Raw genomic sequence first — 72089 nt, 5'->3', positions numbered from 1 at the left:
ATTTTTTATTTTAAGTCTGGGCTCTCATCCTTTTTTACGAGAGGATGATGGGCTTCTTGTTTTCTTTTTTTGAGTGGGGAAAATCGACAGGAAACAAGTGGCCTCGTAGGTAGTTTATTGATTTCGGGGTTACTTTGTTTTTTGTTTTTGCACTTAATCAAAAAAGGTGAGTGTGCTAGGGGTGTGCTAAGTAGTATGCTCGTGTGAGGGGTGTGCTAGTGTTGTGTGCTCTATGTAATGGCTTCTACTGACGGCCCTCTGGGCAAGTCATTATTGTACTGCTTGCTGAAATGCTGAATGAGATTGACCTTTTCACCTCAAAAAAAAAAAAAAAGTTTTTATTGTCTCCTAATAAAACTAATTAATTTTTTGTTCTCTAACCCCAATAAAAGGTTTTGAATTGATATAATTTCCTCAATCAAAATTTTATTCCCTAAACCCTAAAGCGCCCAACCAAGTTCTCGAAGGAAAAAATCAAGATGCAAGACGATCCCATCTACAGCTATAAAGCTGCGTTGAAAGATTATAGGTTGGGTGAGATCAGCCTCCACCTTGACGTGAACATGACCAGCAACAAACTCCCTCATCCCTCTCTACAAACCTACTCAAAGAGCTGTCTATCAATCTGATAAGCCTGTCTATTTGAAAAGATGGAGTAATTACATTGATTCGAACCCAGAAACCCTAGGATTCAAAGGCACAGACTTCATTCGCATCACCCCATCATAAGGAGCCAAAACTAGCAAAACATGCTCATCAAAGCTCAAGGGTGCCCTTTTCAAAACCGTAGGTTGATCAGAAGGGTCCGTAAAAGAAAGCAAGTGCATATCTCCATGATCTTGTATCTGGTACATTCCATCAAGCCTCCATGCTTGCTGGAAAATACCCTTAAACGAACCTCAGGAGTAAACTCGATCGTCTGATCAGAAGTTTTTCCACTAACAAAAATTGAGAACGTTGAGAAGCCATTCCCTTGGACGAGCGGAGATCCACCGGATCTTTGCCCTCAGCGAGAGTAAGAGAAGATATAAGGCGCATCGCCGTATCATCCACATATGCCATCGGTGAAAGCAAACACGAAGATTTTGGAAAAAAAACTAGGGTTCAGAGGCTGCAGAGCGTTTGCAGTGTTAGGATTTTTATTTTTTATTTTCTCTTGATTATGGCTAGCTTTACTTGTTTATCCTTTTTAATTAATTTAGTTTTCATAGTATTTTAAAATATAAAGGGTATTTATGTAAAAGAATTTTATTTTAGCTAGCAAACTCTCTTCTATTAAATATAGTATAGATCGATAAGTCATGACTGAATTTAGTCGTAGGTAGCCTAAAGCTATGGTTTAGTGTATTTATTAGTTACTTTTCAAAGTTAAATATCTTTAGGGAGCTTCTATTCATACCTCCAAAATTGGTATTTAGACCTCCCCACTTAATAGAGCTCCAACTTATTTTTACAAAAAACCAATATGCTATTTACACCTCCCTAATTTTCCCAAAATGCCCATCGTCTAATAAAATCAATAAAAGTCTTTTTTTTTTTTCTAGATTCTATTCATACCTCTAAAATCGGCTCCTTCAAATTTTGAACAATTCACAATCCTATTTTACATTTGAACAAAAAAAAAAAATCTCCAGGTAGTAGTCTCTCTCTTTCACATAATTTTGTCGCTTCTATTTTGTTTATTTCATCCATACGTATTTTTTAGTATTTCTTCCAAAATTCTAACTATCATAGTTTGCCTTTTGTTTCAGTTTTTTTTCTGTTACTGTTATGCTTTCTTGCTTTGTTTTTCTCTTTCTGACCTTCTGGCTTCTGTGTATTGCTATTATATTACAAAAAAAAAAAAAAGCGTCTACCATGCTCTCGAGTCTATGAAACTACAATACAAGAGAATTGAAGTGGAAACAAAGAAATCCAACATTCAGATAGTTAGATAGCATAATAGCACCAACCTTTCAGGCCATACCAAGTTAATCGAAAAGCCTACAATTATAGAAGAGTAATTAAATAAAAGGACATTCAAAGTAAGATCAAACACAATTAGATCCTGAGCTCTCTAAGGGCAAATACTAATCATTCTTCCCAATGGCCTGCACAAAAAAAACATGGTGCCACATCAAACCATTTAATCAAACCAAAAACCAAAAATCCAAGTTTATGAAGTGGATGCTTCTAGTTTTGAGTACAGTAGTACTAATCGAGAACATCATACCATGTCATCAAGATGCAGAACCAAAATTCCAATTTTCTCAAGTGGATGCTTCTAGGTTTTAGTAGTACTAATCGAGAAACCAGAGTTAGACATTGGTATGATACAATGGTCAGTGATTTTAGAGTTTATGTTGTAGGAGAAGACTTTCTCCAAGTTGAAAACTACTAGAGATAAGAAGAGACCTTTTTTTTTTTTTCCCTCCCTTCTTTTATGTCCTTATTGGTAATTTGACATGAGTTGACAAAGTCAACTATTACTTGGAAAAAGAGAGAGGTCCAAATTCTAATTTTGGAGGTATGAATAGAACCTCTCATATCTTTATATCAGACTAAGGAAAATAAAGGTCCTAATGGTGAAAAAAAAAACTCTATTATAAGAATCTTATTACAATCACTTACATTTCAATATTTTACTGCATTGTAAGCGGTTTGCAAAATATCAAGTGTTCACATCTGTCGATACGCCAATGTATCTCATGATATATTCTTTTTTTGAATGGCCAATATATCATAGAGGAAAAATATCTTATCTTCCTCTATTTTGAAGAAATTTTTCCGATATCATCAAATATTCTCGATATATGAGATATTTTGGGATATATTCCAATAAAATGAAGAAATATCTATAAAATCTGACAATAAAAAAAGAATCACAAAGTATCTCAATTATTTACGGAGAAAAAATCTCCTTAAAGCAAATTTAGGTGAGGAAAAATCTCCTTAACGCGAATCCAGGTGGTCATAGTGCTCAAGTGAAGTTTGTTTATGGGAAGAGGACTAGAGGTGCAACTGATGATCACAGTAATCTATCTGATGTTGCTTCAGTTGCCTTCATTTTTGACTTTTCCATTAGTTTAGGCACAGAGAGTAATGTGACCTCAAATGAAACTCATGAAGCCAACAATCAATTTGGCTATAACGCTTATGAATATAATCTATATGAAAAATACATGACCAGTCATTCAGTTGGATTCATTCTTACTATCCCCTTATAAGGAAACAATCGACATCTCAAATAAGATCTATGATTATCACTGTTCATCACTGCAATTCGTATTGTATGGGTTATATGTCTTGGTCAGATTATTGTATTTTTGTAAACTAGGGAACATATTTTCAATCACCTAAAATCTCTTTTTGGATGTAAATGAAGTTGATATATATATATATATATATATATATATATATATATATATATATATATATATATATATATAGGGTGCTGCTATTCGCACACCCATTTTTTCTATTCACACACCCCTTCTATTATCTATTACTTTAATTTAATTTTTTTTTACAAAGTACCCTAACTACCCTCCCTTGCAATTTTGTTTATTTATTTATTTTTTCTTTTTTCCTTTTGGCAAGTCAATTATCCCCAAATCCTAAACCCTTATTTTCCAGACACAAATTACTTCAAGGTTCTTTGCAATTTTCTCTTTTATTTTCTATCAAAAACTTCTCTAGCATAGTCATTCTATCTCTCTAACGTGATGCTTTGAAGTTTAATTATGGTAGAACAAGCAACTTTAGACCCATCTTTGGAGAAAATTTTACATCTAATTTGTAATAGAGACATGAAAGAAAAATATGAGTTTAATGATCATTCGAGCCCCTATACATCATTCCTGGTAAGATTCTACTAAAATTATTTGGTGTATTTCAATCCATCGCTCTTCGCTAAAAAGATCAATTACTTAGCGATTCGGTGGATTGAGAGCTTTAAATGTGTGTGTTCTGTTCGTCTTAGTTTGATTTTGGTATGACTTGCTTGCTAATCATGGTTTTGACTTGAGTTGATTGATAATTTTGAAATTGTTGACGCTTTGATTTCATTTTGACTTTAGTCATATCATCACCCTGCAGAATGCTGTGTCACTGGGAATGATATCTTAATCACATGTGAAAGATTTTGGATCTCCTTTAGTTTGGGTGATATGCTTATAGTTTTCTTCAGTTTTGTATAGCAATCATGACATACCTAAATCCCCAAAATCAGTTACATAGTGATTTTTCATTTGAGCCCTAAATGTTGCCGCACTAATTGCAGAATTTTTGACAGATTGCACTTCGTCTTACCCAACATTTTTTTTCCTAAATCAGCAATGACATTCATGAGAAAAAAATTAGTTTATTGTATAATGATGTTTAATTCATGATTGACTTGCCAAATAGAAAAAAAAAACATAATTACAAGAGAGGGTAGTTATGGTAATTTATAAAAAAAAATTGTATTAAAGTAATGAAAAAATAGAAGGGGTGTGTGAATAGAGAAAATGGGTGTGCGAATAGCACCACCCTAAATAAACTTGACCGGTACACAACTTGTTACTCTTCTTCGTCATCATCATACTCTTTTTTGATGCTTTGAGGAACTACTGCTCTGTTGGAATCGAAAGAAGAGGAGAAGAATTCAAGTTTGGATAAATACTGGGTTTAGGGTCTTTGTGGGTTTTGAAAAGCTGAACATTGGAGGTATTGTTTTGTTGATTTTTATGTGTTCTGGTTTTTATTGGGGTTTTTTTTTGTTGTCGTTGGTTTTGAACTGATATGGGTTTTCATGTTTTATAGGGGTTTTGTTTGTGCTGCAGTTTGGAATGTGGTTATCTGGGCGATTGATTGCAAGGGTTTCAAGGTAAGATTCTGATTTTTAGTCATTTGAAAACTTTGGGTTTTGATTGTTAATTAGTGTTCTCATTGTTAGGAGGGAGAGAGAGAATCAATGGGAGATTAAAATGGTGATTTGTTGGGTGGGATTATATGGGATTTTGTTTTGAAAGCCATTGTATTTTTTACTTGGGACTTCCCCGTCTTCACAATTTACAGAAGACATATGGATATATTATGCTTCTGATATTCCACACTGAAAGCTAGAGTGGTGGATAAGGAAGGTTACAAGGCAAGTAAAAGAGCAATTATTGATACCCTCTTTTTAGCTGGAGCGAATTTCTCATACACCAAAAAAATGCAGGAGCTATGGATTGTTTTATTATCAAATACCTAATGGTCCTTTTTGAGGTTAAGCAGAAACTATGGGGCTTTTGAGGTTGAACTTTGGTTGAACTTATCAATAAAAAGATATTAGAAGGCCATACAAGACCTCTCTGAAATTAAATACTTATTACTGTTTAATTAACTGACATCTTTATGTCACCAAGCTTCTGATCACACTGACTTTCCAGATAAATTGGGCTGCAATTGTTTCTCTTACCTTTTTCTTTTCCTCCTATCTGTAATTACATTTTTTAATGCAGGAAATGCTTCAAGGAGAGTTACATCTTACAACCTGGAATATGGGCTTTTGAACATCAAGCCTGAAGGTAGGGATAGTTTCTTTTCCTGTTAACTTATTGCTTGCTTTGTCTTTATCAATCTTGGTGCCCATTGTGAAAAGAAGTATCTACTTAAGTCATTCATCTCTATGAACTTTTTTGAATAATGCTTTTTGTTTACTTAGGATAGTGTAAGTTGAGAATGAGAGTGTGAAGAGCGAATTATTGTGTAGTGGTCTATATATATGCATGAAGAATATTTCGTCACTTCATTGAAAGTTTGAGAACAAGGTTTTAAACCAGCTTTGTATGACAGTTGATGAAAATATATGATATCTCTTAAATGCATCAACACTCACTATATCCTGCATATCTACCTCATTTGTTCAATGACCGTGTTAGAAGAAAAAACAAGCATGTAGTCACTCTTTACATACACCTATTCAATTATACACACCCATACCTACTATGTTTAGGTTTGAGTTAATTCAAATGTGCCTGCCTTGTAAGTCATAATTGAAAGAATGAGACTTTTTATGGTTTGCCATCTTTATGTCACCAAGCTTCTGATCACACTGACTTTCCAGATAAATTGGGCTGCAATTGTTCTCCACAAAATGGGTTACAGCTTCCTGTTTTGTTTCTTTTACCTTTTTCTTTTCCTCCTATCTGTAAAACTAATTATATTTTTTTATGCAGGAAATGCTTTAAGGAGAGTTACATCTTACAACCTGGAATATGGGCTTTTGAACATCAAACCTGAAGGTAGGGATAGTTTCTTTTCCTGTTATCTTTAGTCAATGTATTGCTTGCTTTGTCTTTTTATCAATCATGGTGCCCATTGTGAAAATAAGTATCAACTTAAGTCATTCATCTCTATGAACTTTTTTGAATAATGCTTTCTGTTTACTTAGGATAGTGTAAGTTGAGAATGAGAGTGTGAAGAGCCAATTATTGTGTAGTGGTCTATATATATGCATGCAGAATATTTCGTCACTTAATTGAAAGTTTGAGAACAAGGTTTTAAACCAGCTTTGTATGACAGTTGATGAAAATATATGATATCTCTTAAATGCATCAACACTCACTATATCCTGCATATCTACCTCATTTGTTCAATGACCGTGTTATAAGAAAAAACAAGCATGTAGTCACTCTTTACATACACCTATTCAATTATACACACCCATACCTACTATGTTTAGGTTTGAGTTAATTCATATGTGCCTGCTTTGTAAGTCATAATTGAAAGAATGAGACTTTTTATGGTTTGCCTCATTTATGATTGATTTCAGCTCCACTGCAGAAGCTGCATTCAATTTCTTTATGCCATGCATATGGACTATCCTGATTTGAATTAGGGATTCAACATGCTTTGGTCTTTTATTTTTGTTCCCTAGACAAGAATGATCTTCTGTTCCGTATAAGTCGAATGCTCTTTCTCCACTGCAGGTTGCTCAGGAGTCATTGGCAGAAGACTCATTGAGGCAGCCAAAATGAGAGCTGGGAGTTACAGTGGAGGAATAAAATGTGACTTGAGTGTGGCAATAGCCCTTACCCGATGACAGAATAGCCATCACTTGAAGCTTTATGACATCGGATTATTATCTCAACCAAGGCACCAAAAGTTGGCGAAGATAGTGACAAGGATTCGTCTGAAAAATCAGAAAGGGTGAGCTGAGTAATGCAGTTTATGTTCTCCCCAATTTTGCTTATCAGCGTTTGCTTCTTTACATTATTCTTTTAATGGGTACAGAGTGACAGTGATAGAGAAACTGAGGGCAAAACTGCAGTTGACATCAAGTACGTGGAACTTATAACAATCCACGCTGGAAAACCGTAGGGTTGTTTGGAAGAAGCTCTAGAGGTTGGTGAAAAAGTAAGACGTCTTAGTTTGAGTGAACAAAACTAGAAAAGGCTGCTGAAAATCATGGAACTGATATTGTTAGGTAATATCTGCAGCAAGAAGTTATCTTAGCCTTTTGTTATCTGTGATCTCTAGCAGTTGTCCTGAGGTAATGATTCTGATACTTGATGTTGTGTTATAATCTCTAGGTTCACACAGAGGAACATTCTAAGGATCTACCCCAAAGGAACACGAGTTACCTCCTCAAATTACCAATCGCATGTTGGGTGGGTGCATGGAGCTCAAATAGTTGTGTTTAATATGCAGGTTAGCTTTGGAGTTTCATGAAATCTTATTGGAACCTAATAACATGTCAATGGCAGAGATAGATTAGAAATATAACCCGATCTCTGGATATAAAATTTTATGACAAGGACGTGGCAAATCACGATTGTTGATGAATGGGATGTTTAGAGCCAATGAGGATGCGGTTACTTGAAAAAGCCTGCCTTTTTTATGCACAAGGGTGCAAATGATGAGGTTTTTGATCCTAAAAGGACCTTGATAGTGGCAAAGACATTGAAGGTGAGGACAATTTATTTAACTTGAGTTGAGTTTTCGGCATATTGGCAATAATCTCAGAGCATCAATGTTAATATACAGGTGAAAGCATACGTGGGGAATAAATGGCACTTGGATTTTAGTCAAACACACTTCAATTCGTTCGCCCCACTGACTTCTGCACAAAAGTTAGTAAGATCCGTTTTTGTTTTTCTGATAATTCAAGAATTTGATTCTATTTTAGTTATTGTTGCAATCAGCTACATTCCTATTTTACTTTACCTTGAATTTTAGACCAGCTCATAAGCGAATATTGGAATCAAGTAATCAGGTTGACTATATACTGCTTATATACTTCTTTAACATACGTCTAACATGCTTGCCAAGATGCTTCTATTGTTTGTTATTTAGTTTCTATAAATGCAAATATGAGATTTTTTTTTTGTTTCATGGAAAGTTGTGCTTAACATCTGTGAATTTATGCTGGTTGTGTTGTTCATGGCTGTAAATTGTTCCAACATATCGCAAATGGGCAGATACCTTCTTAGCAATTGATACAAATTTCATGTGCAATGCATTTCGATGTCGAGATCCCTTAGGTCTGAAAATATGTTGCTTGGTTGTGTAAGGATAACTTGCATATTAAAGTATAAGGTTTCATACTAGCATATGTTCTTTAATATGACAAAGTACAAGTATCATCTCTCCTTTTGAGTGACAGTAGTTCTGCATGAAAGCAAGGCTTCCAGACGGTGCAAGACTGGAGTTTAAACTAAATTTGATTATGTCTGATTCTTTGCAATTTTGTGTACCCTTATGTTGCTGGAGAATTTATTTTTTTCCTGCATTTAGCTTTGGCGATGAGAAAGCCAGAAAGGTTAGGATGATGCAGTTCTAGATTTATAGGAGGGGGAAGGATTCTTTTTTTTTTTTTTTCACAGAATCAGTGTGATTCTAAATGCCACAAGAACATATTCTTAATTGGTTGAATCCCAAACCCTTTGAGCAGATTAAGTACTACCAGGATACAAAGCCAATGGTGATAAAGTGGAAGAATCTGAGTATTTGGTTAAAGGTTAAGATTAGAAGCTAAATTGGAAGCAAAACTGTACAGGAAATAGAACAAAACAAAGGTCAGCCTTCAAAATGGAAGAAAGATCACTATCATTCTTCTTCTTAAGAAAGCCAAGAATAAAGATTTTCATTATCATTCTTTCTGTTTTGGTACAATTATGAACATTGTAGTGCCAGAATTTGATTGAAAGGTATCTGCAGTTGTATATGAACAGAGATAAAGTTAGCAATCAAAAATCTTGGTATTATAGTTTTGGTTGATAACTCTGATTATATATACAAATAGATCCTGCTGAATGCCATATATTACTCACAGACCCTCCTCTCAATCCCTCCAAGAATCGTGAAAGGATTGGCTGTTTTTATGATATCTATATTAGGCAGTAGCTTAGTTTGGTAAATTTTTGTGTACTGTAATGAATATTATTGTTGGCCTCATGATTTGGCTTGATTCAATGTTTCAAATCGAGACCATGTTTGAGAAATGCAATTTTATTGGTGTCCTCATTCAAAATTGAAGCTGTTTTAACACTGTATGCTCAAGGTGCTTATAGAGATGGTTAAAGGTTAAATGTTTATATACCTGTTTTTACCTCAATTTGTTAGTTCTTTCCACAGTGTTTGTACAAATAAGCATATCTTTTGTTTTGCTTTTTAGTTTTGTGGAATTTCTGAAGAGGTGTAGAAGTTGTTTTTCAGATTAAGTTAGCCTCGTACAAGGAAAAGGTCTACCCTCAGAATAAGGTAATGTGTTCAAATAATTATAGTTATGTTTTTGTTTGTTATTGAGTATATGTTGTTGCACGGGCCTTCACTTTTCCCAGGTTTCATATCTGATCAGTCTGCGTTTTGTCACCAAGATATTTATATTGGTGAGTCTGATTCTATTTTAAGAAGCGCAACTATATTCCTTTAGCTTTCTCTTTGGAAAAGGGTTGCAGTATTACTTTATCTATCTTCTTATGTTGATAATTAGGGAAATTGCCGTGTGAGGCACATAGATCTCAGAAAGCAGCTGTGTTTTTTGAACACAACTGGAACACATGCCTAGCAACAAATTACTAAATAGAAAAGTTATACTAAAAATGTGATGGTCCTCATCAGTGGTTCAGTGTAGGGAAAGTATATTGCATATTGTGATGAATATAAACAATGGTACATTGTCTATTTTGTTTGGTTCGTGGTTACTTTTTGTCTTTAAACCCTCAAAATCAGTTACGTTAGTGGGAAGACTCTTCCTGTAAAGTTGATCTGTATAAGATAGGATAGTTTCAATCATAATGCATCATGTCTTTAGTTCTGTGCAAGGGTTTGGTTTTTCATATTGACTTCAAATGGGTTTATAAATCTTATTTAGACAAAAACAGAGCAACAGCAGCCTGTTGCTCAGTGGAACTTTTGTTACTCGCATCCAATGATAATTATGAGAAACCACAATGAGCTTATTCTAAGCAAAAGAGCTACTACATAGAGAAACTCTGTCAAACAATAAAAGTTATTTCAGTGAGTGATAGGACAAACCCAAAATATTCTTTCGAGTGCTATAATCACAAGGAGTAATTTCAGGGATCTGATTTGTGGAAAGATAGAGATCAGATTAAAAAGTTTGCAGAATCCTCCTTGGAACTCTGCAAGGTGTATACGTATATGGTGATTTCTTTGTCTACTAGCAGCCATGATGAACTTCCCTCAGCTGAAAGGCACCTAAGGAACATAATTAGATAGGCAAGATACTTGCCATTTCAAAATGTTAGCATTTGGAATATGTTACTGCCATTGTTTTTTTTTTTTTTTTTGGACATATGATATACTAAACACTATTTTCTATCATTTGAATCTCTTTAATTCCTATAGATGTATTACTATTTTTGTAACTAAATAACATACATTTGGGACATGTCAGGTGGGGAGTTTCTCAGACATGGAGGAACTTCAACATCTCAATGCCTGGCTTAATGAAGTGAAGTCAAAACTACTGTTAAAAATGGTGCTGTAGATGTGTACCGAAAATGGAGCATGGTCAACCAGAGATGAGCTAGAGTTTGAGTTCTTGGGGGGAGATGCATTTTTCGTCATACATAGCATCTTTGAAAGGCCTTCACTTTTTCCAAGATTGATATGTCTGTCATATCAGAAGAATAGATATTGGTGATCAGTCTGCGTTTTGATATGTATGGCGCACTTATATGGTGTAACTAATGTTTGTAAATTGAATAATGTCGATGATACACTAGCCATTGTTGGTAATAACTAAACCATTGTTGGATTGGGCCACTAACAGTGATGCCTCCTTCTATGTTCAAACAATAACAAACAACCATTCCAATAAGGATTTGGGATTGAGCATTAGAGATTAGAGGGAAACAATAAAAGCCATAGGCATTTTATATCAGACGACAATCATATATCTAACAAGGCAACAACATAAACCTCTCAATGTCTTGCTCATTAACCAGTGGAACAAGTCTAAATAGGAAGCACACAAATACAGCAGTCCAAGAAAAAATATAAGAAAAACATTTCTAACAAAGGTGCACATTGATTTCAATTTATTCAATAACACCACAAGTGGTAGAAAAACTTTCCCGTTCTCAACTCATGGGAACCATCGAACCGTCTTGTCAGCTCACTTGGTTTGCCTTCAATTAATCCCTGTAGATCTTGAAGTTGCTCTGTGAAAATCATCCATCTTTCTGGCAATGACAAGCAGAATCTGATAAAATTGTATAGCCATTTTGATAGATATGTTTGAATGCAGGGGATTTTCCTCAAACAGAAGCTGCAAAACAAAATGTTGTCATCATAAACCCAATATGAGCTCGTAAATATATACTAGCTATAGTACAACTTGAGAAAATCGTCTTACTCATGGACGAGAGGCCGGCTAGGCTTTGTTCATTTTGTATAGTCATTTTGATAGATAAAATTATATGTTGTTGAACCATGAAACTATTTCCATTTTTCAATATCAAAAGTCAAAACTCTAAAGCTAGACATTATACTCATATAAAGTATCTCAAAAGTGAAAACCATGGATGATTAAGATATATTCAAATCAATAACATTAAATAAATTAAAAAAACTTCGAAAGGCTTTGTTCATTTTGTATAGTCATTTTTCAATATGCGAGTATACCTGTACATTGTGGGCCTACGTGCTGGTACGGGCATGGTCACTCTAATACAAAGAAAAACATATTAATTAGGTAGGTGCCATAAATACAAGTCCATTCTATCACTGTGCCATTACGGAGATCGGAATAAAACTAATCAATGTGTACCTTGCAACTATTTGACTAACCTCTGCACCGCTTTCCATTCCAACATCGTTGTGCAACTGCAGGGACCGAATACCGTTGAGCACGCAGCCTGCCACATCCAAGATTTTCTCCAGATTTTTCGATTGCCCAATTTAGCAAGATCATTCAAATCACAATATCTACTCGAAACAGAATTTAAAGTCTGTAAATGACCGAGAGTAGATAGCTGCAGTTTATCTCTAGCCGTGTAACTCCATGGAAGGTATAAATGTCTCAACTTATTCATCTTGCATATCACATTTGGGATAATGATCATGTCGTCATCTGTAATACGGAAATCAAGTGTCTGCAAACAAATCAAGTTTCCTAGGAACGGAGGAAACGATTTAATATTACTGTCCCTTAGCCTCAGAAACCTCAAGTAGACCATGTTTCCAATTTCTCTGGGCAGCTCTATTTTTACTTCTCCATCATCCATACCTTCAATCTTCAACGCTCTGAGTAATTTGAAATCCTTGAACATGGAAGGTATTAATTCTTTCCTTTTAGGAAACCAACGAAAATCATTGGGGTCAAAATATACCAAGGACCTAAGGTGTCCACCTCTTTCCCCAAGTGAGGGTACCAATTTATCATCATTCTCATCCAAGTAGACGGCAAGTCTTCGAATCTTACCCATTGGTGATCCATAGGTTACCATGGAAGAAGAAGAAGAAGAAACTGGATGCATTGCCTCATTTTTATGAGAACCTTTGACAACTTGGAGAAAATTTTCCTCTTCCGCCTTCCTCAAACACAAATCTCGCAAAAGATCATACATCCTGCAAGTTTTAATATTCTCAGAAGTTGAACTTCTCTCTCCTACTTGAATCACACACCTTTCTACCAACTCATTCAACCAATTGTATGCCACATCCTCCATTGTTTCCCCTGAACTTTGTCTTTGTTTTGTCAAAGAAATAAAACCTTCTGCAATCCATAGTCTTGTCAAACTCTTCATCCGGATCTCATGATCCTCGGGAAAATGTCCTAAATATAGGAAACAGGGTTTTAAGTGATACGGCAAGTCATCATAACTCAACGCCAACACCCATGATGCATATGCATGTTCTTCTTCCTGGCGGCCAAAGCCTCTACTTATGTAAACACCAACATTTTCTCTTATGGTTACCCAATCTTTAATTGTGTTTTTCTTAGCAAGAAGTCCAGCAAGTACAATGACAGCTAGTGGCAGACCCCAACAATGTTGAACCATCTCCTTAATCTGGTAGTTTTCTTTTTTTCTTTTCACTAGAAAACTGAAAATATATTTAATTTTTCAGTAAAGAAAAAATAAAAGGGCAAATCAGGAAGTGCAGATTGTGAGAAGCATAAAATATATTAAATGTAGATAATGGGAGTGCATATTATTGTAATTTTTTTTTCTTTGTTAACTTTTTTTTTTTCACTCTCGAAAACTGAAAATATATTTAATTTTTCAGTAAAGAAAAAATAAAAGGGCAAATCAGGAAGTGAGTTTGTGAGAAGCATAAAATATATTAAATATAGATAATGGGAATGCAAATTTCACTCCCCAAAAGTAATTGCAGTGCTGGAATCTTTATCTCTTTGTTACCTTTTTTTATTTATTTTTCTTTAATATTTTTTTTGAATGGAATTTCTTTAATTTCTTTAAAACTGTAAAATTATAGGTTTATTAGTACACAAATAGCCGGTTTAAAAACGGATTCACATACTTGATTAATTACCATTTACCCAGGTTCACAAACACAGCAGATCTATGTGCGAACAAACTGGACTACAGCTTTTGGTATCGTTAGTAATCCTTTTTACCATTTTGAGTTTTCACTGAGATCTAAAGTTTGCACTTTGTTATTAAAAACAACTCAAATTGATCATCTAATTTGAAACAAGTTATCTATTATATTGCAAATGTTTTCACGAAATGGACATTTTTAGGCCCGGCCCAATCCTAGGGTAGGCTTCGTGACAGCCTGGACCACAGAGCAAATGCAGCACCAAATGTAAAAGCCCAATGTGTGTTTTTTTTTTTTTTTTTGTAAGAATCAAATCATATCAATTTTATAATTAAACTCAAGCCAGAATGAGCTATTACATATTCTCTCTCTACCGACATGGGATAGATAAAAAGTTTGTAGTGGTACCACTACGATACAGCGATTAGGTCCATTCATTCAACAGTTTCATGCTCACTTATTAAAGCAAGCCTACACATGATGAAACACTATAGCACAGTGATAGGAAAGTAAAACAAAGGGAAAATGCCCATTTACCCAATTTCAGCTTAAAAATTGCCCACTTGCTCCACTAACAGTTTTTTAACCCCGTTTACCCAAAACACTCTAAGAGATTATTTCCCTAATACCCAATTAATTCTTTTTTATTTATTTTTGGGACTTTTTTGCCCTCTCCTTCTTTCTCACTTAGAGGGAGAAGTCATCCTCCACCTTGCCCGACTCCGGTGTCCAGTGGCCGGCCGCCGATTGGTGACCGGAATCCGGCGACCGGCGACCGGTGACCGGAATCCGGAATCGGCTACCGGACTGGTGTCGGGATTCCGGTGTCTGAATTTATTGCCCCCCAATAATACTCAGTAACCATATTATTGCCTCTCAGTAATCATATTATTGCCCCCCAATAATCATATTATTGCCTCCTAAAAAATTTTCTGTTTATTAAATAGTAGTAGTGTGTGAATAGGGGTAAAATGGAGGGCTGTTGGTTGGTATACTGGGGGGCAATAGACAGATTATTGCCCCCCAATAATCTATTGACTCTATGTTATTATTTGTGGGAATTATGTTTTTGATAGCTAATACGTTTATTTGTGTTTATAGAGTGGGAATGTAGTGTACTATGTTGGTCTATTGGGGGGCAATAGACATATTATTGCCCCCCAGTAATGTGATTTTTAGGAGTCAGTAAGGGCGGCTTCATGACATCAGCCCAACACCAAGCCATCCGGGTAACCCAGATTACTCTGGGCACCCAAAAAAACAAAAAACAGCCTGTGGTCGTCGCCCACCATGCTGAAGCTAATGAGGTGGCTCTCCTTGTCCAGCAAGTCTAACCTCTCCATGCTGAAGCTGTAGGTCGGAACCTTACGAAGAATACAGACATCGCCAATCCCCGATGATGACATGGCAGCTCTTAACGAAGGGCTTGTATGCTTAGCCGTGGGTTGTCAATCGCCGAACCGGACCGACAACCACGCGGTGGAGACGAGAGCAACCGTCTCCTGCGTCACGGGGAGCGGATCGGGGCGCACGGCTTCTTGATCATCATCCCTAACCAAGATCTCCAATCGTCATCCTCGCTCGGCAAAGATGGTGGAGGGACGCCGTCTTCATCCCCAATTGCCTCGCCAATCGTCGTCAATTCCTCATCCCCAATCCAGATCTCCAATCGCCGTCCTCGCTTGGCAGAGATGGTGGAGGGACGCCGAGATCTTCATCCCCAACTGCCTCGCCAACCTCGTCCGGTAGAGATGGTGGTTGGTGTCCACTGGTTACGACTCCCTGAGTCGACTCGGTCGAGGAAGCAATAGAGAGAGAGAGAGAGAGGAGTCGTGATAGAGAGGGAGTGGGGAGTAGTTTGTTAATTAAAATGAGGGTAACATTGTCATCTATGTTTAAATTGGGTAAATGGGGTTAAAAAACTCTTAGTGGAGCAAGTGGGCAATTTTTAGCCTAAAATCGGGTAAGTGGTCACGGCCCCTAAAACAAAATTAATTAAAGGATTTAAATAGCTTAAGACCAGGCCCAATCACAAACCCAAAATCCAACGCAGAAGAGACCAAGCCATTTAAGAATCTAGATCATATCACAATAAAAGTTGTCTAGAAAAGCAATGCAATTCCACTTATTGAGAAAGTATTATGAATGTCATCGAAAAAGAAAGCAAGTATTATGAATTATTAGGCTATTTTAAAGTTTTTGTTTAAGGACATTCAGATTGTGTGTCTGGCCCAAACTCTAATTACTTGTCCGAGTTGTAATAGGGTTAATCTTGGAGATATTCTCGGAAATATGTTTGTAGATATCCCAATCATTGTACGATTATGTTTCCTTGTACAATTCAGATTCTATGCTTGTAATCTCATATATAAAGAAGTCCCCTATTATCAATGAAAGACACAAATCATTCTCTTAATTCTCTATGCTATTCTCTCCATCCCTATTTCCTAAAACACGTTCGCCCTAACCCTGAAACAAATAGTCAAACCCTGATTTAAGAAGCGAAAACCTTAAATCCGAATACAAAACCTTAAAACCTTTTCTGCCTCTGTCGTACACCTTAAAGCCCTCGACCCCAGGAATCCAGAACCGGCGGCAGAACCACCAGAATCGGCCGGAAACTTACCTAACCAGCCACCAGAAGCTCCAAACTGCCCGCAGCAAAACCTCTGCTGGTTCACCGCCTTCCGGAGCTCTGATTGCCACCAAATTTTATCAACAACAGCGTTTGGATCTCAAGATTCCAAAATCTGTCAGATCGTCCAAGAGCCGGTCTAAAACTTGTCGAATCGACCGCCTGACTGACTGGTCCAGAGGTAGAATACTGGACATAAAAGTTTTTAGGGTAATGCCGCCCACCACCGATTAATTTCGGCCACCACTGACTAGTTCTGACCGCCTCCGGCCAGTGATAACCACCGCTGGCCTTCTCAATTTTCCGACAACCCTCCGACAACTTTCCAGTGATTTTTCCGGCGACTTTTCCGGCAATTTTAGAGGTATGTTTTAAAAGTTTTTATTCTTTTTCCCTTCTTTTTCTCGGGGACTTGCAACCTCCCTTCTTCAACCCCACTTTCTTCTTCATAGGGTAGACCAAAAGCCGAATTGTGGGGGTTAGTGCTCACTCCAAGCTTGGAACTTGTAGAGTCCTCCAAACTTGGAGTTTGTTGAGAAGTTATGATCGACCACAACACATCATTGTTTCGATCTAATCCAATACCTCTTGGAATCGAATTTCTTGGGAACGACTACGCTTAGAAAATTCCTAATTTCTTGGGAGCGATTACGCTCAGAAATTTCTATTGTTTTCATGGTAGCTTTTCCGCTCCGAAACTAACCATTTTTCTTATTCATTTTCAGGATAAGTAACCTGAACAAATTGAACTTTGCTCCATTGGGAACAACTGGCTTTGGATATCACAAGTGGATTCATGATGTCCGCCAACATCTCAAAGCCTAAGGAATCTTGGATACGATTCATGTGCTTAGCCCGGACGTGCTAACTGTTGAGCAAGCTCAAGATTTGGAAGAAAATAGAGAAGCCTTGGAGGCAAATAAGGCGAAAGCCGTCATCCTAATATGGATGATTCGCTCCAATACGAGTATATGAATGAAGAAGACCCCAGAAGGTTGTGCGTCTCACTCGAAGAACGCTTTGGCAACATCCGTGACTCCTTGCTTCCTGACCTAGAAGTGAGATGATATAGCCTCCACTTTTGTGATCTCAAGACAATTCTTGACTACAACTTGGAAGCACTTTGCATTAAATCCTTGATGGAATTCTGTGGAAGAGATATCACAGATGCAATATTGATTGAGAGGACTCTCTCTACCTTCCCTGTCTCTGCTTTGATGGTTGTTAAGAACTATTGAATCGATGTTACTGCAAGACGGATCACAAGGTTTCATGAGCTCATTGGAGCCATGAATGTCGCTGAAAAGCATGACAACATCCTTGTGAAGAACTATAATTAGAGATACGTGGGAACAGAGCATAATCCGAAGTCCAATTATAGTCACGCCCCTAAGGGAGGGCGCCAAGAGCGAAACCTTAAATCTAGGGATAATTCTGGATGTTCTGGTCCATATTCTTGCTCTAATGAGGAAAGCAACAACCAAAATAGGTGGACACGGAACCGAAGAGGTCAACGTGTAAAGAGAGAGGGAGGCAACGCCTCTGGCCATGTTGGTGGCGCCACCAACATGAAGAGCCATCCTAATGATGCTTTCAAAGCATCTCAATCATGGGAGTCTGAGCACAGAGATGTATGTTCTCAATGTGGAGCATCCGGTCATTGGACACATATTTGTAAAGCTCGTGAAGAAATTGTCACCGCCTACAAAGCATATTGTGAAGCAAGAGAAACTCACTATGTGGAACAAGAAGATCAAAAAGGTGATCTAGAGTGAAGGGTTGAAGATTTCAAATCTAGCTGGGATCAATAGATCGCCAATTCTATTTAAGTCTTTATTTTCTAAGAAATGTAATAGGCAATTGTCATATATTTTGTAGTATATGTCATTGATTTAGTTTTTCTTCACATACGCTCATCCAAAATGAGTATGATATCTAGGAATGTTTTGAGATAAGCGGTATTTATGCGAGCTTTACTCCATCGACATCTCTCTACTCACCTGAGCCATTCGAGCCAACGGATTTCATGCGAAAACGCATGTAGAGAATGAAAATGAGTTCCTTTACAATAACTCTAATGATTGTGAACAAAGACGCATCTTAGAGAAATTTATGTGTCTCTCTAGTGAACTCTATGTCACTATTCGAGCTATTAAATCCAATAAAGTCATGAGATAAGTTTTCTCAGATTTAGACATATATTGGCTTTGTCACGATAGGATAGGTGATCCTAGTTATGATATGATGATCCATCTACTAAAGACTTCACACGAACATCCGTTCTTTCGAGTAAAATGAAGTAAGAATCAAAAGTTGATTCCTGGACTAAGTGTGACCGCCGCCGCTGCTACTCTGGCTTCGCAACCGTCCACCGCAGGCCTAGGGTCGTCGTAGTCCCCTCGAATAACACCATGGTTGGTGTCTCCCATGTCCATGACGCCATGGATGGTGTCCAACATGGTGATGGCGCCTCAGGTGATGCTGCAATTACCAACTTTGCTTCAAATAGCGTTTTAGACGCTCAGGCCCAACCAAAATCCTCATTGGTTGCTTCTAAGGCCTCTACCTTGTTCTACAAAGCCTGTTCCTTATGGAAATTAAAACCGAGACCGTCTTATGCAAAAGATACGGAAATATTCATTCTGTTCTTGCATAGAATCTGTGGGGATTCTGTGGACTGGTTCAACCAACTTGCGGACGTTTAAATATTTCATGATGTTGGTTGACACGCAAACACGCAGGTCACATGTTGTGCCATTGTCGACCTGTAAATACTGCTTATACTACACTCCTAGCACATATCATATGACAACGGGCTCACTCCCCAGATCATCTTATTCAATCAATTCGACTTGATAATGCTAGAGAGTTTACATCAAAGACTTTCAAGGATTATTGTATATCATTAGGACTGATGTTGGACATCATATTCCCATGTACATATTCAACTGGTCTTGCGGAAATGACTACGATGGTAGCCCAGACATTGGTAATGCGCACCAATCTCCCTATATCCGCTTGGGGTGATGCAATATCTCATGCGGCTATGCTAATTCGTCTACGACCCACTGCGACTCAATTTATCTCCGCATTACAGCTAGTGACTGGGTACAAGTATCTTGTACTTACGCATATTTGAGTATGTCATTCATGTGCCTATTGCGCCACCATAGCACACTAAGATTGGTCCTTATAGACGAATGTGCAAATACGTTGGATTTGAACTATCATTCGCCACTTAATACCCTTGCTAGGCGATCTCTTTACCGCTAGATTTGCGGATTGTCACTTTAATGAGACAGTCTTCCTATCGTTAGGGGGAGATAAGAACACAAATGTTCAGCAGGAACGACAGGAATTGTCGTGGTCTGTCCCCACTATATCTCATCTCGATCCCCGCTAAAGTGACCAGATCACACATACATGTTGCAAACATGCCTGCCAAGATGAACGTTCCTACGAGAGGACATAGCGCCACCCTACACGGAGTTAGGCATGACATCAATGCCATAGAGAGTGGCACTCTGGCGTTACAGGCCATGACCCCAGCTAGGATGCGTGGAAGGCCTATGGATTCGAATGATACTTTGACACAACTTAATCCTTTGATCATCGATACTCAAAATCCATCTCATGAGAATGTTTTGAATTAAGGTTATCATTGGGGAGCCTCAACATCAGAACCTATTCCTGAGAATATAGAGCTCTATGAAAATTACACTGGTGTACATGAGACGTGGGATAAAAACTTCATCATGATTGATGATGTATTCGCGCCTGTCGTTACGCATGAGTTTATTGAGTCCGATGATATCGAATAACGCTCCATTGATGATGAATGCCAACGTAGAGAAATTTGGCCTAAATGGAAAGATGCGTCCAGGTTAAGTTGAATTCTCTAAGGAAGAGGAAGGTTTTTCGAGCCAGTGATGCCAACACCTCCTAACATAAAACTTACACTACAAGAAAAAGAGTTATTAACGACATTTTATTGCGACACATGGAAGCGGCCGTCGTAAATTATTAAAAAAAATTGGGCGGTTATTCAAACCTTGCGCGGTAAATATCGGCGCTTATAGATTTCCGACGCCTGATTTAAAAACGTCGCACAGTTGTCGTAAATAAAGGAAAACATGTTCGTTTGCGACATATTGAAGGTGGAAAAAAAAAAAAAAAAAAAGGGTTTATTCTTATCTCCTATCTGAGACGGTCTCACCCTCTCACGCATTAGCCGCCCACTCTCCATGAAATCTCTCGTCGTTTATTTTTCGCCCACTCTCCTATCTGAGACGGTCTCACCCGCTCCCCAGATTTCTGTCTCTCTGAATGAGGTTACTTCTTTGCTCTTGTTAAGGTTTTCGAAGTTCTAATTACATGTTGAATTCATGACTATTATTTCAGAAACTAACACGTTGTCCGTCTAATTTAGGTAAACTTATTCAATTCTCTTAATAATGTTTACGGTTGTGGTTTGACGAATCTACTCACCTGGATGTATCTATGATTTCTGTTCTGCTGCTTTTCCAATTTGATTTCGACATTCACTTTGGGGTTGTCTGTATATGGATCTCCAATGGTATCCTGTTTTTTTTTTGTTTAATTCTTCAAATTCCATCACTTAATTTCCAATTTTGGGAATGAATTCTAGTTTTTTATGTGCAAAAATGGATATATCAGAGTCTGGGGCTAAAAACCCATTGATGCTTTTGTCTACTTGAAGTGTATTTGGTAATTGATGCTATTTTGTTCGGTAAGATTCATCAAATTTTGCAATCTGAATTACTGGGTGATTGAATTGACTTGTGACCTTTCGTTTTCGAAAAAAATTGTCACTGCAACTAAGGTTTTAGAATACTCTGATTATCTTAATGGTATTTGAAAGGGGGTGTTAGATTTTCTATGCAGTTAAATCTTTAAGTTTTTTTTTTTATTGACATTGTCTTTGATAATTTATGGGTTTTATTTGTATATTATATGAGTTCTTTTTGAATTACATGTAGCTGAAAAAGCCATGAACTCTAGACAGGGCGAAGCTGGCCTCCATGGGTGGTGATGACCAAGGGAGATTGAAGCATTTGGAGAATGCTGAGAGTCTGTTGATACTCAATTAAATAAATAAGGTAGGAGTATTTTAAGTTCCAAGCGTGCAGGAGATGTTTACAAAAGATTTTTGTGTAGTTTGTTTATGCATTTTATTTGGGCTTACCAATTTTCAGGTATTGTTAGAGAACGAGGACTTCAGACTTTACTTTTTTTTCTTATAGCAAGAGAATTGTGTCAAACTGACAATAAGTTAATGCTTTTGCTTGATGCAGGTGACACCACCTCATTGTCATCTGAGCTTCAAAAACATTGTGAGTGGAGGTATGCTCTTCTCCTCTAATTTAAATGGTTACTGCACTGGGAATTTCCTTTGTGTCATTGTGTTAGCATAGAATATCATTTCGATCTATTGCCTTTTACTTCAGCAGCTTTACATAATGCATGATTATTGCTAGGTTTGGTTACTGTATTACTTTGTGAGCTACCATTTGCATAATCAATTACAATATATTTGCAATTGGTTATCTTTAATACTCTACTTTTAGTATTCTATTAGACTTTATTGGTTACTATTATCATCTTTAATTGAGCTCAGATCAATGAACACTACAAAAAAGAATTGCAATGGCTACCCCTAGCTAGCGTCGGCACTGATTTGCCGTCGCTATTGGTTCAATTTTTGCTTCGGCAAATCATGCAGTGGCCAAAATTACTACGGCAAAGCATGCCGTCGTCAAAGATCCGATATTTGCTTCGGAAAAATGTGCGGTCGCCCAAAATTACTTCAGCAATAGAACACCGTCGCAATAATTGGCGACTACTTATGGTTTCCGTAGCCTTAAGCACCAGCCCTAGATATTATATTTGACAAGGAAAAAAACAGACATCGATCAATTTACTTAACTCTTGTGAGCCCTCTCATTCTCTTTCTCAATCTCGCCGTCGATTTCAATAATCTTGAGAAGCCACCACCACCACCAAGATCTCTCTCACTATAGCCGCCGGTCTCGGGATCTCTCTCACTATCGCTGCCGGTGTCAGTGCCAAGAAAGATAAAGAGCCTCCTTCTTCTATTGGAGATGCCTCCGATAGGGTTCGTTCTCTTCTCTCTCTCTGTTTATGCCCTTGGGCTATTGTTGGTTACTATAATTAGTGATTGATAGCTTCCTTCTGTGTTTGTATTATTGTTGGAGCTTAATTGGTTCTGGGCTTAATTCTAGGTCATTCAATGACCAGTGGTAGATTAACTGAAGCTGTGGAAGAGTGCCTAAAGGCAATCAAATGTGAACCATCGTGTTCTCATGCCCATTATAGGCTTGGAACTCTTTATTCTAGGTATTCTTTGTGATTGTATTATTGAAATTAGTTTCCTTTCTTCTTATCATAGATTTGTTATGAGATTTGACCTTTTATGCAGGTTTGGTCAAGTTAATGATGCAAGTTGGCATTTTGAGTTATCTGGGAAGAATATTGGCTCAGAAATTAGGCAGCGTCTATTACGTATTGAAGCTCACTATGTAAATACTAACAAGGCGAGGAAGGTTAAAGATTGGGATGGGGTTTTGAGAGAAAGCACTTTATGTATTGAAGCTGGAGTAGATGCATCAAACCAGGTGATTTGAAATTACTTGACCAAGTTTTACGGCTTCAAACATGTAACTTTGTTTACTTTTAATTATATGATTATATTCTATGCTTTCTTGAGGCAGTTGGTTGCTTTAAAAGTTGAGGCCCTATTTAAGCTTCGAAGGGTAGATGAAGCTTTTGAATTAGTAAATGCTGCAAGTCATTCGATCAGAAGAAAGTAGTCACAAAACCTTGCAAGGGGACAGTATGCTTGCTGATAATTGAAAATAAACTCAATTTGTATCTTGGAAGGTAAATTGCGCTTTACTTAATTAGATTAGGGTTCATTGTCCTAATATAAGATTCTAAATTGTGGATTGTCACATAATATATGGCCAAAGTACACTATATCCCACCCCTGTTCTGGCCTTTTGGGTCATTTTCAGTTTACCCTTTTTCCTTTTCATTTAAACACATTGCATTCTTATCACACCTCAGTCACTTTGATTGCCTGAAAGTGAACTACCAATATTACATTACACTTTGAAACCCAAGCTTCCTGAATTAATAGCCAAAGTGACTGAAGTACAAAATTGTTCAATTTTGAAACAGTAGTATGTTTGCAATGTGTTGAAAAACTAGAAAGTTGTGAAATGAAAGCAATCTTAAGATAGAGGGTAGTAAAATGTAATTAGCCCTAAATATATTAATAAAATCTAGAAATACATAATGCTATTGCCTTATATTTGTCAAATAGCTTTGTGTTTAATTAAGTCAATATCAAGATGTCTATCTTCTAGGTAGAGCTAGACCACTGGGACTAGATCTCCTCAAGATAAGTGATTCTTCTTGTTCTCCAAATAAGAAATGTAGGATCTATGTCAATATCATTGTATTGACATGCTGTGTAATTTCTGTTTTTCAAACACATATGCCATGGATTTATAGGTTATTGGTTTAATTGTAAAAGAATATGATGTCGTGCATTGATGTTGATTCATATTTTACTTGTAATCCATTTACAGTACACACCCATGCTTTTTATGTGGGGTTATACTGCTCGCATTTATCCTATAGCAGAATTATTTTGGCTTGGCTCGATTGCTTTATTTCCTGATATCTCTCTTTAATGGCTAAGGGAACATGGATGTTGTAGTTATAGCTGCAGAATTATGTCTTTTGTTCTCATCCTTTTTTTTCTTGTTTGTTTCATTTTACATCAATTATTACTTGAGGTATTCCCTGTTTTGCTGTGTAATTTCTGTTTTAAGTATATTAGGATATAGCTAGTCTTTTCAATTTAATTCTATATGCAATCTGATTGAGATTTTTTACAGGTAAAGAAGTATTCAATTTGCTAAAACTTCAGTATCTGTAAGTGTACTCAAGTATGTGTGAGTGATTTCCTGTATGTAATTAAACTTAAAAATATAAAGTTTCAGTCTTTTCAAACTCTTAAACAATCATGTACCTATAGTTTACCCTTATATCACCTCAAAGCACCTTCTAATCTACCTTATTTAAAATGGTATGTTTTCTAGGATATTGTTTTAAACTGCTGTTTATCTGTAGTGTTTAAACTGCTCATCCTCATGAACTTGGGTCTCATTCATTTTTCGTGTTCCTTCAGAATTACTCATGTTTCTTGTTTATGGTTTAACTACAGCTCCAACATTTGAACTAGCACTGTGAAACCTCTTGGCTTTCAATTTTGGTGTATGTAGTTTGTTTTTGTTCGTTGCCTTATGTTGTTCCCTGATTGCACACTTTGCAGGTATTTCAAAGGTCCTGAGATTCTTGTTGATTTACAAGATTATGACTATTCTTTGGACTAGTGGATTCTCGGTTGTATTTTTGCTGGAATGGTAAGCATTTCCCCATATATTTTTTTCTTAGTCATCTAATATATTAGATACTGCTGCATTGTTGTAGTTTTTTGCTGGTATATTATATCATCCCCAAGCACCCTTGACAGTATGATCTTATGATCTTTTACTTTGGTGGAGGTGCTTCAATATCTGCCATGGCTGTTCTATCTACCACTAGTACTTTATATGCAAAGGAAAAGTTTTTTTTTTTTAGACTGTCAGAAACTTGCTTTCATATAGGGATCATATGTCCTAAGAATTAGGAAATCAGACTGTCAGAAACTTGCTTTCATATAGGTGTAATCTCTTATTGAAATATAAAATTTTGAGTTGCACTTTGTTTCGTTGAGCCATTGTCAGATTTCCATCTTGTTGCAGTGATTTCTTCTACAAATATGTATGAGTGGTTTTCCTCTCACTATTCAAGAATTTTGTATTTGCGATTCATGTTATTTAATGAAGTGTTTGGGAACAGGTTGATTCAAAGAAGTTTGGAATGCTGGCAAATTGGCAGCGGGATTTCACCATGGAAAACATATTGATGCAGCTGAAGAAGGAAATGACAGCCTCACACAACCGGAAGCTTGTCCAACCACCCGAAGGTACATATTTCTAATGGGAGGCAACTTTGAAGATTGTCACTGATCTGTTGAAACGATGGATTGGCATAGGCTGAATCTCTTTTATACATGTACAATATTTCCATTATTGACAACTTAAGATATTTCCATTATGGACAACTGGAGGAAAGAAAGGAAAAGTGGTCCTCAAGCTCTTTAGTGTCACTCTCCTCTATTGTTTTTCTTTTGGATGATTCTTGTTTAAACATTTCTTATTGAGAATTTTATCCATGTATTGAGTGAAATGCAATTAAAATCAGTTATGGAGTGCTAATTTCATGATACAGCTCATCCAGAATTCATATTTCTGCAAGAACCAGGTATTGTTCTCTCTATTCCTCGATGTACATTTGTATTGTTAAACATTTCTGTACTTTATTTAATCATTGTTTTTTTTTACTTGGCAGAACACATGCTCAACTTAAGTTGCTAGTAGCTGCTGGCATGTTTAAATGTTAAAGTTTTTAACAGGTAAAGTAAGGAATAATGTTTGTATTTTGATTATGGCTTATTGGTTTACTCTACAAGTAAGGAATGTTGCGTGGTTCTGCATGATTTAGATGCTTGTGTGTTTTGATGTGGACATCCATATGTGGTTGCATCTATTAAGTTTTGGATTAAGATGCTGCTATGTAGTACGGTTTGTAATTTAATCGATTAATAGTAGTGTTATATTGCTCAGTTGCACTAATGTAAAACTTTTGATATCAGGTTGAGGACTAGCAAAAGAAAGATCAAAAGGCCAATAAAGTACATTAACTACCGGGATTATACACGGTAATTACTTTTGCTTATGTCCTAAGTTTGGGATCATAGAGATTACATTTCGAAATACGACTGCTCTACAAGGGCAAATCACATAGTTCCAGATGGAACTTTGTTTTGCTTCTTTCTTTTGCCTCTGCCAAAATTCATGATTTGCCTTAAGAAAATCTGTCTTAGTTATTATGGTATAGGTGATATGTGGGCTGAGTTTCAAATAAGTTTATAGCTTAGAAAATGGAATAAATAATACCGTGGTATGGTATTTATGCAATTGAGAACTTTCTATGAAAAGGCTAGAAGGTTTAAGATTATGGTCTTGGTGTCTTTATTGCTTCTTGGTACATATGAGTTATCAATAATCATGTGCCATGTATCGTGTATTAACATACATTTTTGTAATTATGTTGCAGTGGAGATATGTAGGATGCTATTGATAGCGTATCAAAGGCTTCTCAAAGTAAGATATCAAAGGCATTTTTGCAGCAGCCCCCTATTCAGGAACTAATTGGAAGGGATCTTCATGATATATAATGAATGGAAATTCAGACATATTTCGAGGTAAGTATGGAACTATGGATTTTGCATTCTTCAAATCAACTACTCTAGCTTTAATCGTAGAAAGACCTGGATTTAGCACACTTGCTGACTCAAAATGTCAAAAAGTAATTAAGAGTTCAAGTGAAATATTAATTGTATGTACTGGTATGAACAATATCTATGTCATGTGTACATCTCCCATTAATTTTCCAGCTTTTTGTTTCTTTAATGAATGCTTGAAGATTTCTGACTTTCTGTTATAGGAGGCTTGCAACAACACTAGAGTAATTGGTACATGAAGTAGATCGAGGAAGATCCCTGCAAAGTTCATCTTGAAGTAGCTAGAGGAAAATAACTAACTTGTAAAGCTTAATTATCGATCTTGTAAATTTTGGTAGAAGTTTCATTCATTTTGTAACATTTATGAGGAAAATTAAAGTGTAACATTTCCTTTTATATAAGCTTCGTTCCTTTTTTTATAGTTTTCATTCATTAAAAAAAAAAAAAATCAGCATGCATTTGCATGCCGATTTTTTTTTTATTCATAAATAATATTTTTGCGACGGCATTTTTGCCGTAGCAAATGACTTTTGGCGACGGCAAAAAACTTCAGTAGCGGTTGGTGGCGTCGCCATTGGTATTTGCGACGGCATTTTGCAGTCGCAAAATTCTTGCGACGGCAAAACGTTTGCCGTCGCTAATAGTCTTGCGACGGCGAATTGCCGTGGCAAATACCATTGGCGACGCCACCAACGGCGTCGGAAGAATTGCCGTCGCAGAGCCGTCGCCAATGCTCTTTTGCGACGGCAAAAGAGGCTTTTGCTACGGCATTGCGCCGTGGCCATTGCAATTTTTTTTTGTAGTGGAATTTTGGATGTCTCTACTGTGAACTAACCCAAGATCTTGTGAACATGCAGACCTTAGACTAGACTCATAAGCCCAAAAGCAATGTACAGATTAAATTTGGAGATTTTACTACTACAAGAGGTGTCAATAAAAAGAGAACATCATTACCAGATAGTCTCTGTAAGACACCATTGGCCTGCCCAGGGAAATAGAAAAAGAGAAATACGAATGGGATCAAGAAGACAAGAAGCACTTGGATATCTTCCACTGGATTGACATCTACGTGTAGAAGACTTTTCTGAATAGCTTGAAGGCTGTTGGTTTCAATATTAGTAGGAATAGGAATACAAGGGTGCTCTTATTTTAGTTCGAAAACGACCTCATGATTATTTTCATGATATTATTTCCTATTGACATTCAATTGGAGATAATTGTATTTGTCAATTTGTTATTAATATAAATTTATTTTTTATCATATGATATATATTATGACCGTAACTGGGAAACAACATCAATATTGTAATGTATGGAAATTAGTAGAACGAAAGTAGATTTTAATTAAAAATAATAATTTTTTAAAAATAGAACAATTGCGACGGGACTCTAATGTCGCCAAAATTTTTTTGACTAATAGTGCATTTTTTACGACATACAAAAATGTGTCGCAAAATCCGTCGGAAATAGTATTTACGACGTGTGTAATCTGTCATAAATAATGGTTAAACATTTGCTACGCGTGCTCAACCGTCGCAAAGCCGTCGTAAAAAACTTTTTGCGACGCTTTTTCATATTTTTACGACGTTTTTCATCCGTAGTAAAAAGTCAATTTTTTTGTAGTGTTATTGACTAATGGGTCTTCATTAGAAAGCGTGATGAGAAAAAGATATGGTAATCTCGCCTTATGGCGCAAGGCTTCTCACAGAACGCCCTGGAATTAACTACGGCAAATTCTCTCGTAATGGATGTCATTGCACTCCACTACCTTGTCAATTTGGTAGTTTCCTGAACATGCAGCTTACAAAGGTGGTCGCTACATATTTCTATGGGGATCTAGATACAGAATATACATAAAAGTTCATAGTAAACTTCATTCACCCAAGTCAAGTGGCTCTAGACCACGGAGTGCCTTTGCAATAAGGTTGCAATGCTCACTAAAGTGACTACTTGATTGGGAATGGATATATCAATGCCCAAGCGTTTCAATGGCAAGTTTCATATTGTATCACGGTTCATGTTGGTGACATGATCTTCATTGGAAGACCTTAAAGAGTTAAGGAAAAGCGTTAAACACTTGAAATCCGAGTTTGAGATGAAGATCTTGGGAGAACACGATTATGTCTCGGTTTGGAACTTGAGCATTGCGTTGATGGATGCTTAAGCATTTTGATAAGGTCAAGCCTTTAAGCACACCCATGATCGTTCATAGTCTTGTTCCTGAAAAGGATCCTCTTCATCCAAAGGATGATGACAAAGATATGCTAGAGGCAGAAGTGCTATACTTAAGTGCAATATGCGTATTATTGTACTTAGCTCAATGCACAAGACTGGACATCTCATATGCTGTGAACTTGTTAGCTAGGTATAGCTCTGCTCCAACGCGACGCCATGAGATTGGTGTAAAAGATATGTTTTGATACTTGAGATGTAGGCTTGTTCTATTGCTACAGAGAGACGATGGATTTGGATTCATCACACACCAGGAACGCCGCCAACATTGGCCTGCATCCTTTATCCCCATCTCAAAACGACATTAGTGTTTTGAAAGGTTTTGATGATGCTGGGTATCTCTCTGACCCACACAAAAGTCGTTCCCAAATTGATTAAGTGTTCACCATGGGTAAGACCACGATATCTTGGAAGTCTACAAAATAGACCCTAGTCGCTATATCTCGAACCATGCAGAGATTATTGCTCTTCACGAAGCGGTTCATGAATGTATATAGATTAGATCCACAATTACGCATGCTTAAAGCAATTATGGTTTGAAGTCTACCACAAGATGAGCCTACGAGCATTTATGAGGATAATGTTAATTGTTTTAGACGAATGAAGCAAGGCTACATCAAAGGCGACAACACCAAGCATAATCAGCAACAATATACTTTCCTCAAGATCAAAGTGAACTAGGTTCAATCTGAGGATAGTGTGACAGACTTGTTCACTAAGTCATTGCATAAATTAACTTTCGAGAAACATGTTGGTAGCATCATTTGCGAAGTTATCCGAACTCTTATGACCGTAGTCATCAGGGGGAGATGCAGACATCTGAGGATAGTGTGACAGACTTGTTCACTAAGTCATTGCATAAATTAACTTTCGAGAAACATGTTGGTAGCATCATTTGCGAAGTTATCCTAACTCTTATGACCGTAGTCATCAGGGGGAGATGCAGACATCAGGGGAGATATCTACATGTTTGGTCTCGAAACGTGAAGAGTGTGTTGTACCCTTTTTCTCCTTCGACCGAGGTTATTTTTGTCCCACTGAATTTTTGCTACTCGGCAAGGTTTTTTGACGAGGCAACGAGAGAAGCACCGCGTTTGGGCGACACAGGGGGGAGTGTCTAAGGACATCTAGATTGTGTGTCTGGCTAAAATTCTAATTACTTGTCCGAGTTGTAATAGGGTTAATTTTAGAGATATTCTCGGAGATCTCTTAGTAGATATCCTAATCATTGTACGATTATGTTTTCTTATACAATTCAGACTCTATGCTTGTAATATTCTGTATAAAAAGGCCCATATTATCAATGAAATTAAGACACAAATCATTCTCCCAATTCTCTCTGCTATTCTCTACATCCCTTTTTCCTAAAAACAGTTTTCTATTACTTATAAATGAAAATATTTGATCAATACATGCTACCATTATCTCCTTAACAATTATATTCACATGCTCAGTGATTTTCATGCTTAGTTGTACTTGAGCAAAATAAATAAATTCAAACCACCAATTCACCCTATGATTTAGATCCAATGACAGCTAGAACACAATTGAGCATTGAATTCATTGAATACGCGAACAAGACTATGTACCTAAAGAGAAGAAGAGAAGATTGATTCCCTTCGTATAATTCAAGAGTCAAATAAAAAATCACATAAGGTAAAGAAAATAAAAGAAGAATCACAGAAGGTAGTTCAAATATCGAAATTTCACGGTATGCATCCTATTCCGAAAATAGAGGTTCATACTAGATTTTATGACGGAATCAAGCCAGCGATCTAGCTCCATGAAGATACTAATTCATATTAAAGTATTCATTAATTTGCTCTCATCCCCGTCCATTTGGCATTTCGATCGACTAACTATTATCGTCAGTTTAAAAGTTTCCTACATTAATTTCTCTGCTCATCTAGCTATTTGGCTCTTTCCTACTGTCTGTATTTCTTTCATGGTGTTCTATGTGTCCATAATAGATTAACACTTCAAACAATTATTTTCTTAAAGAAAAGACGAGGAGTTGAAGATGGAAAAGAAAATCTTAATTATATATATAATGTTCAAACTGACATGGCTGGCCTGTTCTACGAAGAGAATGATTAACTAAAGTCGTACTGATTATTCAGTTAGATATGCGATTGTATATAGATAGCAAAACTTAATTAGGAACCTTTTAGTTACTAATGGACCCTGAAATTTTTTTTTGGTCTTTAAAGTTATACGTTCATCTTTGCCAAAAAAAAAAAAAAAAAAGTTATACGTTCATTAGTTATCTTCTTAACTTGTCATTGTTAAAATATGAACATTCGCTCGGTCATCAGCTCAATGGTCAGCTGGTCTCTTTGTTTGGGTAGAAGAAATTGGTACTACATGTAAGATTTTGTACCTTAATGTATACTGTTATTCTCTACAAAGCCCAAGTTTTTTACGGTCACCTTAGTTGTGTGTCCAACATATCCAGTATCATTCAATCTCTACTTTTTTTCTAAAATGTAAAGTGTCCATATTATGAGGTTTTATGTACACACTTCTCTTTATATTTGTTTCAATTCCCATGCCACCATCCTCGCGGTGGCTAAATCAAATTACACGTGAGAAGGGGTGTTAATTAATAATATAATTAATAGCTCCATACACTACTACAAAATGGGCTATACGGCACCAATTTTGGCCACGATTCTAAATTGGTGTGTATGTTGAATAGTTTTGCACCGTTAATTTGATCGATGAGTTTTTATTTTTTATTTTTTTTTTATGAGAAAAATAACTACTAGAAACTAAAAGACAAAATCTCGACTAACTCCCCCTCCCAGCTGATCCAAATGGAATGCTGGGGACACAGTAAGGGTAAAAATAAAAGCCATACATAATTATTTTGAGATCTGTGAGCTAGAGCAGTTAGATGATCTGCAATAAAATTTGCTTCGTAGCAAATATGCTAAAACACAATGGACTTGAAATGTAGAGCCAACTTCCTTATATCCTGTATGAGAAGCTGAATTCGCCATGGAACTTCACATCTTCCTTGAATACGACTAAATCAGTAGCTTAGAGTCATCTTCAACTGAAATATTAGGATGTTGATGCAGGATAGTAGTGTGTAAACTATCCCTTAAAGCAGTTACTTTTGCAACAAGAGCATTAGCGTTCCCTAACTTCTTGTTAGCAACAAATAAAAGTTACCATATGTATTCCTAATAACATATCCAATAATAGCAATTCAATTATGGACAGATCCATCAAAATTTAATTTAACTTGATCAATGTTAGGAGGCTGCCATTTAATATGAAAATATTTAGAAAGTTTGGGGGATACTTGTTCTTAGGATTTGCCTGAACATAATATGAGCCTAACACAACCGCCTGACAAAAACATTGATAAGGAGAAATACTTAAATTCTGGAAGATTAATTTATTCCTAAAATGCCAAATCTTAGACCATACAATCATTAAAATATAAATGAAGATGTTCTCTAGTTTCAGCACTATTACTTATATGATCAATCCAAGAAATCAAAGAGCTATTCCAATTTAAAGGCTTAGGCGTAAGATCTAGACCAAACATTTGAAGCAAATTGACAACGCATAAATAAATGATCCACTGATTCGATATTACTTAAACGAAAGGAACACATCAGAGATATATGATGATTATAACTTGATACTCTATCTTTTGTTTTAAGACCATTTCTGATTAAAGTCCGTACTGTTGTAGAGAAACTGAAATTGAGAGAAATTCACTGTGTATTCTCATTTATAACAGGGGCCTCTTTATATAGAGGATTACAATGCATAGAGTCTGAATCATACAAGGAAAGATAATCTCTAGATTCTTCTAATTAAACCCTATTACCACTAGGTCAAGTAACCTAGAGTTTGGGCCAAACACAAATTAGGGTTTTACTTGAACACTCCCCCTTGTGTTGCCCAAACGCGGTGCTTCTCTCATTGCCTCATTAAAAACCTTGCCGAGTAACAAAAACCAAGTGGGACAAAAATAACCTCGGTCGAAGGGGAAAAAGAGCACAACACACCCTTCACGTTTCGAGACAAACATGTAGACATCTCCCCCTGATGTCTGCGCCTCCCCCTGATGACTACGATCATGGGAGTTCAGATAATTTCCGCAAGCCAATTCTTGCCACATGTTTCTCGAACGTGGATTTGGGCAATGACTTAGTAAACAACTCTGCCACATTGTCCTCAGATCGAACCTGGTTCACTTTGATCTTGAGGAGCTTCTGTTGTTGCTGATTGTAGAAGAATTTGGGCGATATATGCTTGGTGTTGTCGCCTTTGATGTAGCCTTGCTTCATTTGTTCAATGCAAGCAGCATTATCCTCATAAATGCTTGTTGGCTCATCTGTGGTAGACTTCAAACCACAATTGCTTCGAACATGCGTAACTATGGATCGAAGCCATATACATTCACGAACTGCTTCGTGAAGAGCAATAATCTCTGCATGATTCGAAGAGGTAGCGACTAAGGTCTGCTTTGTAGACCTCCAAGATATCACGGTCTTTCCCATGGTGAAAACATAACCAGTTTGGGAGCGACCTTTGTGTGGGTCAGAGAGGTACCCAGCATCAGCAAAACCTTCCAAAACACTTATATCGTTTTGGGATGGGGAGAGGGAACGCAGTCCACAATGTGTGGCGTCCCTGACACTTGATGGGTCCGAATCCATCTTCTCTCTGTAGGGATAGAACAAGCCCATATCGATCGTACTACTTAGGTATCGAAAGATATCTTTAACACCAGTCCAATGGCGTCGTGTAGGCGCAGAGCTATATCTAGCTAACAAGTTCACAGCGAATGAGATATCCGGTCTTGTGCATTGTGCTAAGTACAATAATGCGCCTATTGCGCTTAGATAGGGCACTTCTGCCTCTAGCACTTCTTCGTCGTCATCGTTTGGACGAAATTGATCCTTCCTTGGATCAAGACTACGGACGACCATTGGGGTGCTTGAAGGCTTAATCTTATCAGTGTTGAAACGCCTAAGCATCTTTTGGGTATAAGCTGATTGATGAATCAGGATACCATCTCTACGGTGCTCAAGTTCTAAATCGAGGCAAAACCGTGTTTTCCCAAGATCTTTCATCTCAAACTCGGATTTCAAGTGTTCAGCGGTTTCCCTTAACTCTTTAAGGGTGCCAATTATGTTCATGTCATCGACATAAACCGCTACTATTGCAAATCCGGAACTTGTCCTTTTTATGAACACACATGGGCATAGTTCATTGTTGACATATCCCTTTCCAATCAAGTAGTCACTTAGACAGTTATACCACATCCATCCGGATTGTTTCAATCCATATAGTGAGCGTTTCAATCTAATCGCAAACGCGCTCCGTGGTTTAGAGCCACTTGATTTGGGTAACTGAATTCCGTCTGGAATCTTCATGTATATCTCTGTATCTAGATCCCCATATAGATACGCAGTAACCACATCCATAAGCTGCATGTTCAGTTTTTCGGAAACTACCAAACTGACAAGGTAGCGGAACGTTATGACGTCCATTACGGGAGAATAGGTCTCCTCGTAGTCGATTCCAGGGCGTTGTGAGAAACCTTGCGCCACAAGGCGAGCTTTGTACCTTACAATCTTGTTTTTCTCATTACGCTTTCTAACGAATACCCATTTGTGACCAACTGGTTTGGTGTTGGGCGGTATTGGCACAACTTGTCCGAATACCTTTCTTTTCGCTAGAGAATCAAGTTCTGCCTGGATCGCATCTTTCCATTTTGGCCAATCAGCTCTACGTTGGCATTCATCAACGGAGCGTGGTTCGATGTCATCGGTCTCAATAATCTCACGCGCCACTGAATACGCAAATACATCATCAATGATGATGGAGTTTCTTTCCCACGTCCCATATACACTAGTGTAATTAACAGAGATCTCTACGTTCTCAGGGATAGGTTCTGACATTGAGGCGTCCCCCAATGATGTCTCTTGGACATAACCATAATCCGGAACATTCTCATGGGACGGATTTTGAGTATCGATGATCAAAGGATTTGTTTGTGCCTCATTCGCTCTCTTTCTAGGGTGAGTATCCTTCGAACCAATAGGTCTACCGCGCTTTCTTGCGGGACCTGCGGCCATAGATGCCACATCATTGCCATGTTGGGCAATGGTGCCATCTCCTGGTGTCACAGGAGTGGCGTGATGTCCAGTATTTAGGACATCGATCCTTGCAGGCACGTCGGTCTACCGCGCTTTCTTGCGGGACCTGCGGCCATAGATGCCACATCATTGCCATGTTGGGCAATGGCGCCATCTCCTGGTGTCACAGGAGTGGCGTGATGTCCAGTATTTGGGACATCGATCCTTGCAGGCACGTTTGCAGCAGGTATGTGTGATCTAGTCACTTTGGCAACATCAGAAAACGCATCAGGCAGAGTGTCTGCTACGTTCTGGAGCTCGATTATTCTTCGCACTTCAAGTTCGGACTGTGCGGTACGGGGATCGAGATGAGACATAGTGGGGACAGACCACGACAATTCCTATCGTTCCTGTTGAACATCTGTGTTCTTATCTCCCCCTAACGATGGGAAGATTGTCTCATCAAAGTGACAATCCGCAAATCTAGCGGTAAAGAGATCGCCTGTCAAGGGTTCAAGGTAGCGGACGATCGTTGGAGATTCATATCCAACATAAATGCCCATTCGTCATTGTGGACCCATCTTAGTACGCTGTGGTGGCGTAATAGGCACATAAATGGCACACCCAAAAATGCGTAAGTGCGAGATATCAGGCTCGTACCCAGTCACTAGCTGTAACGCAGAGTAAGATTGGGTTGCAGTGGGTCGTAGACGAATTAGCGTCGCTGCATGCAATATTGCATATCCCCAAGCAGAAACAGGGAGATTGGTGCGCATAACCAATGTCCGTGCTATCATCTGTAGTCATTTGATAGCAGCTTCTGCGAGACCATTTTGGGTATGAACATGGGGAACTGGATGCTCTACATCAATCCCCAGTGACATGCAATAGTCATCGAATGTTTTTGATGTAAACTCCCCAGCGTTATCAAGTCGAATTGACTTAATAGGATCGTCAGGGTAGTGAGCCCATAGACGAATAATCTGGGCGAGGAGTTTAGCATAAGCAGCATTTCGAGTGGACAACAACGCGACATGTGACCAGCGTGTCGACGCATCAACCAATACCATAAAGTATTTAAAAGGTCCGCATGGTGGTTGAATTGGTCCACAGATATTCCCTTGGATTCTCTGTAAGAACGGAATGAGTATTTTGGGATCCTTTGCGTAGGACGGTCTCGGTCCTAATTTCCCGAATGAACAGGCTTTACAGAATGAGCGAGGGGCCTTAGAAGCAACCAATGAGGATTTTGGTTGGGCCTGAGCGTCTGTAGCGCTATTAGAAGCAAAATGTGTGATTACATCTCCCATCATGGCGTTGGAGCCATGGGAATTACTGTTTATGACGTCATGGACATTGGGAGAAACAACCATGGTGTCATCACATGGGACTTGGGCGGTCCTATGGCGCCCCAAGAAGGCTGCAGCGCCAGATGCTGCAATTGTTGCGGTCTTGCTAAGTCCAGGAATCAATTTTCGATTCTTGCTTCTTCTCACTCTAAAGAATGGATGTCCGTGTGAAGTCTTTAGTATACGGAGCATCATATCACGACCAGGATGTCCTAGTCGGTCATGCCAAAGCCAATATGTGTCTGAATCCAAGAGATCATCTCTTATGACATTGTTGGATTCAATAGGTCGAATTGTAGTGACATAAAGTCCACTAGATTGACACATAACCTTCTCTAAGATGCGCTTTCTTCCGCAATCATTAGAGGTAATGCAAAGGAATTCTATTCCGTTCTCACTATGCGTTTCCTCATGGAATCCGTTGGCTCTAATATCTTTAAAGCTCAATAAGGTTCGGTTTGCCTTAGGAGCGTAGAGAGCTTCAGTGACTTTAATCAAGGTGCCATTGGGCAAAAGGAATTGGGCCATTCCATGTCCTTGAACTAAACCAGATGGCCCAGCCATCGTAGTCACAGATGAATATGTAGGCAACATCTCCAAGAATAATTGCATATGTCGTAGAATGGTGTGCGTAGTCGCACTATCCGCAAGACATTGAAGTTCATCCATTCCTAAAAGAAAAGCTCGTAATTAAAAAAGGAGTCATAAACAAAAGAACTCAACTTTTATTAATAAGCCAAACGGGATTACATCATCGTTTCTTTAACCAAAGAAAGTCTAATTCAATAAAATAGCTAATGCAAAACAATGGTAGTCGTCTAACTCCTTTCGGTAATTCCAATGCAAATGTGACCAGGTGAGTAGAGAGATGTCGGTGGAGCAAGGCTCGCTTAAATACCACTTATCTCAAAACCTTCCTAGACATCACACTTACATTGAGTACACCTACTTTGAAGAAAGACTAATATCATTGGCATCTACTGCAAAAATAATATGGCAATTGCCTACATCTCTTGGAAAATAAAAAGACTATATCAAAATCGCCAGTTTCTGGGTCTTGATCCTTGTAGTCTTCCACCCTTAGATCGAGATCTCCATCTTGATCTTCTTGTTCCATGTAATTTGCCTCCCTTGCTTCACGATACATCTTGTATGCGTTTGCAACGTTCTGGGATGCAGTACACTTCTTTGCCCAATGTCCACTTGATCCACATCTGAGACAAGCATCATTATGGTCAGGTTCCCTTGATCGAGGCGCTCTGTGAGCGTTTTGGGGACTGTTATTGCCTTTGGTGGCGTTACCACCATAACCGGAGGCTTGGCCTCTCTCTATCTTCACACGTTTACCTCCACGGTTCTGTGCACGCCTATCTTGGCGGTTTCCTTCCTCTTTAGGGCGAGAATATGGACCAGAACGTCCAGAATTATCCCTACTCTTAGGGTTACGCTCCTTGCGTCCTCCCTTGGAGGCGCGACTATAATTAGACTCCGGATTTGACTTGGTTCCCACGGGTCTGGAGTTATAGTTCTTCACAAGTAAGTTGTCGTGCTTTTCAGCTACGTTCAAGGCACCAATTAGCTCATGAAATCTTGTGATGCGTCTAGCATTGACATCAATCCGATAGTTTTTGGCTATCATCAATGCAGAGATGGGGAAGGTGGAGAGAGTCTTCTCGATCAACATCGTATCAGTGATGTTCTGTCCACAGAATTCCATCATAGACTTGATACGAAGTGCTTCTGAATTGTAGTCAAGTACAGACTTGAAATCACAGAAGCGGAGGCTATGTCATCTCACTTCTAAGTCTGGAAGCAGGGAATCACGGACGTTGCCAAAACGCTGCTCGAGTTCTACCCATAGTCTTCTTGGGTCTTCCTCATTGAGGTACTCATTTTGGAGCGCGTCATTCATGTGCCTTGTCATGAGAATGATGGCTTTAGCTTCATTCGCCTCTCTCGTAGCTCTATTTGCTTCAAAAGCAGCAGCTTGTTGAGGAGTACGCACGTCCTGACTTGGCTCTTGGATCGTACTCAGGATCCCATCAGCATTAAGATGCTGGCGCACATCACGGACCCACTTGTGGTATCCGGCGCCTGTTGTCTCTAGTGGAGCGAAGCTCAACTTGTTCAAGTTACTCATCCTGAAAACAACAAGAAAATAGGGTTAGTTTTGGAGCGAAGAAGGCTACCACGAAAAACTATAAAATTTCTGAGCGTAGTCGCTTCCAAGAAATTAGGGATTTTCTGAGCGTAGTCGCTTCCACGAAAATTCGATTCCAAGAGGGGTTTTGGATTAGATCGAAACGACGATGTATGTGGTCGATCGTTTTCTTCTCAACAAACTCTAAGTTTGGAGGACTCTACAAGCTCCAAGCTTGGAGTGAGCACGAACCCCCACAGTTCGGCTTTTGGTCTCCCCTATGAAAAAGAAAGGGGGGTAGAAGAAGGGATGTTGGAAGTCCCCGAGAAAAAGAAGAAGAAATTGAAAAACTTCAAAAACAGGAACTTTTAGAAAAGATTTACCTTGAAAAGTGGTTGGAAATACTTGACCATAAAAATTGGCCGGAAAAAGGTTGACCGGCGTTGACCGGAGGTGTTGACGTGGCAGCTGGTTGCTGACGTGGCACTCTGACGCTGACGTGGGCTGCTGACTGGACGCTGATGTGGCAGGGGTCTGACGTCAGTGGGCTTTGGGCCTGGTTCTTTGCTTTTGGGCCGAGGTCAGCTTCTTGGGCTTTGGGCTGCACCTCAGTTTCTGGGCCTAGGGCTGCGTCTGATCTGGGCTGACGTCTGCTGGGTTGACTTTTCTTCTGGGTTGGTGGTCAGGCGGCGGTTCAGAGCAATGGGTCTTCAGGTGACCGGTTCAGGTACTTATAGGCCGGTTCCGGTGATGAGGTTTCCGGTTCCGGGGATCTGGGGTCGAGGAGCTTCTGATGGTGGAGTATCGTTGTCAGAGGCTGAGCGAAAGGCTTCGAGCTGGGCAGGAAAACTTTCGTCACTTCAGGAGGCCGGTTCGGGGTTGTTCCGGCCGGTTCTAGGGGCAGCGCCGCCGGTTCTGGGCTTCTGGAGGTAAGAGCTTCAAGGTGGGCGGCGGAGGTTTCTGGGATTTGAAGGCTACGAATATTAGGTTTTAGGGTTAGGGCTTCGTGCTGATAACGTGTTGTAGAGAAACTGAAATTGAGAGAAATTCGCTGTGTATTCTCATTTATAACAGGGGCCTCTTTATATAGAGGATTACAATGCATAGAGTCTGAATCATACAAGGAAAGATAATCTCTAGATTCTTCTAATTAAACTCTATTACCACTAGGTCAAGTAACCTAGAGTTTGGGCCAAACACAAATTAGGGTTTTACTTGAACACGTACAAAAATTTCAACCTTGGATGGAATATTTAGTTTTCACAACTTAGTTAAGAGCGAAGTTTTAGGATGTTTAGGAACTCGTTAGGTTTGAATGAGTGAAGGCAGGAAATCCAAAATTTGTTCCAAAATTACACTATGTTTATTGTATTTGAAACCCAACCAATCTCCACAACACACAGTTTCGATCACTTTACCAAAATTATGACCCACCTCTCTCGAAACGAGATTGAAGGCTGAAAATGCTGAATCTTCTCTGTAACCTCGCTCACCATGGCTTCAGGGTGGATTGCCCTACGAACCACCATCCGTTGTTGTGATCATGGCCTGAGGACTGTTGAAGATAATGATCTGAGGATTTTCAAGGATGATGATCTCAGAATTTTTAGGGGGTTTCCCGCACCAAGAGGATTCAATCTCCGAAAACTCTCTGCTTTCATATCTCACAGTCACTAGAGTTAACCGGACGTGCGACACGCGCCACCAAATTTATGGCAAATAAGCTATTTGATATGAAGGAATTGTGTCCTAAAACAATCATTTTGATGTAATTATTATTAATCAAAAGGGCAAGTTTATTGTTCATTGCTTATATTTAATATTTGATTGAACAAGGTCCAAGGAATATGAGTTAAAGAGAAAGTAATCTAAAGAGTTAGATGTGTGAGACCTTTACTCTTTCACACTCTTATCCTAAAAGGTTCCTAGTCATAGGATTATCACTTGGACATTGATAATCCGGAAAGACTAGTACATACTATGTATGCTCAATATGGAGGATGATATGTCTCTTGTCATTTGTGTGGAGACACTAATACAAGTATGTGGGTGCTCTTAACTTAAAGAGTACACTGAACGCGATCATTAGAGTTCTTGTATGGAGTCTTACTTACATGTCAAACTTGAACTCTAAATTGCAATAATACAAATTAGTCCTTTGACCTGAGACACCATAGTTGTCTTATGAGTGAATGGATTATCTCTTGATGATGCAATAATATTGTGTCCCTTAATGGATATAATAGATGCATTCATTGGTATAATTAATTCGGTCATGGAGACATGTGAGTGTACAATAAGGAATCTCTATCCTTAAGTAAATAAGGTGTATGTTCAAAGATGTGATTCAATTAGTCTTTGGCCAAAGCATTGAATGAGATTAAAAAGGAGTTTCTAATCACATTCTAAGAATCACATAAGAATGAAAATCACATTAGGGGATTGACATATCAATTTCATACCCCGATGATGTGATTTAGAACATAGTGTTAGAGAAGGACCGTATTGTATTGTAATTCCAATTAAATAGGTTCTTTGTCATTCTACATTAACTAGGATAGTCATGATATGTTGCAAGACGTCACTCATGACTTGTGAAGTCCCCGAGGATTAAGAAACATTTATAATCCTAATAACAAGGGAGAATCAAAAATGGAGTTTTTGATTTGTAAACAAAATAGAATGGTTTCTATAAACTTCACTACCTTGTTAATTAGAACCTAAGAGATCGCACACCATATAAGTGGATCCTTGAGATTGTATATGAAGAAGATTAAACAAGAGTTGGTTATGACCAAATAATTAATTAGATTTATTATTTGAACATAATTAGGAGTTTCGGGTAAAACCGAACCTATTGGGCCTAAACGATTGTCGGGTTTTTTGGTGTGGACTTGGGCTTCGCTAAATGAGATTTAAATGAAAGCCCAAGACACATTTTTAGTGCCCAATAGAATGTATGGACCAGCCAATATATTGGCTTTATGAAAGTCAATATTTTTCTTTTAGTAATTGGATTTATTTCCTATTATATAAAAGTGAAAGCATGGACATAATAATAAGTGTGTCTCCACACTATTAATCTGAAAGACAGAGAGAGTTCTCCCTTGGTCCATTACAAAATTAAAGGAAAGAAGAACACTTGCATAATTTCTTCTTTTCTTTCATCTTTCTTCATCTCTTGATTCACTTGGTGAAGATCCTTAGAGGCCATATCCTTTTGTGGCTCTACTTGTTACATCAAGGAGAATACTACAAGCACAAGAAGGAGTTCTTAATTCAAGGTGCTTCAAGGTGGAGGAAACACACACAAGGAGAGATCAAGGAGATGAACTTTGGTGGTTCACTTGGATCTGATTAAAATCACGCTCCAAGGGTGAGTAGAACATAAACTACCTCTTTGTTCTTCCTTACTATGCATGCTATGTTTATATACATATCACAATAAGCCTAGATCATGGGTTAAAGGAATGGATTTTATGTTTAGTTAGTAGTTTAATGATTAAACTAATTCCGCACTAATTAAAAAGTTTTGAAATCCATCCATTCCTTCATGATCCTCTATCGCCTTATAAGATAGATTCCTCATAGGCAAGTAAGAGATAAATACTAATGATAATATAGAGGATCAGTCATAGTTAAACAGAGTCTTTCTTATGGAGTTATGGGTAGAACTCTGTTGATGACACCTCTATATAAATGAGGTCCCTGTGAACTCTAATATACAAGTCTTCATCGTCTTGCCCCATAGGGAGACTCTTGGACTTTAGAGCTTCGCAGAAGATCTCGTTTGCACTATTTCTATTCCTGATCTATGCCTGCTCCAGGCATGTGACCATTAACTCCAATTTTTAATTGAATGATGTTGCTTAATTGATAATGTTACTCCCAGTATTGTCATATATGTGAATTCATATGCAACAAAATGGTTGTTTTCATAACATGTGAGAACCTTAATAAAACCAACTATGATTTGTAATTGTTTGAGGATTTTGACAGACATGGTGCACACAACATTTTCTGTTGAAGTTTTCAGAAAATTCTTTGGCTTAAGAGATCATAAAATTGTGTCTCTGCATTTTAGAGTTATGACTGTTTTCTTCCACAGAAGGGTAATGATCTTTACATAATTTTAAGATGCAAAACCGCACACAAGAAGTTTGACAAAAGCATTAAGATACTTAGATTTTCTTCTGCCACACAGGTGATGAACTATCTATGGATAACATGTTTTTGTTAAAATTTGGTTGTGTGATTCAGTACTTTAGTAAATGTTATGTCTACTGCCATACAGGTGTTGCTAACATTGTGTTATAGTAAATAACTACAGCTGGGGTATTTCTGATATATATATATATATATATATATATATACAAGCGGGTTCTGAAGCGGACGTCCGCACTTTGCTAAAGTGCGGACGGCGACGCAGCGGCGGTGTTCCAGGCGGCGACGGCGGCTCGGGGCTTGGCGGACGGAGGCCGGAGGCTTGGCGGACGGTTCTGGGCAGCGTTCGAGGTCGGAGGAGGTCGGAGTTGCAGGTTTCTGGGCAGCGAGCTCACCTGCAACTGCAGGTTTCTGGGCAAGGCTGCAACCACGTCGCCGGCGACTCCACTGACTGCAGACCCGTCCGTCCGACTCCTGGCGTCCGTCCGGCAAGCTCCGCCGCTCCGTCGCGCCCCGAGCCGAGCTGCAGCGTCGACGTCCGCACTTTAACAACAGTGCGGACGTCCTCTTTGGAACCGCTCCGTATATATATATGTTGATTGTATGTATATCTTTCTTGTTAAATTATGGCTGGTAGTTTTCCTGTGTTTGTTCATGTTTTGGTTTTTGTTTTCAAAGAACTTGACTAAAACTATCATAAATCACAGAAAAGTCAAGTTAAAGCTTATTTAACAAACTCACAGAATCTCTAATACAATTTTTTCTTTCTTTTGCTTCCATAGGTGCCCCATCTTTTAGCCTTTCCCAGATTGAGCAATTGACTGTACTAACTTTAAGAGCTGGAAAATGGATATGGAGATTGCATTAGGACTTCAGGGGTATGATGTAGCCTTGAGAGAACCAAAGCCTATTGTCACTGCTGAGAGCACACCAGGAGACATAGCTAAGTATAATGACTGGCAGAACAAGAATAGGATGGCCTCGTTGCTTATGAAGAGAACAATCACCGAGACTGTGAGAGGAAGTATCCATGCGACTGAGAATGCCTTAGAATATCTGCAATTCATCTCTGATAGGTACCAAGAGTCGGAAAAGGCTGAGTCATCAGTGCTTTTGCATTCACTTGTGACAATGAAGTTTGATGGCAAAGGTAGCTTTTGGAATACATCATGAGGCAAATAGATGTAGCTACCAAGCTTAGAAATCTCAACTTTGAGGTAGGTGATCAATTCTTGGTCCATCTGGTGTTGAACTCTCTGCCTGCTGACTACACCCAGCTCAAGGTGGCACACAACACCCAGAAAGACAAATGGGGGCTGAATGAACTGATTTCCATCTGCGTTCAGGAAGAGAGCAGACTTAGGGCTGAGTCAGCACTCCCTTGTAAACCTGTGAACCTGATTACCAAGAAATGGAAGAAATCCAAGCTGAAAACTAAGAAGAGTCCTATGACTGTAGGTACCAAAACTCCTGCACCTACTGCACCTAAAGCCAACAAGACCTATCAGGCCAAGTGTTTCTTCTGTAGGAAACCAGGCCACTTCAAGAAAGACTGTCAGGGTTTCAAGGATTGGCTAACAAAACGAGGTAACTTAGAACTGAACCTTAGACCTTTCTTTTCCATTGAAATTAATTTAGTTCATTCCAAAACTCATTCTTATTGGATAGATAGTGGCTCACTCTTACACATCACCAATTCTTTACAGGGGTTAACAAACAGGAGAGTGCCAAGGCGTGAGGAGCTTCGGCTTTGCGTAGGAAATGGGATGCGGGTTGCTGTCAAGGCAAAAGGAACTCTTAGTTTGGATCTAGGCCTAGGAAATTTTCTGGAATTAGATAATGTCTTTTATGTACCTTCTTTAAGAAGGAATTTGTTAAGTTCGTCATTATGTACAAAACTGAAACTTGGTTGCTGTTTTTATATAGATAGTTTTGGATTTTGGAATAAAAATATCCCAAAATTCCCTACCATTTGCATCTGGTTCTTTTGTTGTTGATTATTTACAGTTACATTGTTCTTTACCTACAAAAGAAATTTTAAATGTTAATATAAAACAATGTTAATAATCATAATAACCATAACACTGCAATAGGTGTTAGACGAGCAAATATAATGAAAAATCAGCATACCCTTGGCATAGAAGACTGGGACATATCTCGAAAGAGAGACTGTCAATTCTAGTTAAACAGAAAATTCTCCCAAGCCTAAACTTTGATGACCTTGGTGATTGTCTGGAGTATACCGAGAGAAAACTCACAAATTCTAGGAAGAAAAATGCCACTAGAAATCTTGAACCACTAGAGCTCATACGTACACACGAAATATGTGGACCCTTCAAAACTAGAACCATTTGTGGGAACAAATACTTCATAACCTTATATGACGACACTAGGTACTGCTATGTTTACCTTATCTCTGAGAAATCCCAATCCCTTGAAACCTTCACAGTCTTTCATAAGGAAGTGAAAAAACAGCTTGGTAAGCAGATAAAGGTGGTGAGATCAGATAAAGATTACACTTCAGCATGTCAAACCTTTTCTGAAGGTGTTTTTGTGACAATTTAGCTGCAGTCTTTTTCACCAAGAACAGCAAGCGATCCACCAACTCTAAACATATAGATCTTAAATACTATAGTGTTAGAGAAAGAGTTGAGCACTGAGAGATTGATATTGTGAAGATTGACACTTTCACAGTTAGCAGATCCATTTACCAAAGCTATGCCTGTTGCTTCTTTTCAGAAACGTGCCAGAGAGTATGGAATTTTGCCTGCATTAGATGCTTAGCTTAGTGGGAGCAATTAATGAACTTTGTTTTGTACTCGTATTCTGATTATTTTCATTCAAGTTATTATGATTCTTGTTTGGATTTTATTATGTAATATCTGGCATTTGATTTATCAATAAAACCTTCTCTTGGTGATCTACTGATCTTTTTTTTTATCTGAGAAGCTTATTTTGCAATTGTATTATTTATATTTGCTTCTGTGATTATTTTTCAATCAATAGCTATTCTTTGGACTATGCATGAATGGAGTTGTACTTGCTGCAACAATGTATTGAGGAAACACATACAGAAATCATTCATGCAGGTATGCATTGTGTTTCAAGATTTTGAAAGTCAAAATGCTTCAGTAGAACCATACTCTATATGCTTTCAGTTAGCAAATATATCAAGCATGAGTATGTATTTATTTCTGTTATGACTCCTGTGGTCTGCAAGGAATTGTATGTTGGTTTTGGTGTGGTGTATCTTTTAAGGGACATTTTTCTCTTAGCCCTGTATTGATCCTTGTTGCATTGACTAAGTTGGACTCAAGTCTGGAAACATCACTCTTCTCATGTGCACACTTCAGTTATAGCTTTATCAATTTCATTGTCTTATTACAAATTAAATGACATTCGTCCAAGTGGGAGAATGTAAGACACTTACATATGGACTCAATGACATTTATCTAAGTGATAGTGATTAGTTCAGTGACTTGGTGATTAAGTTATAAGAATTTGTGATGAGTTCCACTTTTGTGTCGATATTGAGATTAATATCTGATCTTACATTGCTGAGTACTAGATTCATTATTTGCTTATCTTCATAGGCAAGTAAGAGATAAATATTTAAATACTGATGATAATATAGAGGATCAGTCATAGTTAAACGGAGTCTCTCTTATGGGTAGAACTCTGTTGATGACACCCCTATATAAATGAGGTCCCTGTGAAGTCTAATATACAAGTCTTCATCGTCTTGCCCCATAGTGAGACTGTTGGACTTTAGAGCTTTGCGGAAGATCTCGTTTGCACTATTTCTATTCCTGATCTATGGCTGCTCCAGGTATGTGACCATTAACTCCAATATGTATATGTTTCATAACTACTACAAACACTTGAACATAATTGTACCTAAACTATTTGTTGGTGATCTTGGATGTTTGAATATAATCATACATATGTCTGCAGTAAGCTTGATTGTGTTTATATTCTGTGTTTGACCTTTCATCTGCTGCATTATAAGTTATGCAACAATGGTAGTTCTGATTTGGTAGTCGCGTTCTCTGTTTCAGTCTTTTTAGGACTTTCTTGGTGTTTGCTTATATTATTGTTCTTCTCTCCTTTATCGCTGGCATGTGGTTAGTACTTTCTGTATCCTATCATATCTTTTCTTACATGTTTTTTGTGCTTCCAAATGCAGTTTGTCCTCCTTAGTTTATTTGGACGGCTAGGCATGTTTCAAGGAGAAGACCTGTTATTGCTTTATTTTTTAAGGTAATACCATTTTTTACACCAGTAGAGGATCTAAGGGTTTTTAAGTTTTAGAGCTTGCATGTAATGTCTGGCAATTTACTTTGGGATTGCTAGTTTGTACTAGTATCCATATATTGTGTTTGTCTAAAATTGGTTCTGTAACGGAGAGTACTGAAGCTGTGAGAATGTGAAATTGTGTTGGCTGCACTGTCATGGCAATTTACATAATCTTCTGTTAACTTTGTTTCTTTGTTACTGACAGTGGTGTATCTCAGGATACTTACATTTCATTTGGGTTGGTGGGATGAGTGCTGGTTCTTAAGGCCTGAATATTCTCTATTCAGTTATTGAAGCAAAAATTAAAGTAAACTCATTTCTTATGAATATACACTTTAGACTTTAGCAAGTGAAACCTGTTTGAATATTCAATATTCTGAGACATAGTAGTCCCATTTAAGGTTTTTGAGTAGTGTAGTTAAATTTGTATTGAGTTACCCATATACTTTTTGATCTCCTCAATTACCAAATTCTAATTAGTATTCCTTTAATATTGAAAGGGGGTTAAAGTTTCAGCACTTCATGTGGTACCCTACGATCATGCAGATGAATTTTATCAGGTACTCGTATAGTAGAATGTTATTGTGTGGTCTTTGTTCCTACAAACTGTGTGTGTCATTTTAGTATTTCTCCTAGTCTTTAATCATTTGGATTTCCTGTAAACACGATTATGACATTGGATTTTCTTATATTTGCTTTTCAATGCGTTTTGGCTTTGTATTTGACCAGCTTATACAGAACATTGCTATTGGAACCAAACCAGAAAGAGTGAATAAAAATTAGGAGGGTGTAGGGTTATAGACTAGTTAAGCTTGAACAAGACACTTGATTAATTGATAGCCTGTTACTTTTGTGGTTAGCTTAAGGCTATAGAACAAAGATTCGATCATGTCTATATTTTAAACAAGAATGATTTTTATATGAAACCATGCTCATGTTTTTGTCAGCTAATTGTTGTTCATATTGTTTTTTTTTTTTTCGATGGAAGAAACAAAATACAACGCAAGGGTATCACTACTTTTACAACCAATTCCTGACAGCAGTCAGCAGGTAAAGTAGAAGTTCAAGATGCAAGGTGATTTGCATGTCCAATATGAGCGAATGCATCAGCCAGAAAGTTGCTTCCCTCATACATGCAGGAACTGTAATGTATTGAAAAGATTTGGCTAGCTCTTTGATATCTGCTATTAGGGTTCTGATCCTCTAAGGAATACTTGTTTATCCATTGACACAATCCATAATTGATTTGGAATCTCCTTCCACCTGAATTTTATTGTATCCATGTAAAACTGCAGCCTGAAGACCAGCACGAAGAGCTCTTGCTTCTGCTATCATAATATTTGCATTTCCAATATATTTGGTAGAAGCGAGTATAGGGACTCCGTGCTCATTTCTTATTTCAAAAGCTAAAGCTGCTGAGCTGTTGTTCATATTGTTACCCGGCCACTCTTTCTTCTCAGTTATGTATTAAATTTATTATTATTTTTTCTTTTTCTATGTTATCCAATTTGCTCTTGTACTATTTAATTTTGCCTCTACTTTGCTGCTATAATCTGATGCGCATTTCACCGTATGCAGAGTGAGCTTGAAGATTATCTGAGGACATAAAGCCACTATACGGTTCCAGAATATTTGCATTGAGCGTGTTGTACTTGCTGCTATAATCACCATTATTTGCTGATTTGTTGTATAACTTATGGTTTCAATATTATAGCACTTGAGAATCGATACATTTGCAGATATTCAATGGATAATTCATAGTTTAGTAGCTTAATTAGTTTAACTGTTTTACTTAATGTTATTACAATTTGATGGAATGCAAATCATTTTGTGAATTTGTGATTCAGGAAAGAAATGTAAAGCTTGTATATGTTATTAGAACCTATTGGAAGATAGTGGAAGATGATCCCATATTGGAGACAAGGCTCTAGTTTGCTCTCTTTATATATTTTACACAAGAAACATATTAAGTGGACAAACTCAAAGGGAAGGCCCAACCCCATTTCCATTGGATTCCGTCGGATATATTGCAAATATATATTTATTTTTTTATATTTTATTTTTATAAATTCGGATAAAGATAATATTGGGTAAACTAATCCAAAACGGTTGTAACTGTTCACATCAAATTCAAATTGAACGAACAGTTACGTCTTCTTATCCGTTCTTTATAAAAATGGCGTGAGGGTTCATTGCAATATACATCTCTTCTTCTACAAACACCTGAGATAAACACAAGTGAAGTTCGCCAGGTTTCAAGGCAACGGTGCCACGCCTTGAAACGAGAGTTGTTGTATCCTGCAGGGCAGACGTCTACAATTAACCACAGCACACGTGTGGGGACGAAATTTATGTCTTAGGACATTGCGCTGCATACACAAGTCTCTCTCAAAGAACCAAGTCAGTGTTTGCATACTCGTTTAATTCAATCTTTATTAGTATTAATTTACTTTGTGCGTTGTTGTATATTGCTGTTTCAATTCTATTATTTCTATTCATCATATATTAGGACCTAAGAAAAAAGGTACGGATTTCCAGTTTTGACCCACTTTTCGATCATATTTTCACATCTTAACCATTCAGTTTTTAGGTCCTAATGTATAAATAAAGAAAGTCAAGTCTGACCCAGTATCATTTAGTCTAGTGACATATGTCTCATCTTTATAAATAAGAGATCTTAAGTTCGATTCACAATAAACTGGTTATTGTACTTGAGTTGTTTATTTAATAAATAAAATGCCAAGTCTACCTTCAAATTGAAAATAACCTACGGTTTGGATAAATTCACTATATGCCACTCAAGTCTTCACTGATTGTTTCTGTGTTTCCACACAAACTCTGCTTAAGACTCTCTGACTCTGATTGGGTCTCAACAATTTCCTAGATTCCCATCATCTGGTCCCCATTTAAAGGTACAAAGTGGTGGAAATCTGCTGTCCCCCAACTCCCTATTCCAAACCTGTTTGACCAATAAAGTTTTGACACCTATTCACTAACTTAACCCTCAGCTCCCATTAGAAAAATAAATACTAAAATACAATAAGAAATAAAAAGTTGCTAATTTTTCTTCTTTAGAGAAAGACAGCATAAACCAGAAAAAAGAAAAAGTTACTCTTCAACTTCTCAGTCGGCTAGTCTCACCTTCACAGCCTCTCTCTACATAGGCTTCATGAAACGGCTCTTCTTCCTCATTTATCTCTTCTTCGTCATCATCACTCTGTTGGAATCGAAAGAAGAGGAGAAGAATTCCGTTTCGATAACTACTGGGTTCAGGGTTTTTGTGGGTTTTGAAAGGCTGAACATTGGAGGTATTGTTTTGCTGATTTTTATGTGTTCTGCATTTTATTGGGTTTTTTTTTTGTTGTCGTTGGTTTTGAACTGATATGGGTTTTGTTTGTGCTGCAGTTTGGAATGTGGTTATCTGGGCGATTGATTGGGAGGGTTTCAAGGTAAGGTTCTGATTTTTAGTCATTTGAAAACTTTGGGTTTTGATTGGGGAGGAAGGGGAAATCCATGTTCATTCTTTTGTATACGTTGCTTACGATGACTCCCTTACTTACTTGGCCATTTGAGATTGTAATTGTTAATTAGTGTTCTCATTGTTAGGAGGGAGAGAGAGAATCAATGGGAGATTAAAATGGTGATTTGTTGGGTGGGATTATATGGGATTTTGTTTTGAAAGCCATCTTATTTTTTACGTGGGACTTCCCCGTCTTCACAATTTAGAGAAGACATATGGATATATTATGCTTCTGATATTCCACACTGATTCCACACTGAAAGCTAGAGTGGTGGATAAGGAAGGTTACAAGGCAAGTAAAAGAGCAATTATTGATACCCTCTTTTTAGCTGGAGGGAATTTCTCATACACCAAAAAAATGCAGGAGCTATGGATTGTTTTATTACCAAATACCTAATCGTCCTTTTTGAGGTTAAGCAGAAACTATGGGGCTTTTGAGGTTGAACTTATCAATAAAAAGATATTAGAATGCCATACAAGACCTCTATGAAATTAAATACTTATTACTGTTTAATTAACTGACATCTTTATGTCACCAAGCTTCTGATCACACTGACTTTCCAGATAAATTGGGCTGCAATTGTTCTCCACAAAATGGGTTACAGCTTCCTGTTTTGTTTCTTTTACCTTTTTCTTTTCCTCCTATCTGTAAAACTAATTATATTTTTTTATGCAGGAAATGCTTTAAGGAGAGTTACATCTTACAACCTGGAATATGGGCTTTTGAACATCAAACCTGAAGGTAGGGATAGTTTCTTTTCCTGTTAACTTATTGCTTGCTTTGTCTTTATCAATCTTGGTGCCCATTGTGAAAAGAAGTATCTACTTAAGTCATTCATCTCTATGAACTTTTTTGAATAATGCTTTTTGTTTACTTAGGATAGTGTAAGTTGAGAATGAGAGTGTGAAGAGCGAATTATTGTGTAGTGGTCTATATATATGCATGAAGAATATTTCGTCACTTCATTGAAAGTTTGAGAACAAGGTTTTAAACCAGCTTTGTATGACAGTTGATGAAAATATATGATATCTCTTAAATGCATCAACACTCACTATATCCTGCATATCTACCTCATTTGTTCAATGACCGTGTTAGAAGAAAAAACAAGCATGTAGTCACTCTTTACATACACCTATTCAATTATACACACCCATACCTACTATGTTTAGGTTTGAGTTAATTCAAATGTGCCTGCCTTGTAAGTCATAATTGAAAGAATGAGACTTTTTATGGTTTGCCTCATTTATGATTGATTTCAGCTCCACTGCAGAAGCTGCATTCAATTTCTTTATGCCATGCATATGGACTATCCTGATTTGAATTAGGGATTCAACATGCTTTGGTCTTTTATTTTTGTTCCCTAGACAAGAATGATCTTCTGTTCCGTATAAGTCGAATGCTCTTTCTCCACTGCAGGTTGCTCAGGAGTCATTGGCAGAAGACTCATTGAGGCAGCCAAAATGAGAGCTGGGAGTTACAGTGGAGGAATAAAATGTGACTTGAGTGTGGCAATAGCCCTTACCTGATGACAGAATTGCCATCACTTGAAGCTTTATGACATCGGATTATTATCTCAACCAAGGCACCAAAAGTTGGCGAAGAAAGTGACAAGGATTCGTCTGAAAAATCAGAAAGGGTGAGCTGAGTAATGCAGTTTATGTACTCCCCAATTTTGTTTATCAGCGTTTGCTTCTTTACATTATTCTTTTAATGGGTACAGAGTGACAGTGATAGAGAAACTGAGGGCAAAACTGCAGTTGACATCAAACCTGTCCAGTCTGAAGTCTGAAGCACCCAAGTACGTGGAACTTATAACAATCCACGCTGGAAAACCATAGGGTGGTTTGGAAGAAGCTCTAGAGGTTGGTGAAAAAGTAAGACGTCTTAGTTTGAGTGAATAAAACTAGAAAAGGCTGCTGAAAATCATGGAACTGATATTGTTAGGTAATATCTGCAGCAAGAAGTTATCTTAGCCTTTTGTTATCTGTAATCTCTAGCAGTTGTCCTGAGGTATGATTCTGATACTTGATGTTGTGTTATAATCTCTAGGTTCACACAGAGGAACATTCTAAGGATCTACCCCAAAGGAACATGAGTTACCTCCTCGAATAACCAATCGCATGTTGGGTGGGTGCATGGAGCTCAAATAGTTGTGTTTAATAGGTTAGCTTTGGAGTTTCATGAAATCTTATTGGAACCTAATAACATTTCAATGGCAGAGATCGATAAGAAATATAACCCGATCTCTGGATATAAAACTTTATGACAAGGACGTGGCAAATCACGATTGTTGATGAATGGGATATTTAGAGCCAATTAATGAGGATGCGGTTACTTGAAAAAGCCTGCCTTTTTTATGCACAAGGGCGCAAATGATGAGGTTTTTGATCCTAAAAGGACCTTGATAGTGGCAAAGACATTGAAGGTGAGGGCAATTTATTTAACTGGAGTTGAGTTTTCGGCATATTAGCAATATTGGCAATAATCTCAGAGCATCGATGTTAATATACAGGTGAAAGCATACATGGGGAATAAATGGCACTTGGATTTTAGTCAAACACACTTCGATTCATTCTCCCCACAGACTTCTACACAAAAGTTAGTAAGATCCGTTTTTGTTTTTCTGATAATTCAAGAATTTGATTCTATTTTAGTTATTGTTGCAATCAGCTACATTCCTATTTTACTTTACCTTGAATTTTAGACCAGCTCATAAGCGAATATTGGAGTTGAGTAATTGGGTTGACTATATGATGAGGACATCATAGTCAAACCTTTTAAGGTTTATGAGCGAAAGAAATGGAAAAAGAGAGCAGCTAGTCATTCCCTTTCCATATGGTTTGATTAATTGCTTTCATTCTAGAAGTCTCTAGGCAGGTGTCTTTTCAGTTTCAGTTTGGGAGTTTTAAGTTTCTTTATTATTTCAATTTCAGTTTAGGAGATTAAATTCCTTTATTAGGTCTTTTATGCTTCAGTTTTGTGAAGTGTAACAGCCCTAGCTATGAATGAGTCTTTAATGCTAGTTAATATGAGCTATCTGCTCAAATATAAATAAGTGTAAGTGCCAAGTGGCCAGATATGTCTTGATGAATAAAAAATTTCAGTGTGTTTCTGAGTTTTACTGAGATTGGAGTGTTGGTGTGAAGCCTTGTGAGTGAGTGAGAAACCTGGGAGGGATTCCTAGTTCAGAGTTCTCACTTTCTACCCTACAAAACCTGGGTGTTAAAGCCCTAAACCTTAGAGTTTGTTGATCCTGGTGCCTAGGCAGTGAATTTACTGCATCACTATATACTGCTAATATACTTCTTTAACATTACATCTAACATGCTTGCCAAGATGCTTCTATTGTTTGTTATTAAGTTTCTATAAATGCAAATACAAGATTTTTTTTTTTGTCTCATGGAAAGTTGTGCTTAACATCTGTGAGTTTATGCTCGTTGTGTTGTTCATGGTTGTAAATTGTTCCAACTGATTGGAAATGGGCAGTTACCTTCTTAACAATTGATACAAATTTCATGTGCGATGCATTTCGATGTCGAGATCCCTTAGGTCTGAAAATATGTTGCTTGGTTGTGTAAGCATAACTTGCATATTAAAGTATAAGGTTTTATACTAGCATATGTTATTTAATATGACAAAGTACAAGTATCATCTCTCCTTTTGAGTGACAGTTCTGTAATAGAACAGTGGGAGTGGATTGCTATATAGGAGTGCCTACGATACGAAAGCAAGCATTCAAACCTGCAGCAAGCAAACAAAACCGCGGCGAAGAATAAGATTTGTTTTTTTTTTCTTTTCTTTTTTTCAGTTGTATTAGAATTTGGTTTCTTTTATAGGGTGATTGTTTTCTAATTGTGTCTTTTCTGGTGGCAAGTTTGTACCTTTTCCGTATATAGATTTAGCTTTTGGGGGTGCAGTTCTGCATGAAAGCAAGGTTTCCAGATGGTGCAAGACTGGAGTTTAAACTAAATTTGATTATGTCTGATTCTTTGCAATTTTGTGTACCCTTATGTTGCTGGAGAATTTATTTTTTTCCTGCATATAGCTTTGGCGATGAGAAAGGTTAGGATTATACAGTTCTAGATTTATAGGAGAGAGAAAGATTCAATTTTTTTTTTTTCACGGAATCAGTGTGATTCTAAATGCCACAAGAACATATTCTTAATTGGTTGAATCCCAAACCCTTTGAGCAGATTAAGTACTACCAGGATACAAAGCCAATGGTGATAAAGTGGAAGAATCTGAGTATTTGGTTAAAGGTTAAGATTAGAAGCTAAATTGGAAGCAAAACTGTACAGGAAATAGAACAAAACAAAGGTTGGCCTTCAAAATGGAAGAAAGATCATTATCATTCTTCTTCTTAAGAAAGCCAAGAATAAAGATTTTCATTATCATTCTTTCTGTTTTGGTACAATTATGAACATTGTAGGTCCAGAATTTGATTGGAAGGTATCTGCAGTTGTATATGCAGAGATAAAGTTAGCAATCCAAAATCTTGGTATTATAGTTTTGGTTGATAACTCTGATTATATATACAAATAGATCCTGCTGAATGCCATATATTACTCACAGACCCTCCTCTCAATCCCACCAAGAACCGTGAAAGGATTGTCTGTTTTTGTGATATCTTTATTAGGCAGTAGCTTAGTTTGGTAAATTTTTGTGTACTGTAATGAATATTATTGTTGGCCTCTCATGATTTGGCTTGATTCAATGTTTCAATTCGAGACCATGTTTGAGAAATACAATTTTATTGCTGTCTTCTTTCAAAATTGAAGCTGTTTTAACACTGTATGCTCAAGGTGCTTATAGAGATGATTAAAGGTTAAATGTTTATATACCTGTTTTTACCTCAATTTGTTAGTTCTTTCTACATTGTTTGTACAAATAAGCATATCTTTTGTTTTACTTTTTAGTTTTGTGGAATTTCTGAAGAGGTGTAGAAGTTGTTTTTCAGATTAAGTTAGCCTGATACGAGGAAACAGTCTACCCTCAGAATAAGGTAATGTGTTCAAACAATTATAGTTATGTTTTTGTTTGTTATTGAGTATATGTTGTTGCAAGGGCCTTCACTTTTCCCAGGTTTCATATCTGATCAGTCTGCGTTTTGTCACCAAGATATTTATATTGGTGAGTCTGATTCTATTTTAAGAAGTGCAACTATATTCCTTTAGTTTTCTCTTTGGAAAAGGGTTGCAGCATTACTTTATTTATCTTCTTATGTTGATAATTAGGGAAATTGCCGTGTGAGGCACATAGATCTCAGAAAGCAGCTGTGTTTTTTGAACACAACTGGAACACATGCCTAGCAACAAATTACATAATTAAATAGAAAAGTTATACTAAAAATGTGATGGTCCTCTTCAGTGGTTCAGTGTAGGGAAAGCATATTGCATATTGTGATGAATATAAACAATGGTACATTGTCTATTTAGTATCTTGATCATGTCTCCTTTTGTTTGGTTCATGGTTACTTTTTGTCTTTATACCCTCAAAATCAATTACGTTAGTGGGAATACTCTTCCTGTAAAGTAGATCTGCATAAGATAGGATAGTTTCAATCATAATGCATCATGTCTTTAGTTTTGTGTAGGGGTTTGGTTTTTCATATCGACTTCAAATGGGTTTATAACTCTTATTTACACAAAAACAGAGCAACAGCAGCCTGTAGCTCAATGGAACTTTTGTTACTCGCATCCAATGATAATTATGAGAAACCACAATGAGCTTATTCTAAGCAAAAGAGCTACTACATAGAGAAACTCAGTCAAACAATAAAAGTTATTTCAGTGAGTGATAGGACAAACCCAAAATATTCTTTAGAGTGCTATAATCACAAGGAGTAATTTCAGGGATCTGATTTGTGGAGAGATAGAGATCAGATTAAAAAGTTTGCAAAATCCTCCTTGGAACTCTGCAAGGTGTATATGTATATGGAGATTTCTTTGTCTACTAGCAGCGATGATGAACTTCCCTCAGCTGAAAGGCACCTAAGGAACATAATTAGATAGGCAAGATACTTGCCATTTCAAAATGTTAGCATTTGGAATATGTTGACATATGATATACTAAACACTATTTTATATCATTTGAATCTCTTTAATTCCTATAGATGTATTACTATTTTTGTAACTAAATAACATACATTTGGGACATGTCAGGTGGGGAGTTTCTCAGACATGGAGGAACCTCAACATCTTAATGCCTGGCTTAAGAAGTGAAGTTAAAACTACTGTTAAAACTGGTGCTGTAGATGTGTACCGAAAAGGGGGCATGGTCAACCAGAGATGAGCTAGAGTTTGAGTTCTTGGGGAGATATGCACTTTTCGTCACACATAGCATCTTTGAAAGGCCTTCACTTTTTCCAAGATTGTCGCACTTATATGGTGTAACTAATGTTTGTAAATTGAATAATGTCGAATTGAATAATGTGGATGATACACTCGTAGCATCACCCGGGCTATCTTGCTAAGTAATAACTAAACCATTGTTGGACTAACAGTGATGCCTCCTTCTATGTTCAAACAATAACAAACAACCATTCCAATAAGAATTTGGGATTAAGCATTAGAGCTTAGAGGGAAACAATAAAAGCCATAGGCATTTTATATCAGACGACAATCATATGTCCAACAAGGCAACAACATAAACCTCTCAATGTCTTGCTCATTATCCAGTGGAACAAGTCTAAATAGGAAGCACACAAATACAGCAATCCAAGAAAAAATATAAGAAAAACATTTCTAACAAAGCTGCACAGATTTCAATTTATTCAGTAACACCACAAGTAGTAGAAAAACTTTCCAGTTCTCAACTCATGGGAACCGTCGACCCGTCTTGTCAGCTCACTTGGTTTGCCTTCAATTAATCCCCATAGATCTTGAAGTTGCTCTGTGAAAATCATCCATCTTTCTTGCAATGACAAGCAGAATCTGATAAAATTGTATAGCCATTTTGATAGATATGTTTGAATGCAGGAGATTTTCCTCAAACAGAAGCTGCAAAACAGAATGTTGTCATCATAAACCCAATACGAGCTCGTAAATATATACTAGCTATAGTACAACTTGAGAAAATCGTCTTACTCATGGACGAGAGGCCGGCTAGGCTTTGTTCATTTTGTATAGTCATTTTGATAGATAAAATTATACGTTGTTGAACCATGGAACTATTTCCATTTTTTCAATATCAAAAGTCAAAACTCGAAAGCTAGACATTATATATCGACTCATATAAAGTATCTCAAAAGTCAAAACGATGGATGATTAAGATATATTCAAATCAATAACCTTAAATAAACTCAAAAAACACCGATGGATAAGTAATTAAAGATAACTTTGAAAACGCGGTTCCATTCAAGATGTAACACTACGATCTTTAACAAAAAGTGAGTAAAGCTAGATAGAAGAGAAAAACATAACTTATACTTAATTAAAAAATTGTAAGAATCATACATTGATCTATTCAAAAATAAAAATTATACATTGATTTTAGATAATCATGCCAGATGAGCAAGCACAATCACAGTTGATTTGGATATTTTGTTCCGCCTAATCTGTAATTCTTAAAAAATATATATATATTTTAGAAATAATGAAAGGAAGAGTAATAAGATGGTAATGCCAAATGCAAGTATACCTGTACATTGTGGGCCTACGTGCTGGTACAGGCATGGTCACTCTAATACAAAGAAAAACACATTAATTAGGTAGGTGCCATAAATACAAGTCCATTCTATTGTGATAATATCACCATGCCATTACGGAGATCGGAATAAAAACTAATCAATGTGTACCTTTTAATTCATCGGATTCATAAGGGAAGGGATGTGTTGGACTTTATGGAAGTCTTCTCCTCCTTCCTCAAGCTTACTACAGAATAGTTTAGGCATACCCACAATCTTCAATTCCTTGAGGGTAGTAAGGTGTCTCAGCCCATCTGGAACCGTACTCAATTCATTGCAAAAGCCAATGAGCAATTTGCAGAGACAAGGCATGGCTCCTTCCTCCACCCTCCACTCCGTTATTCCTTCCAAATTCCCAAGGGTTAGAAACTGAAGACGAGGAAAGCTTCCAGCGGAGAAAACCAATACTTTTGTATTTTCCTCAAACACATTGAACTGCAGATCAAGACTTTTCAGGTTGGGCAGCTTCTCCAGACAAAAGTAACTTGGTGAGGTTTGAATGGGAGTGGAACTCTTTCGGTAGTTCTAGTGTGGGCCCAAACAGCTCCAACTTGTATATTTGACCGCAACTTGCAACTATTTGACTAACCTCTGCACCGCTTTCCATTCCAACATGGTTGTCCAACCGCAGGGACCGGATACCGTTGAGCACGCAGCCTGCCGCATCCAAGATTTTCTCCAGATTTTTCGATTGGCTAGATGACAATATTATTCTCAGTTTCCTTAAGTGATGTGTCTACCTCTTTCCCCAAGTGAGGGTACCAATTTATCATCATTCTCATCCAAGTAGACGGCAAGTCTTCGAATCTTACTCATTGGTGATACATAAGTTATCAAGATTATAAATTTTGGATGTTTATATGACGAAGATATAGTAGTGTTGCTTTCCCTTTTTTTGAGTAGACATAGGGAAATATCCAAGTCCACTAGAGTCTTTGAATGTATTCAAGCATCTTCCACAAGACATTTTCAGACTTTAATTTTAGAAAAATATGATATATGTGTCATGAAAAATGAGAACTTCTTTGGATATGAATTTATAGGAAGCCGGGAGTACCAGATGCAAGGCAATTTTTTTTCCATTTATTGGTTCAATGTATATTGAATTTTTGATAAATAAAAAAGAAAACGAACGATAAAGGATGGATCTAGTTGGGTGGTGAATCGAGAAACTACCTATTCCAGCTTTCCTTCCACTCATTGCAATCTTCTCAAACAGCTTCCAACTCTCAGACTCATTCAGTGGTGGAGGTCGGTAGTGAAAACCGTTCTCATCGGCATGCGAAGCTACTTGTTCATTGCGTGTCGTAAGTAGTATCCTGCTCTCTGAGTCTTCATGGCATTCAAATGCAGCCTTCAAAAAGTCCCAGGTCTCTCTTTTCCAAATGTCATCAAGGACAATCAAACATTTTTTTTTCAATTTGGAGACGAGAAAGCCTCCCTGGTATTTCGTCATCATTCAAATTTTTGATTTCTTCTCTCTTCTCTTTTGTGGGGCAAAGAAGTTTGACATAAATCCTCTCCAAGACATCCCTGACTTGATATTGTTGAGATATACAAACCCAAGCCAAACATTCGAAATGGTCTGTTACCTCTTTGTGATGATAAACTTGTTTAGCAATAGTTGTCTTCCCAGATCCGCCCATCCCAATAATAGAAACAACTCGGTGGCGATGCTCTTCCTTCACCAAATGCCCAACCAATTCATGGACAGACTCCTCTAGCCCGACCACATTACGATCAATAACATGAGTGTAAGTTCGCCTCAGTTGTTGCTGCTTCTGATCTTGTGATGGAATGGAAGTGGCTCCTCCACTGTGACTTAGAACTCTTAACATACCATAAGCTTGTAAGTTCTCCCTCAGATGAGAAATCGTGATAGTAATAACCCCAAGTTCTGACCCAATCTTGTGACGGCGAGCTCCTTCAACGAAGATGCACCCCAACCTCTTCAAAACATTCTTTATACCTCCTTTCATCTTGGAATCCACCTTCAAGACAAAAGCTTCAATGACATCCTCCAAATCATAAGCAGCATCTCTAATTTTGGCAACAAAAATGCGTATAGCCTCATCATCTCGTCGCTTTGCGTCTGCATCTTTGAGGAAGCCCTTGATGAATACTAGGTCTGTATGTGCACGCTCCACTTGATCGCGAACTCCGGACAAGGATCTGTGTCACGCCCCGAATTTTGAATAATCAATTCAAATCCGAAACATGACTAATAACAAATTACAACTAACATCCTGAATTTTTTTCTCACAAACAACCACACTTCACAACTCTCAAATTTACAATAACCCAAATCCTCAAGTTATTTATTACAGCACACTCCCACCAAATCAAATTGTAAGGCTCAAATGAGCTTAACTCGCCTCACTATTACAATTGCTGTAAAACTATAACCATTGCTCTAACCGCACGATCACCGTCCTGGTTCTCCTGTCCTGTAGGATTACCCGCTACACAATTTGAATAGTGTACCGGGAGTTGCAACAACACAAAACCCGGTAAGCTTTTTACAGCCAGTATGAGTAAACAAGAAAGAACTGTTGATTTATTAAATTACAATTCAAGTAAAATTCAACAGTATTACGTCTGCAAAGAGACATCAAACCACTCATGGAAAACCACAAGGAATACATTTTCACAATCCTCAAATCACAATACACCACACTGGTCCTGCAAACACCCAACCCACATAACACCACTCTGGTCCATCCCAATAACACGTTAGAGCTCTAACTGCCTCGTTACCTCTGACACCTTGGCCTAGGGTCAAGCAACGGCAAAAATACTTCGGTTAACACTATAACCGTCGCGCTTTGGACATCCCCGTCCTCAGCACCATATACTTCGGTTAATAATAAACCGTCGCACTTTGGACATCCCCGTCCTCGGTACACAACTTCGGTTAATAATAAACCGTCGCACTTTGGACATCCCCGTCCTCAGTACACAACTTCGGTTAATAATAAACCGTCGCACTTTGGACATCCCCGTCCTCAGTACACAAACACTCCGGTTATCCATAACCGTCAAACTTCGGACACCTCGTCCTCAGAATCCTACATTCTCCAACTCTATACATACTCCAATGTAAATCATGAATATTAACAAGCACTCATCAATCATGATCATCACATATAAATATGATAAGTCAAATTTCAATTCATAGTATTTTAATCATCCCAAATTCCACACTCTTCAATGTCACACCATTCCACATATAATCACGTAAATATATATATACGTAATCACCCACTCAGGAATGACCACTAATACCAACTATAGTTCACACAAGAAAATCGTGAAATTCATTTTGTATAATTAAAACCATTTTACTTACCTATGGACCGTAATTGATCAAGTCCATATGATTTTAAAACAAATATTTATTCCATAAATATTTTCACACAATTACGACAAAATAAGGTAAATAAATTTATTCGGTTCGTAATATGAACCACGTGAGGTTTACTCACCTCTAAATTCCCGCTGCGTCTTCTTAACAGCTCAAAAACAACGATCCGAAATCGTTCACCAATCAATCCATCAACCACCTAGTCAAACACGATCTTAACTTAGAAATCATTCATAGACCACACATATACAGAAATCCAACGGTCGGATTCTAATTTAATGATGATCCAACGGTCAGATCAAATTTATATGATGATCCAACGGTCGGATCCTCACGGATCGCCCTTAGGATCATCCTCCAAAATTATCACGAAGATCCAACGGTCAGATCTTCCTGAATCGCCCTTACTAACATCTCCACAAAATTATATGAAAATCCGACGGTCGGATTCTCACGAATCGCCTTCCGAATCACTATTTCTCAATTATACGAAGATCCAACGGTCGGATCTTCGCCCGTGACCTCACAAAGTCACCGGGACAGTCATACGATCAACATACTAAAATTTGAAGTAAAACCGATGGTCTGATCTTCGCAGATCGTAAACCGAAGATAAAACGTAAAAACCGTAAATAGTAACGTAAAAACGTAAATCCACTATTTACCAACTTTTTCTAACATAACCTTGTAATATATCAAAACGCTCGTATGGATGCATAGATCATCGCCTAGATAATGAAAACTCGAAATATGGTCTGATGCGCCGCCACAAGCGGTGGTCAGTGGGCGGTCAACGCGGCGGTCAACGCCGGTCAACCACCTCAGATGGCAAAGTGACCAACTACAAACTGGTTCAAAATGAAAGGGTGGTCGACTTCCATACCTGGAGCTAAGCCTGGTTCGGCCTAGATTGTCCTAGATCAAGCGTTGAAGTTGGATTAATCCTGTGCGTCCGATCAGATTTCAGATTAAATCAGGGACGTCGAAAAAGTCAAACCATGATCTAGCGTTCTATACACAAAATCGTGATGAAAGGCTTACATGGGGATGATCAGCATGAAGAGGAGATCACGAAAATGGGAACGATCGGCCCATGCAACGCCGGAATCGGGGATTTCCGGCCGGGTCGGGTTTGCATGGCTGGGTGTCTTCGATCTCCATCTGGGAGCAGCGGCGATGCAAGGGGAGGCCAGAGGGAGGCTGTGCGTGCGACGGCGAGCTCGAGGAAGGCCGGGTCGTGGCCGGAGGATGCCGGAGGAGAGAGAAAAGTCCGGGTCGGGTCGGAGAAAACCCGCCGGGTCTGACGAGAAACAGAGGAGAGAGAACGGAGAGGGCTGGGGGCTTTTCCGCAAAAAGAACTTTTTTTCGTCCTTAAATGAAAATAAAATCAGAAAATTTCCTATTTATAGAAAATTCCCAATTTTCAAAAATTCATAACTTATTCATACGAACTCCAAATATTGCGTTCCACATGTCCACGAACTCGTATCGACGAGCTCTACAACTTTCATGAAGGAAGTTTTCCCAAATTTTGAACGTATAAAAAGTCAACTTTGTTGACCCCCTAAAAACGTTCGTTTTCGAAAATAAAATCGTTCGAACTAATTCCACAACTTCTCCAAGCTTCGTACTCGCTCCTACTATCGTGAAATCATTTCTAAAAATCCATGGAATTTAATTTGGATTTTTCGGGGTATTACAATCTACCCTCCTTAAAGAAATTTCGTCCCGAAATTTGAGCGTAAGTCAATTCCTCTCGATTAAGGTTGACCTAACCATAGAATCTCCATCTCTTCCAAATCTGTAGTAATCTACAGAGCCTCAGCTCTTTGTATAAAAATACATTCCTATGGCCACTAAATCCTTTCATCACAAACGTAAACTCACACAACAACTGCTCAACAACACTCCACATCACATACACAAAATCGTCACATGGATCATCTCATAGATCCTCACATAGATCTTCACATAGATCATCACTCTGTACTGGCATACAAGCACAGTAAACACTCCCACAAAGTGTTTCGCTACTCAATTAGCATCACTTAAAACAAATCATCCCCAAAAGCACGCCAATAAAATATGTCACCCAGTGACGATGACTTGGGCTTGTTCAATCCTTGGCTAAGCATTAGGGCTGGCCAATTGGGCCTGAAGAAATCGGACCATCCACATTTCGAACCGGCCCAAACCAATTTGGGTTTAACATTTGGGCCTACCATTCGGGCCGAACAATTGGGCTTACTATTTGGGCCTACAAATTGGGCCTAACATTTGGGCTTACTATTTGGGCCTACAAATTTTTAGCTCGGCTACGGTATGAAATTGTACATACCGTAGGTATACCGTATATACGTATGCATACCATACAGACTGTATATACGTATGCATACCGTACAACTGTATATACGTATGCATACCGTACAGACCGTATATACGTATGTATACCGTACATACCGTATATACGTCCGTATATCAAGCATATACGAGATCCAAAAATATTTGTAAGAGGTAAGGTTCGAACTCCCGACCTCGAACACGAAGGTTTTGCTCCCAACCACTGAAGCAAGAGCTGCCTTCATTAATATATGCTCACGTGTTATATTTATTATGTCATGAGCGACATAAATAAAAATAAACGAGTGGCAAGGTTCGAACCTCTGACCTCTTGTACAAGAGCCTTGCTCTTCAACCACTAGAGCACCAGCTGCTCTCGTTACTATCCATGCAACTTCTTTTATTTATTCTATCATAAGCGATAGAATAACAACAAACTGTCGGTACACTCCACGTGCCACGACACGTCTCTTCCGTGATTTACGGAAAGCAAATCACTTTCGGCTAAAGCTGTCTGCCACAGCGTCTCGAGGTTCGGCCTGTCCCCTTACACGCTCTCCACGCGCCAACAACTTTTCCGGGTTTTCGGATGACTTTAATCCAACGCGTAGATTGAATCTCAGAGATCGTCCATCCAACGGTGGAGATCTGCTCACCTCGTTCTATAAATAGGTGCATCCTGGAGAAAAACTGTTCACACCAAAGAAAAGAAATTTTCCCCAGCCATTCTCTCTCAAACTCTGCAGCCTTCCTCTCGAAACTCAAATCCTTTCTTCATCAATTTCAATCCTTCTCTTCTGATCTTCTCTCCCAGCTAGTTGATTCAATCCCATCTTTCCTCTGAACTTTCAGATCTTCAATCTTTTCCTCCAAATCTTCAATCCTTCTTTCTCAGATCTTTTCTTCCATTTGAAGATTCGATCTCATCTTTCCTCTGAGAATCTCAGATCTCCAATCACCAGTTCAACAACTCCAATCCTTCTAACAAAATCTCCCTCAAACACTAAACCATGTATTCCTCGATATTCACATCCTCTCACCTCATGACCCAAGAGCCACGAACTCTGCAACTAATGGAGCTCCAAACCCAGCAACAAATGGAACCACAACAACAGCAACCAACAGAGGAGGGAGGAAACACCCAAGCAGCTGGAAGTAGTGCCAACATGGATTTCTGGCGAAGCCGTACCAGATGGATTCCTACTCCAGAACAAATAAGAATCCTCAAGGATCTTTACTACGTCAAGGGATTTAAGTGCCCATCTACAGAGCACATTCACGAGATCTGCCTCCAGCTGAACCAGTATGGACATGTTGAGGGTAAGAACATTTACTTTTGGTTCCAGAACGTCAGGGCTCGAGAGAAGCAGATGAATAGGTGTAATCAGGCTGCTCCAGTGCCCATGGGAACTAGTTCTCTTGGTACTGGTGGATCCATCGATCTCAATTTTGGGTCCACTGGTTCTACTGGTGCTGGTGGATCCATCGACATCAATTTTGGGCCAGCTGGTGGATCCATCGACATCAATTTTGGGTCCACTAGTTCTACTGATGATGGTAGATCCATTGATCTCAACTTTGGTTCCACCTATTCTACTGGTAATGAAGGATTTCTTGATTTAAATTTTGTTTCAAATTCTTCCTCACACTTCAACACTAATACCAGTACAACTCTTTTGGCACAACAGGAGGACAAACATCCCTGCAACAACGAGGAGGAGATCACCAGGAGGTTGAAACTCTTCCTCTGTTCCCCGTGCACGGCGAGGACGTCTTTGGTAACCCGAAGACTACTTCCGAGGAAGGTAGCGCTTTTGGTTACTATTCTGGTGGCTCAGGCGGTTACCACAGTGGCTTAAACGTTTCTCTTGAGCTCAGCCTCAATCCATCCGGAGCTGCTGACTAGGCTTAGTATAGCATAGTCCTCGTTTTCCTTTTTTTTTTTTTTTTTTTTTTGTAATGTAAAATCAATAAGATGGTGTGCATGTTTTCTTTTCTTTTTGTTTAACCAACAACAACACCAAGGATCGAACCTTGGTCACCCAATACTATTTTCAAAACCATAAACAACTCTACTGCACACATCTTTCATAATGATGCAATAAAAACAATCACTCAAAAAGAAACCAACAATCAATTAAGTCGCATCGAGGTCTAGCTAGTATCCTCTGAGTCAAACCAAACACAACAATTTCATCGATAGGATTAGGGATTTATAAAGCTAAACACATCCTGAGTTAGCTAGGAAAAACCCACGTTTTTAGAGTTACTCTTACAACTCTTATAGAATCTCGATAATTCCATCTATCAATTGCTTCAACAAAAACTCACCACAATTCAATCCCTAACATTTAGCGATTCAGAAATCGAATCAATCTCCATATCACATAGTAATTCACTTGAACCACTATGGATACCTAACAAAGTCACTAAAATCAATATCCGAAATTGCGTTTAACTATATCACCTAAAATCAATCACCAAAGGCAAACCCTTGCCTGACTCTAACATGTCTTCCATGCTTCTTCCAGCACCATACATATGCCTCAAAATTCAATTTCATTCACTTGAACAAAACTATATTCACAAGTCACGGTCAGGTCATCAACCCATGGTGTTCAAATGAATAAATTTCAAATCCAGTTTTCCTTGTGAATCGCAACGTATCGTTCCAAAATGATGCAAGCAACATCAACCACGTATATAAGACATATCTTGCGAACTCAATTCAAATTCCGAATCACCAAAACTACTACTAATTCCAATTCTACCAACAATCCTGATTCTGAAGGAATTATAGTACTCAACGACAACCCAAAACAATGGTCTCTCATCTCTAACCATCGAGCACAAAATAAAATTCTTGTCTCGCACCTTAAACCCTGCTTAACAACTTACAAGCACAAGGAAGAAGTAACCACAATAATTTCTTCCCTAACCTCAAACCTACTAACAAACTCCACAAGGACATCTCATTACAAAACAAGATATCTATTAGTTGACATGTACATCTCATCCAAAAACATATGTACGTCTAACTTAAGAAGGTAAACTTCTATCAATCAATACTCGTATCCACCCTAGGTACGTGCATAGATCCACATCATGCCTTCACCCAAACACTTCAACATCCAAAAGAACCTCACTTCCATAAAACAATCCTCGTTGACTTAACAGAGTTGAATCAAGAGGTTCCTATTCCTCAAGGATTGTAACTCGCGGCCACTGAACTTATTCCCATACGAACCTACAAGACAACTGTAAGGTTCTAAGTACAACCCCTTCGAATATCCATCACCTAAGGAGTATAGTATGCTTGGCTAATACATGTATAACACTTAAAACACAGTATAAGTCAAATACAAATTCATATTAACCAAGTCAATACTATAGGGAAGGTATTCACGTTCCTAAAACGACCTAGCGGCCTAAACAACTCCCAACACTCACGCATACCCAATGACTTAGCCAATACCGAAGAGCACACGATGGGGATCCGCTGCAGACGGGCCATCACTCGGAAGGTATTGACACATCACCAAATATGCACCTTACGCTCTGATACCAAACTGTCACGCCCCGAATTTTGAATAATCAATTCAAATCCGAAACATGACTAATAACAAATTACAACTAACATCCTGAATTTTTTTCTCACAAACAACCACACTTCACAACTCTCAAATTTACAATAACTCAAATCCTCAAGTTATTTATTACAGCACACTCCCACCAAATCAAATTGTAAGGCTCAAATGAGCTTAACTCGCCTCACTATTACAATTGCTGTAAAACTATAACCATTGCTCTAACCGCACGATCACCGTCCTGGTTCTCCTGTCCTGTAGGATTACCCGCTACACAATTTGAATAGTGTACCGGGAGTTGCAACAACACAAAACCCGGTAAGCTTTTTACAGCCAGTATGAGTAAACAAGAAAGAACTGTTGATTTATTAAATTACAATTCAAGTAAAATTCAACAGTATTACGTCTGCAAAGAGACATCAAACCACTCATGGAAAACCACAAGGAATACATTTTCACAATCCTCAAATCACAATACACCACACTGGTCCTGCAAACACCCAACCCACATAACACCACTCTGGTCCATCCCAATAACACGTTAGAGCTCTAACTGCCTCGTTACCTCTGACACCTTGGCCTAGGGTCAAGCAACGGCAAAAATACTTCGGTTAACACTATAACCGTCGCGCTTTGGACATCCCCGTCCTCAGCACCATATACTTCGGTTAATAATAAACCGTCGCACTTTGGACATCCCCGTCCTCGGTACACAACTTCGGTTAATAATAAACCGTCGCACTTTGGACATCCCCGTCCTCAGTACACAACTTCGGTTAATAATAAACCGTCGCACTTTGGACATCCCCGTCCTCAGTACACAAACACTCCGGTTATCCATAACCGTCAAACTTCGGACACCTCGTCCTCAGAATCCTACATTCTCCAACTCTATACATACTCCAATGTAAATCATGAATATTAACAAGCACTCATCAATCATGATCATCACATATAAATATGATAAGTCAAATTTCAATTCATAGTATTTTAATCATCCCAAATTCCACACTCTTCAATGTCACACCATTCCACATATAATCACGTAAATATATATATACGTAATCACCCACTCAGGAATGACCACTAATACCAACTATAGTTCACACAAGAAAATCGTGAAATTCATTTTGTATAATTAAAACCATTTTACTTACCTATGGACCGTAATTGATCAAGTCCATATGATTTTAAAACAAATATTTATTCCATAAATATTTTCACACAATTACGACAAAATAAGGTAAATAAATTTATTCGGTTCGTAATATGAACCACGTGAGGTTTACTCACCTCTAAATTCCCGCTGCGTCTTCTTAACAGCTCAAAAACAACGATCCGAAATCGTTCACCAATCAATCCATCAACCACCTAGTCAAACACGATCTTAACTTAGAAATCATTCATAGACCACACATATACAGAAATCCAACGGTCGGATTCTAATTTAATGATGATCCAACGGTCAGATCAAATTTATATGATGATCCAACGGTCGGATCCTCACGGATCGCCCTTAGGATCATCCTCCAAAATTATCACGAAGATCCAACGGTCAGATCTTCCTGAATCGCCCTTACTAACATCTCCACAAAATTATATGAAAATCCGACGGTCGGATTCTCACGAATCGCCTTCCGAATCACTATTTCTCAATTATACGAAGATCCAACGGTCGGATCTTCGCCCGTGACCTCACAAAGTCACCGGGACAGTCATACGATCAACATACTAAAATTTGAAGTAAAACCGATGGTCTGATCTTCGCAGATCGTAAACCGAAGATAAAACGTAAAAACCGTAAATAGTAACGTAAAAACGTAAATCCACTATTTACCAACTTTTTCTAACATAACCTTGTAATATATCAAAACGCTCGTATGGATGCATAGATCATCGCCTAGATAATGAAAACTCGAAATATGGTCTGATGCGCCGCCACAAGCGGTGGTCAGTGGGCGGTCAACGCGGCGGTCAACGCCGGTCAACCACCTCAGATGGCAAAGTGACCAACTACAAACTGGTTCAAAATGAAAGGGTGGTCGACTTCCATACCTGGAGCTAAGCCTGGTTCGGCCTAGATTGTCCTAGATCAAGCGTTGAAGTTGGATTAATCCTGTGCGTCCGATCAGATTTCAGATTAAATCAGGGACGTCGAAAAAGTCAAACCATGATCTAGCGTTCTATACACAAAATCGTGATGAAAGGCTTACATGGGGATGATCAGCATGAAGAGGAGATCACGAAAATGGGAACGATCGGCCCATGCAACGCCGGAATCGGGGATTTCCGGCCGGGTCGGGTTTGCATGGCTGGGTGTCTTCGATCTCCATCTGGGAGCAGCGGCGATGCAAGGGGAGGCCAGAGGGAGGCTGTGCGTGCGACGGCGAGCTCGGGGAAGGCCGGGTCGTGGCCGGAGGATGCCGGAGGAGAGAGAAAAGTCCGGGTCGGGTCGGAGAAAACCCGCCGGGTCTGACGAGAAACAGAGGAGAGAGAACGGAGAGGGCTGGGGGCTTTTCCGCAAAAAGAACTTTTTTTCGTCCTTAAATGAAAATAAAATCAGAAAATTTCCTATTTATAGACAATTCCCAATTTTCAAAAATTCATAACTTATTCATACGAACTCCAAATATTGCGTTCCACATGTCCACGAACTCGTATCGACGAGCTCTACAACTTTCATGAAGGAAGTTTTCCCAAATTTTGAACGTATAAAAAGTCAACTTTGTTGACCCCCTAAAAACGTTCGTTTTCGAAAATAAAATCGTTCGAACTAATTCCACAACTTCTCCAAGCTTCGTACTCGCTCCTACTATCGTGAAATCATTTCTAAAAATCCATGGAATTTAATTTGGATTTTTCGGGGTATTACAATCTGCCTTCTTGAATGATGAAGTCACCAACTCTTTCCACGAGAAAAGAAACAACAGCCTCAGCCATATTCTCTTCGATCGCCAAAAAGGAAAGCAACTCAAATCAGATTCAAGTTGCAGATGGATGATGAAGTATCTTATTACGAGTTAAATGACAAGTCAATTATATTGAAGTGAAGTCTTCTTCCTCAATTATTTGTCCAACAAAGTGAGATAACAGCCACAAGACTTTTCCAATACCTGATCCTGCCATAGCCACACGAATCTTTATCTCTTTGTTACTTTTTGTTTTCATTTTCTTTAATTTCTTTAATATATAAACTGTGAAGTTTTAAGTCAAGTGCACATACAGCCGTTTAAAAACGGATTCACATACTGCTTAATTAATAATTACCAAGGTTGAAATGCAGGAAATTTGTCTGAGGACTGCAATTGAATTGCCTACATATGGTGTTAATTTAGTGTTTATGCATAAACCCTAATACAAAACTCAAAATACTTAATCTCAAATACATCACTTTATACACAAGAAAACAATATCAAAACCAAAAAAAAATTAGTAAACCATTTCTGTTTTCTAAGGGAGGATTAAGAGAAAATGATGAAGGTCCTGATAGTGACATGGCCAGCTAATTGAACGTATGCAGAATATTAACAAAGCCTGTCCTAAAAGTCCTAACTTACTATGTATACCAAACAACAATGAATATGTTATTCAATTAGTTCCCGAGCGAAGTTCCCAAAGACAAATTGTAATCAATGACATGAACTATGAAGTACTATAAATAACAACTTAATCTTAAGTTCTGTTCTCATAATGTAATGAAGTTGCATCATTTTTCTTCACCAATTAGTTGCTGAAAATATGACTATTTTCAATCGCGTCAAGCCCGAATGGTCTGTGGGCCTTTGTCATTGCTACAAAGATATCCCTACATGTAAGTATATATCTCTGTCCCTCGTTTTTTCTGTGCTGAAAATTGATCAACCCCTTAATATGAACGTTAAGAAATTGATGGTGTTGATCATGTAATTATGTATTCGTCTAGGTTGCATAACATGTCTTCTTCCATGCGTCACCTTCGGTCGGATTGCAGAAATTGTAGATGAAGGACGAAGTTGTAAGTCTCGTATCATATACTCACATACAAATTCTCTATATTTGTGTCCAGATCGGTAGATCGATTGACTATATATACTTGAATTTATAATTAGAACTAAAGATACAATAGGGCAACAGAAATGAGATGAAATGAGCCTAATTAGAGCTTCATGCTCTGGGCCAATGACCTTTGGTGCCTATAGATTCACTACATATACTAGATATCCAAATTAGAACCAGACATAAAGCAGGGAAA

The 72089-nt window shown here is 38.1% G+C and overlaps 2 protein-coding genes and 4 long non-coding RNA genes across 23 annotated transcripts in view; 4 read left to right on the top strand and 2 right to left on the bottom strand.

Annotated features, from left to right (window-relative positions):
• Positions 1-11324: 11324 nt before the first annotated feature.
• LOC133707879 (probable disease resistance protein RXW24L) lies at positions 11325-13478 on the bottom strand. Its single transcript, XM_062133344.1, has 2 exons — positions 12100-13478; positions 11325-11743 (listed from the first exon to the last, which is right to left on the bottom strand). Exon 1 carries the CDS (start codon positions 13476-13478, stop codon positions 12252-12254), a length of 1227 nt encoding a protein of 408 aa, XP_061989328.1. The 3' UTR covers positions 11325-11743; positions 12100-12251.
• Positions 13479-20843: 7365 nt separating this feature from the next.
• LOC133707882 (uncharacterized) lies at positions 20844-27490 on the top strand. Of its 11 annotated transcripts, none has more exons than XR_009845358.1 (13): positions 20932-20946; positions 21616-21735; positions 21931-22751; positions 22879-22993; positions 23076-23271; positions 23368-23536; positions 24562-24598; positions 24999-25089; positions 25568-26032; positions 26120-26183; positions 26424-26489; positions 26888-27035; positions 27278-27490. It is a non-coding gene; the product is annotated as an uncharacterized LOC133707882 (long non-coding RNA). The 11 variants fall into 11 exon arrangements; XR_009845364.1 differs by having other exon boundaries at positions 24562-24612; XR_009845366.1 differs by having other exon boundaries at positions 20891-20946; positions 23368-25089; positions 25568-25694; positions 26000-26032.
• Positions 27491-46065: 18575 nt separating this feature from the next.
• On the top strand, positions 46066-49216 carry LOC133707885 (uncharacterized). Its single transcript, XR_009845382.1, has 3 exons — positions 46066-47326; positions 47863-48821; positions 48941-49216. It is a non-coding gene; the product is annotated as an uncharacterized LOC133707885 (long non-coding RNA).
• A 1218-nt stretch (positions 49217-50434) lies between these two features.
• LOC133707880 (uncharacterized) lies at positions 50435-57382 on the top strand. 8 transcript variants are annotated; one of them, XR_009845355.1, is made up of 9 exons: positions 50435-50670; positions 50768-50811; positions 51559-51624; positions 52300-52519; positions 52604-52827; positions 52933-53010; positions 53103-53308; positions 53396-53481; positions 55841-57382. It is a non-coding gene; the product is annotated as an uncharacterized LOC133707880 (long non-coding RNA). The 8 variants fall into 8 exon arrangements; XR_009845353.1 differs by having other exon boundaries at positions 55800-57382; XR_009845352.1 differs by having other exon boundaries at positions 53396-55885; positions 57045-57382.
• An 82-nt stretch (positions 57383-57464) lies between these two features.
• LOC133707884 (uncharacterized) lies at positions 57465-60736 on the bottom strand. The gene is made up of 3 exons (XR_009845381.1): positions 58679-60736; positions 58522-58563; positions 57465-57881 (listed from the first exon to the last, which is right to left on the bottom strand). It is a non-coding gene; the product is annotated as an uncharacterized LOC133707884 (long non-coding RNA).
• Positions 60737-71521: 10785 nt separating this feature from the next.
• LOC133712243 (cell number regulator 10-like) overlaps positions 71522-72089 on the top strand; it is a 1426-nt gene continuing 858 nt past the window's right edge. The window contains exons 1-2 of the mRNA XM_062138355.1: positions 71522-71669; positions 71781-71852. Coding sequence (XP_061994339.1) covers positions 71597-71669; positions 71781-71852 — 145 coding nt within the window. The 5' untranslated portion in view covers positions 71522-71596. The remainder of the gene's footprint in view (positions 71670-71780; positions 71853-72089) is intronic.

This window comes from Rosa rugosa, chromosome 5 (genome assembly GCF_958449725.1).
Source record: "Rosa rugosa chromosome 5, drRosRugo1.1, whole genome shotgun sequence".
Classification (NCBI taxonomy): domain Eukaryota; kingdom Viridiplantae; phylum Streptophyta; class Magnoliopsida; order Rosales; family Rosaceae; genus Rosa; species Rosa rugosa.
Note: the sequence above shows the minus strand (reverse complement) of the source record. Positions and strands in the feature narration are given on the sequence as shown.

Excerpts from the sequence above, each read along its gene's own strand:
- LOC133707879 (XM_062133344.1), bottom strand. The coding sequence starts at position 13,478 with ATGGTTCAACATTGTTGGGGTCTGCCACTAGCTGTCATTGTACTTGCT.